We start from the raw sequence: 72,089 nt of genomic DNA, 5'->3' as shown, positions 1-72,089 counted from the left end.
CGATTGAGTGAAATGGTAGAACTCATTAGTTGATTCTTGTATTATAATACGAGAAGGGGTTAGGTTTTCTCCAAGATTAAGTCAATATTACATGTGCGAATTTCAATTTTCTAAACTCTAAATCTAATACCATAAAATGATGTTCTCGTGGTAAGGCAACTAACTAAGATTCCAAATCCCTAAATAAGTATTGAAAAGTACCTAAGAATATCTGATTCGGCGGGATATGATCCGATTCTAAGGGAAGACTTTTCTCCATAATTATGCTGTAGAAATGGACGTCTACATTCCTTCCCTAGGCATATGTGATATGTCTTTCCATATTCAGTGGTATCAATATTCTCATTTACAGATTACAAGTAGTTTCAGCGAAAGGAAAATTAAAATTAAATGAAACAAACAAACAAAAAAGGCAGGGTCCAGAAAAAGGCCGTGCCCCAAGAAAAAACATTAATGGCTAATTTCACGACTTAAACCGTTGAACTATACGTCATACAGTATGATTTTTACTAACGAATATCAAAATATAAAAAATTAAACATATTGAAAAGCCAAAAGAATCCAACTTATAGTAAATAAGTATAAAACATTAAAAAATTACATAGGAATACAGTGTAATTTTCTAGAAACGTAACCGCCATTGCTTGGATTAGGGCAGACAACACACAACGGCAAGGTAAAAATGTCAGACTATTCTTGAATTTGAATAAAAGGACTGTACATTTTGTACCTCCAATTATCTTTCGTTTGAAATAAGAGAACGAGTCCGAACTAGAACACTAATCACGCGCTGATGTCAAACTGATAAACCAGTTTCCCAATCCCTTATGAAAACACCCCATGACCCCAACTAGCTTAAAGAAGCAAAGTTTTGCTTTAACAAACTCTCCTTTACTAAACTGTTTACGTTTTCTTTATTATATTTCTCACTGTTATAAGGATCATCAATTCCCAGTTACATGATGTTATAGGTGTATTAAATGCTCTGTGCCCGATAGCATTTATTAAAGAATATTCTACAGTATTAAGAGCGGCGGTCCGTAACAGAGAATTTGGCATTTATATTCACCGTTACATCTTCATCAATGACCCTCATAATTGGCATTAAAGGAGGGCATGATCATAGGACATCTTTCCCTAGACATAGTTATAAATAGTGAGCTCAGTTACCTTTGTAAAGGACACGAATTTTCTGGCAAAAATATATACTATATTCTATACAAAGCTTTATACAATTTGAGTTTCTTGCTTTTTGATCTCAACATTGTTGTGCCCGGAAATCGTGTTTATGGGATTATCATTACTGTTGTTTCACCAACATTCTAAGGCTAAGTATAGTATATTTCTTCAATTATTATATTATTTCAGGATCAAATTAGTTCACTTGTCAAGAAACCATGTACAAATTCAACTGTACCGTTTTACGGGTAAATAGTTTGGCGCCCACCGTGGGGCCTAGACATCCGTGCAATTAAATTGATCCTTGCATTTTCTACTAACGTGTTTTGATTATTTTGTCTTAGAAAAAATCGCACAAAATGACAGATAACACTATTAACGATGCACATAACCCTGAAATTCAAGGGGATCAGCCTCATTTGGAGGATTCAATCAGTGACACCCGCAATGAAGAAAATGACGCCACACTTGTGCATGACAGGCGGTACCCCCGACGGGTTCGGGAAATAACTCCCGATGATGCTCACGAGGAACAAGTAGCGGATGCTGTGAGGGTCCTACAAGAGCAACAGGCAGTCATTCTAGGCCATCTCGCGTGGCAGGATCAAGTTATGACAGAATTGAAGCAGGCACTATCGGGCCCCTCAAATAATGCAAACATACGAGATCCAATTCCCCTCGTTGTTCCCGCAGACCAAATAACACAGAGAGTTGATAACAACACTCCCAGGGGTGAAGTTGGCTCCGATGGGGCTTGGGGGAGGAGATCAGATCTTAACAACGAGAACAATTCATTCAAAGATGAGCTTTTACGGTTCATGAGGGAAGTAAACGCCCGCATGGATCAAATCCTGGGCGCACCACCAGTATTGAATGGCCCGGACTGGAAGAAGTATGTTTAATTATCGTACAAGCCAAGTGCGACACCAGAACTAATCCCGAAGCATTTCAAAATGCATGAAGTTCCAAAGTATGATGGAACTTTAGACCCACATGAATATATTACCACCTATACAACGGCGGTGAAAAGAAATGATCTAGCTCCTCACGAAATTGAATGTGTGTTGCTAAGGAAATTCGGCGAAACTCTCACGAGGGGAGCCCTAACGTGGTATTCATTATTGCCCAAGCATTCAATAGATTCCTTTTTGATGCTCGCGGATATTTTCATTAAAGCTCATGCCGGGGACAGAAAGGTGCAAGCCCTGAAAGCCGACATATTCAGAATCGCACAAGGAGAATATGAATTACTACGAGAGTTTGTTACCCGATTCCAGAAAGAAAGAATATTGCTCACGGCCATCCCGGATGAATGGGCAGTTGAAGCATTCACCAAATGATTGAATATGAGAAGTTCAGATGCTTCCCAGAAGCTGAAGAAGAGCCTGCTAGAGTTTCAAACAACAACCTGGCCAGATGTTCACAACCGGTACGAGTCAAAAATAAGGATCAAAGATGACCAGGTCAGTTCTACGTCATCGGCCAAAGGATGGGAGAAGAACAAAGAAAAGTCAAAGGATGACTACGACGCGGATATACGGATTTCGAGGGGTCAATTTTTGCCCTACGAGAGTACTGAATGTCGTGGCAGAAATTTCTGAGCAGCAAACAAGTTCACCATTGACAGGGGGACTGATCGTGGGCAAAACAATAGATCACTTTAAGATAAAGAAACGTTGAGGTCTCGAGATCTTTCTTACCCCAGGTTATTAGAATATAACTTCAACGTTAGTGTAGTGGAACTGGTGTCAGCCATGAGGAACATTAAAGAAGCACGATTCCCGAGACCTATAAGGTCCGATTCTAGCTAGAGGGATCCTTATTTATGGTGCGAATACCACGGGATGAACGGTCACCGGACATGGGACTACTGACATCTTCGGGAGGAGGTGGCAACGCTATTGAAGAATGGTTATCTCTGAGAATTCTTGAGTGATCGAGCTAATAACAGTTACGGTCGCAACAGAGACAACACGGAATCTTCGAAAGCAGGAGAAGAAACCCCACGCCAGATGATCAACATGATCTTTGGGGGGGGGAACGAGATTAACGGGGTCACCTTTTCGGTGGCAAAGAAGACTAAAGTATCGATAACTCACAGTAAAAGTCTCCGGGAGGACGATATCACTTTCACAAAGGAAGACACAGACGGATTGTTGTTACTACTCAACGGCGCACTGGTAATCTCTTTAAATGTGTTAGATTTTAAAATTAAGCTAGTGGATCCAGGAAGTTCGGCTAATATCATATAATGGAGAGTTTTGGAACAAGTTAAACTTACCGGAAGCATTATTTCGACAATAATACTCCTCGCTGGATTCAACTTTGCGAGCGTGACGACCCGGGGAGATATCGTGCTGCTCACGAATGCTGAGGGAGTAATGAAAACAACTCTCTTCGAAGTAGTAGATGGTGATATGGGATACAACATCATCTTAGGAAGGCCATGGTTACACGAGATGAAAGTTGTACCTTCGACGTATCACCAATTGCTGAAGTCTCCAACGCTTAAGAAGATGAGGGGTGATCAATCGGCAGCAAGGGAGATGAATGTAATCTCAGTTTCCAGTAGCAAAGGAAATGAGCATAGGGCATAGAAATTACAGGAACCGGCACCTACTCCCGAGTTAGAAGAGGTTATCCCAGGGAAAGAATCATCAGAACAATATCAGGTGCCGAGATATTTCCAAGTTCCAGAGAGACGAACACAATAAAGTCCACGACAGTGGAACTGGAGCAAGTAGCATTGTTCGAAGAATTTCTACAAAGTAAAATTTTACTTGGGGACAAAACTTCACCCCGAGCTCAGGTCTGGTTTTATTTAATTCCTTAAAATTAACACTGCTTGTTTTACATGGTCGCACGAGGATATGACAAGTATCCCGACAAAAATAGCCGTGCATAAGCTGAGTTTGGATCTCAACGAACCACCGGTGCGACAGAAGAAATGCCCTATTGCCGAGGCCAGGAATAAATTCGTCAAAGAAGAGGTAACCCGCTTGCTTAAAATTGGTTCGGTCAGAGAGGTAAGATATCCAGACTGGCTAGCCAATGTAGTAGTAATTCTTAAGAAGAATAATAAATTCCGTAGGTGTGTAGATTATAAAGATCTTAATAAAACGTGCCCGAAAGACTTATTTCCACTGCCAAATATCAATCAAATAATTTATGCCACAGTCGGGCACGAGTTGATGAGTTTCCTTGATGCTTATTTCGGGTACAACCAAATTAAGATTAACCAGAAAGATCAGGAAAAGACTTCATTTATAACGAATTTCGATACATATTGTTACAATGTAATGCCCTTCGAGTTGAAGAACGCAAGAGCCACTTATCAACGGCTTATAAATTAGATGTTTGAAAAACAAATAGGAAAGACCATGGGATTTTATATAGACGATATGCTCGTTAAGTATTTGAATGCAGGTGATCATCTTAAGCATTTGCAAGAAACATTCGATATCCTGAGGAAGCACAACATGAAGCTCAACCCCAAAAAGTGCATATTCGAGGTCAGTTCTGGTAAGTTCCTGGTCTCACAAAGGGGAATTGAGGTAAACCCCAATAAAATCAAGGCTATAAACGATATCCCGGATCAATTGTCGAACGTAAAGGAAGTCCAAAGACTCACGTGAAGGTTAGCAGCTGTCACGACCCAAACGACGGGCCGCGATGGCCACCCGGTTCCTTACTCAACCGAGTACCAACGTAACGTATCTTTTGTATCATACTATCTTAGGTAATTGAGCCGGAGAGGTTGTCGTGAGATAAGTAGAATAAAACATGAGGAAATACTCAATATAGGATAACCCAACTTGATATACTAACTTATACATATGACGTACTAGCCTATAAGGCCATACCAGTATCCGTATACATGACATATGTCTACAAGCCTCTAAGAGTTCATAAATATCATAAAGGTCGGGACAGAGCCCCGCCATACCAAACAATACATATTCAAATCATACTTACCAAATAGGCAACTCCGGAGCAAGTGGAGTGCACAAACACTTTCTGTTGAGCTGATAGCCTACTAGGAGAACTCTTAACCTGTCTATCGGGACCTGTGGGCATGAAACGCAGCATCCCCAGGAAAAAGGGACGCCAGTACAAATAACGTACTGAGTATGTAAGGCATGACAGTAGTATATAAAATACATGAAAGAAACATGGAGTAAAGAAATCAACCTGAAATTCTGAATAGCTCTGTGAATCATGAAAATTTATAATGTCATGCATGTGCGTATAAATGTCATACCATGCATATATATATATGCGTTCATAACATCATCAAGCCTCTGAGGGCATCCCATCATACATCTCGGCCACTATGGGCAAAATCATCAATATATACCAGCTGATCAGGTGGTGGTGCGTATATAATGCCATAACCTTTTCCCATATCCTATATACATATAATATACGCGTATATAATGCCTTCTGGTCATGGATTAATGTACATGTATAAATGCATGAAATGCATAAGAAATACGTTAATAAGATTTCTCGAATATCATAAAATCAATATGCCTTTCGGACACACTTTATCAAATACGTATTTTTCTACGATCCATGAATAGAGGATATAATAACAATTCACATGGGGAATCAAGAATATAGACACCCCTAGTATTTCTATGAATAGAGTCATTTATGAAAGTTACATTTTTTGCTCGTCTCATTTGTATCATTTGGATCATGCCAAAAGGAAAGAAGGGATAGCCTTAACATACTAGTAAGATCTCTTCCTTATTACTCAACCAAGCTCAACACAACTTCTTTCATCTACAACAAGTGAAATGATATTATCGTTAACATATAATGTCATACCATCGTATTTGGCTAGTCGTATGGCTTAAGAAAAAATCGGACAGCAACTCCCCTATTTTTAATACATCCCAAAGACCACTAAGGGTCATCAACAGCCCAAAAACAACTATAACCAACAATAGCAACAACAACAATATAATTCAATATGAGTTTCTCCGATTATCTTAACAACCAAATTGAGCGGCAAGCTCGTTTTTACTCACAACAAGATATAAATTGAATCCAAATCTTATTCAATAAATTAGTTTATAACCTTCAGAACATCATATTTATATGTACTATATTATTTCTAGTTCAAAACATCCACAAAATGCCTTCCAAAACAGCCCAATACGTCTAGTACCTTAATATTTATCGTCAATCACTTATTCTTTTCATCTTTTATTCTTCAATAAACTTAATTAACACCTAGAAAAGCTTAACAACGGAAGCCACAACATTATCAAATTATTTCTTACAATTTTCATCCACCACAAACCATCTATTTAGCCACAAAACAGTCCAACCAAAGACAACTACATCCCATGTTCTTTCAAGTGCTATCTTATGGTTTCTCACTCAAACAACACAACCAACACAAGATTAACCTTAGGAACAATCAAGAAGATGTTATACATACCTTGGACAGCAGCTACAACTCGAAACCCTGTCTCATCTTAGCTCACAATAGCCCTCAATCACACCACGACATCATAGAAGCATTCTCTTGTAGTCCTTAACACCTTTGATGATGATTTGAGTTGATTTCCCTTGAGTTTGGTTCTTGAGAACTTGGGATACGTTATGGAGGATTTCGGAGAGCTGTTAGATGAAAATTGGGTAAACATTGACCCGTAATGAGTCTGAAACACCTTTCAAAAAAAGTAAGGTCGGAGGTCGTCTCAAGTGGGTCCCAACCAAACTGCTTGCGCAGTCGCACGAAAATATGGATATCTCTATACTCCGACGTCGTATCAGCAAACGGTTTAATGTGCTGGAAACTAGACTTGTAGAACTTCAATTTGGTATATAAGATGTTCCAAAAAACCTCATATAGCATATGAAATGTATTTTTCAAAAAGCTCTGTTACAAGACAAATCCTTAGTTAGTTTTTCCGCAACTTAAATTCGATTTTTTCCAAACTTTATATATTATATCCAAATGTCATATATAGTCATATGATGACTTTAAACTAATTTAAATCATGATTAAAAAGTCTCATATATATTACGTCACCTTGGGACGCACAGGGTGTAACAATCTTCCCCCCTTAGAAACATTCGTCCTCGAATGTTTAACTCCCAGAAATCTATAGAAATTTTGGCGGAGTCTCCTCCATAATGGTACTACTACCAAATTGTCACACAGAAAACCTAACAATACAAAGCCACACTGGGCCACAATCATCAATAACACAAATGGCTTCACACGACCAATAACAACAACTAACATAAGAATCGAGTACCATATACGTATCTAAAGGCTGTGATGTCTCAGTCTGATCCTCCTCCGGAAGTGGAAACAAGTGAGGATACCTAGTCTTTATTTCTTATTCAGCTACCCTAGTCATCTCCTCTACATTATTGTTAATCCAAAGTACTTTAACCAAAGCTACATCCTTAGTTCTTAATCTCTGAACTTGTCTATCTAGTATAGCAATGTGAGCTTACTCATATAATAGCTGCTCTGTAACCAGAACATCGTCAACTGGAATGACTTTAAAGGGATCTCCAATACACCTACGGAGCATTGACATATGAAATACTGGATGTACAGATTCCAATTTGGAAGGCAAGTCTAATTCATATGCTACTTGGCCTACTCTGCGTATAATCTTATAAGGTCCAATGTACCGAGGGCTAAGATTTCCTTTCTTACCAAATATCATAACACCTTTCATCGGTGATACCTTTAGGAATACCCAGTCATCTACCTGAAACTCTAAGTCTCGTCGTCGATTATCTGCATAGGACTTATGACGACTCTGTGCTGCTAATAGACTTTCCCTTATAATCTTAATCTTCTCAACTGCCTGATGTACCAACTCTGGTCCTACTAACTTAGTTTCCCCAATCTTGAACCATCTTATAAGAGACCTACACTTTCGTCCGTAAAGAGCTTCGTATGGAGCCATCTGAATGCTGGAATGATAATTATTATTATATGAAAATTCAATAGGTGGAAGATGATCATCCCAGCTACTCCTGAAGTCCATCACACAAGCCCATAGCATATCCTCCAATATCTGAATAGTACGTTCTGCCTGATCGTCTGTCTGGGGATGAGATGCTGTACTAAGACTTACCTGAGTCCCAAATCCTTTTTGGAAGGACCTCCAGAAATTAGCTATAAACTGAGCACCTTTATCTGAGATAATAGATATAGGGACACCATGAAGTCATACTATCTCCCTAGTGTAAAGCCTTGCATAATCCTCTGCTAAATAAGTAGTCCTGACAAACAGAAAATGGGCTGCTTTTGTAAATCTATCGACAATAACCCATAAAGCATCGAACTTATGTTGGATACGAGGTAAGCCTATGATGAAATCCATATTAATCACTTCTCATATCGAAGTCGGAATCTCTATAGCCTCTAATAATCCACAGGGTTTCTGATGCTCAATCTTAACCTGCTGACAATTAGGGCACTGAGCAACAAACTCTGTTATATCCTTCTTCATTCCATCCCACCAATATATTCCCCTGATATCATGACACATCTTCGTCGCTCCTGCACGAATAGAATAACGAGAATAGTGAGCTTCTCCCGTAACCTGCTGACGCAATCTTGCCACATTAGAACACATAATCGACCTCGATATCTGAGGACTCCATCTCCTGTAATCTCAAATAGTGTATTCTCATTTTGAGGGGATGTATCTCTGTAATGAGCTAGCACAAGATCCTCATACTGGCGTTCTTTCACTTCAGTTACTAAAGAGGATGTTGTCGTGTCCTGAATAGTAACTCCGGTATCACCTGACTCCAGTAATTGAACTCCAAGACTAGCTAGCTAATAAATCTCATGGGCTATCCCACACTTCTCTAGCTATAAATATGAGAGGCTAACCATATATCTACGGCTGAGGGCGTCGGCTACTACATTCGCCTTCCCCGGATGGTAAAAAAATATCAACGCCACAGTCTTTCAGTAGCTCCAACCATCTCCTTTGGCATAAATTCAATTCCTTTTGATTGAAGATATATTTAAGGCTCTTATGATCCGTATAGATATCAACATGAATGCCATACAAATAGTGCCTCCACATCTTTAGTGCATGAATCACCGCGGCTAACTCTAAATCGTGGGTCGGGTAATTCTTCTCGTGCTTTCTTAGTTATCTTTAAACATAAGCAATTACTTTTCGTGGTCGTTCTGCCATTTGTTGCATGAATACATGGCTTATCTCATTGCCCACAAATACTGGAATTTTCTGTAACTCATATGATCTCAAATATCATCTTTTGATTTTTTTTTTCCCGTTCATTAGTCACGATATGTGCCAATTTCCTATGGAGTGCATACAATGTTGTTGTGAGACTGTTGTTACAAGACCATTTCTTCCTTATGTCACTATGCTTAAGTTGAAGCCTTCTTCCTTATTCCCTCAGCTAGTCTTTCTTCGTAGTACTTAAGAGAGACCCTTTGACTCATGTAAAGCTGTGAGCTTATTACATCGTATACCCGAAAGAAATTTTTTTTTTGACGTTCTTATTCACATATAATTATCCTTAATTACTTACCTTCGCTCCCTTGTGCTCGTAAGGTTGATTCTGAACTGAAATTTTTGATTGTACAACCCCAACTCCTATCTGAATATTTTTCAAGGATTATGATGTCATCATATTTGCGAGACTGAATTTCCTATGTTGGGTTTCACTATGTTTATCTTGCACAACCTGTTGATTTGTCTATATCCTCTTGTTTATCCATGGCTAGGCTCTTCCTAAATCAACTACTAACTACACGTTATTCTATTCTCATATCTATATTTTGCGTAATCTCTCTTAGGTTATATCTTTTGTCTTAACTTATCCCGCACACTGGCTCTTTATGTATCCAGTGTTCACTTGCACTTATTTATCAATAACATCTAGTGATGGAACCCTTACTGCCTCTCCCTGTCGTGCTTACATAATGTTCCGGAGTCGTATCATATCCGTAGGATCTGAATAAATGCAATCTCATTCCTTTTGCCTTTCTACCACATTCTTCCTTTACTATTTCATAGTTACCTTAACCACATAACTCCGACTTAATACCATATCACACCATCTTCCCCTCTTTAGGGGAGTACTAACATTTATTGCTATGAAGATTTACCTATAAATGTTTCACCTCTTCATATTTGGCGGCTTTTCACATCTTCACGGACTCTTACTTGCCTTGTGTTAACCCTTCTGTACCAGGGATAATTTAATTTCTTACACACAAAGGTGATACCTAGTGTAACTCGCACGCTTAGTCCCTTAATCTTAACTCTGCTCACAATGCTTGTTTTAGGGAAAGGTCTTCCCGAATGACCTTTAAAAGTTATTCTTCTGTTGTCCATTCAATTATCGTCCGGAACGCGATCTCTGAAATTCTCACAATGTCAACTATTATCAAATCCTTCGGTCCCGAATTCATGTTCAGTTTATCTTATTCACTAGCCCATACTAATTTCTATTACTCCGGGGGTCTAACTTTTCCTTCTGGTAATCATGTATGAGTCAGCAACTCATTTCTCAAAATGGAGATATGACTTTATAGCTTATACTCTTTTATTGTCTCAAGGCTTGTAACTTCTTGTCTTTTCCTTCACTTGACTATAGAATCTGTAGTCTTGTCATGTTTTGATTTACCGTTATCATCCATTTATCACATCTTACTCATAATGCTTCATTTACTTTCTTTTTATTCTCCTGCTAATATTTCTGTCTATCACCTTATTATGAAAACGTCTTCAAAACATTCTTTCACTTTTAGCCCACCTTGATTCAACTCACTAGATCTTCAGGTCGCCTAACACTCTCTTTTTACTAAGGACGAGAGCCATACAAAGGTAAATATATATCCCTTCTAGGATTCCAATGCCAATCTTCTAAAATTTCTGAACATTCTAGTATTTATATCTGGTTGTACTATTCTAGAGTACACCATCTGGGTGCCTCACAAGGAGAACCATTACCATGTTTTCAATATCCCTCGGAAATGTGAGCTAATGATAACAATCCATCCACAATTTTGGGTTACTCTAACCCCAACTGGATGCTGATATCCCATCCTTCTCTTAAATTATATATGTTAGCTCCCACGGGGCATAACTGAAATGGGTGTTGTCAAGTGAATATATCTTTGTTATTGTTGAAAGTAACTCAGAATGCTTATATTTCTCTGCCTGAATTGTAAATATAGATAATGTTCACTAACTGCGTACCTCGTATCCTTCTTCACCTAGCTTCTTTTACTTGTTGAAACTTGTATCTACCTTCTGATTCTCTAGTTGCTTTTTACCAAAGGGGCAGATAGATATTCATGCCTTAGGGCTGCTTATCAAGAGGCTCACACGCCGTAGTACACACATATCTACTGAAGGCCTTACATTTACTCATCATAAGCATGATGCAAAATCGAGTTCCTCTGACTCAACTCTTCCACAGCCACACTCAGTCTCTTACCAACTGTCTTTCTGGAAGTAGATGTCATTGTATAACGAATAAAATAGAAGTTAGGAGTGTGAATTTCTTACAACTGAGCTCTACCACACGATCTAGAGTAAGAATAAAGAGTGACAGTCCTAAATGCCCCATAGCCTCCTGCTTATAAGTGTGGTGCACAACGCACCCATAAACAAGACTCTACTAGACACGTCTTGTAGACTCCCTATGACAGAACTGCTCTGATACCACTTTTGTCACGACCCAAACCAATGGGCCGCGACAGACACCCGGTAACTTACTCAACCGAGTACCAACGCAACATATCTTTCATATCATATTATCATAGGTAATTGAGCCGGAGAGGCTGTCGTGAGATAAGTAGAATAAAACATGAGAAAATACTTAATATAGGGTGACCCAACTTGATATATTGACTTACACATATGACGTACTGGCCTATAAGGTCATACCAGTATCCGTATACATGACATCTGTCTATAAGCCTCTAAGAGTACATAAATATCATAAAGGTCGGGACAGAGCCCCACCATATCAAACAATACATATTCAAATCATACTGACCAAATAGGCAACTCCGGAGCAAGTGGAGTGCACAAACACCTTCTGCTGAGCTGATAGCCTACTAGGAGAACTCTCAACCCGTCTATCGGGACCTGCGGGCATGAAACACAGTATTCCCAGGCAAAAGGGATGTCAGTACAAATAAAGTACCGAGTATGTAAGGCATGAAAGTAGTATATAAAAGACATGAAAGAAACATGGAGTAAAGAACTCAACCTGAAATTCTGAATAGCTTTGTGAATCATGAAAATTTATAATGTCATGCATGTGTATATAAATGTCATACCATGCATAGGTATATGCGTTCATAACATCATCAAGCCTCTGAAGGCATCCCATCATATCATCTCGGCCACTGTGGGCAAAATCATCAATGTATACTAGCTGATCAGGTGGTGGTGCGTATATAACGCCATAACCTTTTTCCATATCCCATATACATATAATATACGCGTATATAACACCTTCTGGTCATGGGTTAGTGTACATGTATAAATGCATGAAATGCATAAGAAATACGTTAATAAGATTTCTCGAATATCATAAAATCAATATGCCTTTCGGACAAACTTTATCAAATACGTATTTTTCTGAGACCCATGAATAGAGGATATAATAATAATTCACATGGGGAATCAAGAATATAGACACCCCTAGTATTTCTATGAATAGAGTCATTTATGAAAGTTACGTATTTTGCTCGTCTCGTTTGTATCATTTGGATCATGCCAAAAGGAAAGAAGGGATAGCCTTTATATACCAGTATGATCTCTTCCTTATTACTCAACCAAGCTCAACACAACTTCTTTCATCTACAACAAGTGAAATGATATTGCCGTTAACATATAATGCCATACCATCGTATTTGGCTAGTCGTATGGCTTAAGAAAAAATCGGACAGAAACTCCCCCATTTTTAATACATCCCAAAGACCACTAAGGGTCATCAACAGCCCAACAACAACTATAACCAACAATAGCAACAACAACAATATAATCCAATATGAGTTTCTCCGATTATCTTAACAACCAAATTGAGCGGCAAGCTCGTTTTTACTCACAACAAGATATAAATTGAATCCAAATCTTATTCCATAAATTAGCTTATAAACTTTAGAACATCATACTTATATGTACTATATTATTTCTTGTTCAAAACATCAACAAAATGCCTTCCAAAAACAGCCCCATACATTTAGTACCTTAATTGTTATCGTCAATCACTTGTTTTTTTCATCTTTTCTTCTTCAATAAACTTAATTAACACCTAGAAAAGCTTAACAACAACAGACACAACATTATCAAATTTTTTCTTACAATTTGTAGCCACCACAAACCATCTATTTAGCCACAAAATAGTCCAACCAAAGACAACTACATCCCATGTTCTTTCAAGTGCTATCTTATGGTTTCTCACTCAAACAACACAACCAACACAAGATTAACCTTAGGAACAATCAAGAAGATGTTATACATACCTTGGACAGCAGCTACAACTCGAAACCCTGTCTCATCTTAGCTCACAATAGCCCTCAATCACACCACGACATCATAGAAGTATTCTCTTGTAGTCCTTAACACCTTTGATGATGATTTGAGTTGATTTCCCTTGAGTTTGGTTCTTGAGAACTTGGGATATGTTAGGGAGGATTTCGGAGAGCTGTTAGATGAAAATTGGGTGAAAATTGACCCACAATGAGTCTGAAACACCTTTAAAAAACGTAAGGTCGGAGGTCGTCTCAAGTGGATCCCAACCGAACTGCTTGCGTAGTCTCACGAAAACGTAGATATCTCTCTACTCCGACGTCGTATCAGTGAACGGTTTAATGCGTTGGAAACTAGACTTGTAGACCTTCAATGTTGTATATAATATGTCCCAAAAAGAGCTCTTATAGAATACGAAATTTAGTTTTCAAAAAGCTCTGTTACCAGGCAAATCCTTAGTCGGTTTTTCCGCAACTTAAATCCGATTTTTTCCAAACTTTATATATTATATCCAAACGTCATATGTAGTCATATCATGATTTAAGCTAATTTAAATCATGATTAACTAGTCTCATATTCATTACGTCACCTTGGGACGCATAGAGTGTAACAGCAGCTTTGAGCAGGTTCATTTCCCGGTCGTCGGAAAAATGTCATCGCTTTTTTACAATGCTCAAAAAGAAGAATAATTTCGAATGGACACTAGAGTGCCAGCATGCTTTGAGGGACCTAAAGAAGTACTTATCAAGCCCTCAATTGATCTTGAAACCAAAAGAAGGTGAAACGTTTCTAGTCTACCTCGCGGTTTCAGAAGTTGCGGTAAGTGCAGTTTTAGTCCGAGAGGACAAATATACACAATTTCCTATTTATTATGTTAACAAAACTTTAACGGGAGCAGAAGCTCGCTACCCACATTTAGAAAAACTGGCCTTAGCTCTCTAAGTAGCCGCTCGAAAGTTGAGGCCCTATTTTCAATGCCACCCAATAGTTGTGGTGACTACTTTCCCTTTGCGGAACATCCTTCATAAACCAGAGCTCTCGGGCAGATTGGCCAGATGGGCCATCGAAATAAGTGAATTTGACATAGAATATAAACCAAGGACTACAATTAAGTCACAAGTCTTCGCTGACTTCGTGGCCAATTTTAGTCCGGGATTGCTACCTATGGCAATCAAGGAGGCAGTAATGGTGTCAAAATCGACATCAGGAGTTTGGACCTTATTTACTGGAGACTCGAACGTAAAAAGGTCCAGGCTCGAAATAGTTTTAATCACGCCTTCAGGGGAAACCTTAAGGCAAGCCATCAGAACGGTCCATTTAACTAATAATGAAGCAGAGTATGAAGCTTTGATTGCAGGGCTCGAATTGGCCCGGGTACTCGATTCCGAGGTTATTGAAATCAAATGTGACTCACAGCAGGTGGTAAATCAGGTCTACGGGATCTTTGATACCAAAGAAGAACGTATGCAACAATACGTGGTAAATATCCAGGCTCTTTTGGCACGATTCCAGGAGTGGTCAATTACTCATATCCCGAGGGAGGATAACGCGAAAGCACATGCATTAGCAAACTTAGGATCTTTGACGGAAATAAAGGGGTCGGAGTCCGGAACGGTGGTATAATTGATGAGCTAAGTCCTGGATACGGATGGTTACTATGAGGTAAATTCGGCTAGTCTGGTCTGGGACTGGAGAAATGAAATAATCAACTACCTCGAACATGGAAAGTTGCCCGACGACCCCAAAGCACCACGGGCGTTATGCGCCAAAGCTGCACATTATTGCTTCAAGAAAGGCCAATTGTATAGAAAGTCTTTCCAAGGCTCATTGGCCCCGTGCTTAGGAGCATTAGAAGCCAATTATGTCATGAGAAAAATCCACGAAGGGATATGCGGCAATCACTCAGGCGCAGAGTGCTGCTGAAATTGGTATGGGCAGGATATTATTGGACTCGCATGGAACAAGACGCCAAAGATTTCATACGAAAATGTGATAAGTGCCAATATTACGCATCACTAGTACATCAGCCGGCAGAACCCTTACATTCGGTTATGTCCCCATCGTTGTTCATGAAATGGGGGATGGACATCGTCGGACCGTTGCCACCGACTCCTAGAAAGGTAAGGTTTCTTTTAATTTTGACTAATAAATTTTCTAAATGGGTGAAAACAGGTTCTTATCAGAAGATCAGAGAACTCGAAGTAGTCGATTTCCTGTGAAAAAATATAATTTGCAGGTTTGGAATACCAAAAGAGATACATGCGACAATGGGCCACAGTTTATCTGTGCGAAAGTTACAAAGTTCCTCGAAGACCTGAAAATAAAGAGAATCACATCTTTGCCTTATCATCCGAGCACAAACCGTCAAGTGAAGTCAACAAACAAAGTGATCATTCAAAACCACAAGAAAAGGTTGAAAGCATTAAAAGGCAAATGGCCCAAAGAATTGCCCGGAGTTTTATGGGCCTGCCGAGCAATGGCCAAATCAAGTACAGGAGAAACTCCTTTTTCCCTCGTATGTGGTGTTGAAGCCCTAATCCCGGTTGAAGTGGGAGAACCCTTTTTGAGATATTCTCATACAAATGAAGAATCGAACGACGAAGCAATGCTAATCAACTTGGAATTGCTCGAGGAACGCAGGGACTTGGCGCATGTAAGAATGGCAGCTCAAAAGCAGAGGATGGAGCAATATTACAATCGAAGAGCCAACTTCCGTTTTTTCAAAATAGGAGATTTGGTTCTAAGGAAAGTAACACAAAATACCCGAGAGCTCAATGCGGGAAAGCTAGGTCCAACGTGGAAAGGTCCCTACCGGATTTCAGCTGTCACTAGGAAAGGTTCATATAAGCTGGAGAACCAGAATGGAGACAAGTTGCCCAGCAACTGGAACATGGCACACCTCAAGAGATATTATTACTGATGAACAACACTCAAATGGAAAGTATGTGTTGTACTCTTTTTCCCTTCGTTCAATTTTTGTCCCAATTGGGTTTTTCTGGCAAGGTTTTTAACGAGGCAATCACAAAAATCATACTACGAAGATAGCAGCAATAAGACCTTTGATAGCAAGGCAAACGAACAAGCTTCCACTCGGGGACGATTGGGTAATCTTTGGTTCGATAGCAAATTCCCACCTGGAAGTTAGGTTTGCTACCGAAGAGAGGTTATCCGACTGTTCACAAGAACAAACCGCCAGAGGACTATTAGGTATTCTTTCGCTCGATAGCATAGATTCCTACGGGGAAACAAGATATGTTGTCGAGTGAAGGATTACCTAGCAATTCATTGGTGGAACCTTCGAAGAAACAAGACTTCTAGTGTTCAAATTCGCATTCTTCGCATTCAAACACTGGGGTGGGAATGATATGAGGATACGACAACAATAATTGCCAAGTCAATCGGGAACGAAAATCCAGAACATCATCGGGATCGGGGACTGCGCAACTAGCCCCGTAGAAACAAGTTGTACAAGATAGCCACAAGTAATGGCAATTTCTTTTTCTTTTTTGCATAGCAAAATGCTTATGTAATTTCTAAAAATATAAGGAATGAAATGAAATCCTTTTGCTTTTATCTTGTTTCTTGTCTGAACGATGAGTTATCTTTGTCATTTGAAAGTTAAACAAGTACTTCAAATGTTAGTGCCGTAATGAACAGGAGACGTCCTCCTCAAGAGCACCGTAAACATAAGAGGGCCCTTTCTTATAAAAACCCTCACGTTAAAAGGTTGATTCCGGAAGAATCAATGCTTAGTATCCAAAATGCCATCGGGGAAAAATGCACCCAAAGCCGCATATGAAAAGGATGCAAAAAGCAAACTTGCGCAAATATTCATAGAAACCCTCACGTAAAAGGAAAACTTGCGCAAATATTCATAGAAACCCTCACGTAAAAGAAAAACTTGCGCAAATATTCATAAAAACCCTCACGTAAAAGGGACAATACTCGGAACCAAAATGCTTGGAAGAAAAGGCATCCGAGACTACACATAGTAAAGCACGAATAGAACAACATGCACATAATGCTTGAGCAAATGCAAAAGTTAAAGGCTTGCATGGATATTTAAACGAAAGTAAGACTCAAACGATACTTGAGAAAAAATAATATATCTTTATTTACAAGAACGGGCCAAAACTTTATGAGTACAAAATGGGAAAAGAAAGAAAAAGTTAAACTACGGCGCCTCCGGCACCAGTAGGAAGAGAAGTATCCGCATTGTCGAGAAAAGTAGGTGGTTTCGCCGATGGCTCAACGCTTTCCCCAGTTTGGTCTTCGTCCTCATCACCTTCCGATCCCTCTTCAGTTTCTGAAAACTCGGAACCGGAATCAGAAGAACGTGGAGCATCACTGCACCGGGAGTTCATTTTTTGCAGCCAACTCAAGCTCTCGGGCCTTAGCAATTTCGGCATCAACATCAGTGATACCAGCTTTGGCCTCTTCCAAGATTTTTCTTCTCATGCTATACATGGAATACATTTTTTCAACAATGAGGGAAGTCAATCGGCACTTAAGTTCTTCTTTGGGTTTAGTAACCTCGACGGAAAGATTTTCCTGGGCGGATCTAGCAGAGTTGAGGCTGGCGTCGAGCTCGCGGACAGTTGAACTAAAGAGCCTATTATGCTCGATAGTTTTCTGTACTTCTCTTCTACCTGTGCATGTTTCACCTCCACAGAAGCAAGCTCTTCGCTTTTGGAGTTCAAGGCTCCAAGTTAATCACTCTTTCAGTGGAGGCAGCCTCACGGTCGGTTTCAGCAAGAACAGCGTTCTGCACTTCTGCCCATTTGGCCTTGGCCTCATCAAATTTAACCCTCAGCGGCCCAATATCTTGGACAAGGGTTACCACTTCTTGCTCGCTTTGCTGAAAACGAGCCTCTAAAACAACGTCCTCAGTAGCTCTGGTTTCTAATTTCGAGAGGCGGAGAACACTCTGGTCCCGTTCCGCCAAAAGTTAATCTCGTTCAGAAGTAAGTTATTCCTTCTCACGAACCAACCTTTGAAGGCCCTTAGAAGCAAGAAAGTTGGCTTATAAAATAAGATGAGATAAAACTTAGAATACATTCGTTCAAAAGTAGAAGAAATAACAGAGGAAGGAAGGAACGTATCACCGCGGCATTATGCATAGCGTTGTTCAACAAACACTCTCCCGAGAGTGTCTGAATCTTTTCCTAGTCTTTTTCTGAAGCCAAAGGCTTCAGGTAATTCACAAGCTCCACCGGTCGTAATAGCAGGTTGCACCCGGTAGAGACCGAAAGAATAATATTCCTCCTCCTTTGTGGATCTTCAGAAGGAGTAGCATAATTTTGCCCCAAATTCCCATGAACTGGGGACTGTGGAAGAGGAACACCTTCTTCGTGGATAGGTGCGGCCGATGGAGATGGTGTAGCAACTGCTGGTGGAAGAGTAGACGAAGATGGAAATGACGTAGTAGTTGTTGGTGTTGGTGAAGGTGGAGATGAAGTTGATGGAGTTGAAGAGTGAGAAGCAGTTGCATGAAATGCAGTGCTGGTTGTTTGATGCTCGCCAAACAAAGACGACAAGGATCCGGTGCTCATCCCCGCAGCACCGATTGCAGCATTTGGGGCCTGAAAATGGGAGTTGGCATCTTCTACCAAATCAGATTCTCCCCAAAGTGCCGAGACATCGTCTTCTGTTGGTGTAACTATCTCAACAGGTCGAGCATCCTGTTGAGATGAAGAGGATCGTCGCCTTCTATGTAAAGAAGCTCCATCATCAACAGCTTCTTCATCAATCATCACGGTATCTACGACCGGCCCAGAAGGAGGACCAGTCATCATCGCCACCGGAGATGATTCGGGGGCATCAATCTTTGCCCTTTTATTCTTTTCCCCGACCGTGGAGAAGGGTATTCTCTTTGTTTCTTTATCCTCCGACCGCGGACTCCGTAAAAAAGTATTCGCACCTAAAACAGGCCTGGAGATGCATGTTCGAGTAAGTGCTTCCTGAAGCAACCTCGCTGCTTCAGCAGGATCAACCACAACGTCCTCCTCGGGGACAGCAACAGAGCCCGCAGGTAGACCTAATTCTGTGAACAAGTTAGAAAGGTTCAACCAAGTTCTTCAAATATAAAAATGGAAGCAAGGTAAATTAAAGTTACCATGATTTTTGGCCTTCCACCCGTATTTAAGGGCCAGTTTTTTCCATGAACGAGTTCCGGGCGTTATGACGTCCAAGATCTTCTGAACCCACCGGTCCAAACCTTTCACCACCGGTGGGATCCATCGAGTTGCTGAAACATGAGAAGGGTGAAGAGATGATACGGCCATAGAAGAATATCTAGTAAAAGGAATATTATACAAAGAACTTATGAGTGCGGTTCCAAGCAACCGGAAAGGATGAAGCCGTTGTCGGGACGATGTCATTAGTGGAAACTGCAACGAAACGTTCCATCCACCCACGGTCGTTATCATCATCCATGCTAGACAACAAAGCATGGTGGCCATACTTGCAAAGGTTTATCATTCCCCCGCGAAAGATGTTTGGGGGATAGAGATTCATCATATGAGCTAAGGTTAGCTCCTCTCCAGTTTCTTGGCACAAACGTCGGAGGCCGGCGATCGTCCTTCACATTGAAGGACTTACCTGTGCCAAACACACCTGGTAGCGAAGGAAAAACTCCGCAATCATGGAATCAAGCTCTCCGCTCAAAGAAAACGCACCCAAAGAAAAGGGATACATGAAAAAGTATGTAAAACCTTCCTTGGGAAGGGTCACTCGCTCCGATAGATCAGAAGCAATAATTTCCAACTCATTGCAGCGGCAGTCCTCCTTCATAACAGGAATACTAGAAGGACGAATGGAAGAAGGGTACCTACTAATAGTGCATGTATAAGGGTTAGCAGTAGGAAATTTCTCTTCAAAATCCTTCGAAATACTAAGCCTTCTTGGGATGATGGAACCCACTGTTAGAGGAATGGAATCCTCGGTTTTGTTCTTATTCTTTCGAGAACCAGCACATTTAGAGGAAGAAGTCATTGAAAAAGAAGAAGGTAAAGAGTTTGTATTTGAAGAAAATTAGAAAAGGGAGGGGAAAAACGGATGCAAATCAGAAGCTCAAGCAATTGTGAAACGCAAAGGAAAAGAAAGTTGCGTATAAGTAAAATTTTGGCGGCTAAATTCATGGCCATGATTACCTCGATAATAGGCAAAGGTTGTACTAAATCATGGGATGACGCTTGTTCGGAGCATTAAATGCGAAGAGACGTACGTCTAATCAACTATCAGAGATCTTGAGAGGGAATTATAGTAATTCCCGCCAAAAAGGTGTTTCTACCAACTTTCCGGTAACACAAAGTTATATCACCGGAAAGCAGGGGGACTATCTGTATAAAGTAAAATATGATATGACGTGTGGCTGACTAAAAGGAGGATACGTAGAATCCAAGACGGGATGGTTGAGGACCGAACGCAGCCACTCTGCTTGTCACCGGAAAGGATAACGTTCATAAAGGTGTATTAAATGCTCTGCGCCCGGTAGCATTTACTAAAGAATATTATACAGCATTAAGAGCGACGATCCGTTATAGAGAATTTGGCATTTATGTTCACCATTACATCTTCATCAATGACCCTCATAATTGGCATTAAAGGAGGGTATGATCCTATGACCTTTTTCCCTAGACATAGCTATAAATAGTGAGTTGAGTTACCATTGTAAAGGACACGAATTTTCTGACAAAAATATATACTATATTCTATACAAAGCTTTATACAATTTGACTTTATTGCTTTTTGATCTCATCATTGTTGTGTCCGAAAACTGTGTTTACGAGATTATTATTACTGTTGTTTCATCCACATTCTAAGGCTAAGTATCGTATATTTTTTTAATTATTATATTATTTCAGGATCAAATAGTTCACTTGTCTAAAAACCACGTACAAATTCAACTGTATCATTTTACGGATAAACAATAAGTATTACTATTAATTATGTTAGTCCCAGATCGTCTCTTCATAAGAGAGAGTGACATTCAATTCTTGTAACATGTAAACTAATACATGCGTCCATTAATATTTTGGGAGCCAAACTAATACATGCGTCCATTTGAGATTTGAGCTAGAAGGTTAACAAAAATTTGTACAAATAAACCCTTCACACCCAGAACATTTGCCATCATTGTAAACCCTTTTTTTTTTTTTTAAATACTAAAAAAAACTAACATAAACTAAACCTCCCCATATCAACGTGCCCTTATCTCTCGGCGAAAGAAAGGCCTAATTAAGATGGAGGGTTGTGCCATTGCACGTTACAATTTTTTACGCATGTGTTCACAACTCCTACATCACTGTCCACTGACTCAGCCACAGCTCATCAATAATTATGCTTCCACCTCCGCTATCCACGGCAGTTTCCACCACCGCCCGTGGCGGCGATTCTTGATTTAACGTTCTCAAATTCAGATATCCGACACGGGATTTGGATCCCACCCGAATGATTATACCCATAAGTCATTTCTGCTTCCCTCAACAAATCCGCAAACAAAGGGTGATTAAAGTATATCACAGGCACCACAACTCTACACGTATCATCTATCTTCTCGCCCACGTACACAGCCAAGTGCCCTTTCGGTACACTCACTTGCTTTGGATCAATCGGTTCTTGCCCGACCCTTATGTAACCCGAATTGGGTTTAGCAAAGCAGAGACCTTTTGCTCCATGCTTCAGCAAGCTTCCCAATTTGCGTAGCTTTGAAATGGCTCTGCTGGCACATCCCTGAGAACTCAGTCGCTTATGTCCGACTCTTGCCTTTGTTCTCCGGCGAATAAAACAGCTGAAAACTCTCACCAACCTCCGCCCAAGTCTGAAACCTCTCCCTTTCTTCATAACTTAATCGTCAAAGAATAATTGTTGGTTTCCCAAAGAGAAGACTGAGTTCCTTGTTTTATGAGAGCTGTGACAAGTGAAATTTGATGAAACAATATATCACAATGTTTATATATATATATATATAGAAACTGAGGGTGGAGTTTTGAAATGGTCGGCACACACGAATTGGAGAAGTGATCAGAATTGTTAGACTTTGAGATTTATTATTTATGGAGAGATAAATACTTAAGAGGGAAAAAACGGACAAGGAGGAAATGTGGTCAGCTGAATAGTCGCTATGATGTTTCGCGACTGTATGGAGTTTCGGGGGTCAGATAATTCCAAGAAAGTACTCCTTTGTCCCATTTATCCTAGTTTATTTATGTGAACCAGCAAGGATTAAAATACTTAATTTTTAGTGCAAAATTGGATCGTAAATCTTTTAATAAAATTCACATTTTCAAAAAATTAGATGAAAGTTAAAAAGAGACTAAATCAATTATATTAGTTAAAAACAAATAATTAATATCTATGATTGTTATAGACCATAAGTTTCAAAAGATTTTTTTTTCTTAAACTCTTTTGGCGAGTCAAACTCCATCACATAATTTGAGCCGGAGCAAGTAGTTCATTTAACACAAAAAAAGCATATAGTAAGATTGAATTCATGGAATAACAAATGAAGACAAGCATAATACGCCACATAACAGTAATTCTGGAAAACTATTCAACTCTAGGATTGGATATTAGATCTACAAAAGCATAAATATACATAAACTTGCTAACGCACAAATTGAAGCAATTGAAAATAGGTAGAGGAGTGTTTTCTTTTTTTAACTTTCATTAATACTTTCCGAATTTAAAATTTTCCTTAAGGTGCTTGACTTTGTTGTTCGCATAAAAATAATGGTGCTATTATTTTTGTATCTTTATTTATGTTATTTGTGTAATTACATAATTTTTTAATAGGCAGATCTCCGTGAATGTAGAAATTTTGGCAAAATTCAACTAAACAGAAAAATTTAGCGCACTTATTTTGAAATAGAGAATGTTAGTGGAATTTTCCTTTATACATTTCCCTAATCTTCCGCCACGTTAGGCCATTGACGACATCTCATTATTGGAACTATAAATTATTTTTCGATGGTGAGAGCATAGAACGTAACTTCCAAGTTCGAAGTAATTTACCAGATCATTAGAATAACCAAGCATTAACCATAAATGTCGAAAATAATGATAGTTACGCAAAAACTAATATTTGATCTATTATCATAATATTTATATAAGAATCTTATCCACCCTCGTTCAATAACAAATGTGCAAAAAAACGAAGGTTAACATATTCAATTTCAGCAGCAATTTGAGAAGAAAAAAAATCCTGAAAAGGCGAATTTACATACATAGAAATTTACGTAAAATAACTACAATTTGTCGTTTACAATTTTCAAAAATTATGGTCAAATACAAGTCGAATCATTTTTCAAATAATTGTGCTTCTCTTCTTAATAAAGGAGCATTATTCCATTTGACTATTATTCATCATATATTTGTAAGCTTGAGAATTGTGAAAGAATGCAAATTTCAGTGACAAAACCTTGTCCAATGATAAAACTGAGGTGCATGTATAGAGGAGAAGAATGTAAGCATTTGACGAAATTTTGGTATACCAAAAGATTTATATTTTTGAAAAAAGAATGAACATCTATATTATAACAAAAGGGTATAAAATGTACAAAAATTATTGGGTTGGTAATACACATGGAATGCTGGAGTCTGGACCATAAAAGATTTGAATCCCCCATTCAATATTGATTTTAGATGGGGGACTTATAATTGATCACCTCATGACCACTGATGTACAAGAGCATTATATTAATTAAAATTATAGGTTATATCATTTTTGGTATATTTGCAGTAAGATGCACAAAATTATATACAACATACATAACTCTTTTTTTTCAACTTCAACTTTTTTTAAAAAAAAATAAAGGAAGAGTAAACTTTCACTCCCATAAAATCTGAGACCAATCTTTTTAGGACACAAACATATAACCAAGAAATTGGAGAGAATTTGGAAGAGGCACTAACTTTAGAAGTAACCGTACTGATGATGAGAAAAAAGAACCGATGATGAAGTGATGACCAATGAAGAATATAACTACTCCCTCTTGACGTGAATCTATTTTATTTTTGGTCCATTTTAAAAAGAATGATCCCTTTTTAAATTTGAAAATAATTTAACTTAAATTTTCAATTTTACTCTTAATGAGAACCTTTTATAACTATATAAATACTCTGGACTCCTTTTTGACTTGTTTAGGACCACAAATTCTAAAAATTTCTATTTTTTTTAAAATTTCGTATTCAGTAAAACAAATTCACTGAGTAACTCGTAAAGAGCAGCTATAACGGAAAAGAAACGTGAGGCTTTTCGAATCCAACTACTTAACGCAGAAGAAGGCAAAAAAGGACAACCAAAAGACACATTAAAAGGTACTAACTACAATTATTGGAAGTGCTTATATGTACACTGAGAAAGTGAATGTTGTGTCACCATTCTTGCCAAACCTTTTGTTGGGAAAATAGTACAGTGGTTAACATGCTACTCCCTCCCTTTAGGTTTCAGTTAAATACTGTCCGTCGGAGCTCTTTATAACAGTATTCCTATATAACAATACTCCTCTGTAAAAACCAAACTTTTTCGGAATCAATTTTTATGTTATGTTATAATATATGATCTCTATAACAGTACTTTGCTATAACATCTAAAAATATTCGAAACAAACGAAACTGTTATAGAGAAGTTTGACTGTACAAGTTAGAAAAAAATTCTTTTTAAATCTGGTGCTCTGCATGGTCACTTGTAACTTCCTCGCGTTATGTACGATCATTTTGAACCAGTAGCTTTTGCTAAAACAGTATATTTATGTTAAAAAATTTATTAAATATGAACAAATATTAAATCTAGAACTCCGTTGTTAGTATTTGACGTCGTCGTTCAAAAATTCAGAACTCATAAAGCTAAAATTTTGGCTCCGCTTCTGACCACTTGGTACCTACTCTGTACTCAAAACGGCACTTGGAACCTACTCATACTTAGCACGGCTACGTGGAACCTACATACCCGTGCTTAACATGACATTTGGAACCTATTCATGCTTTGTACCACTAGCAACCTACTTGTGCTCGGCACGGCCACTTGAAACTTTCTTGTGCTCTGCACGGCTACTTGAGACCTGCACATGTTCAACACGGTCACTTAAAACCTACTCGTACTCAGCACGGCCTCTTGGAAACTTTCGGTGCTCAGTTCAACCACTTACAACTAGTCATGCACGGTCACTTAGAACCTACCCATGCTCAGCACAATCATTTTGAGAGGGGTTCGGCACACACGATCAGAAGTGATCAAAACTGTTGGACTTTGAGATTTATTACTTATTAATGTTATGGAGAGAAATAAATAGCTTTGAGGGACGAGGAAGAAGAGTGGTCAGCTGAATAGTCGTTGTGATGCTAGCTTCTCGGCTGATAGAGTTTGATTTTGTTGTTTACACAAATATGAAAGGTCACATTATTTGTGATATCTTTATTTTTGTAATTTTTTAAAGGGTAGATATCCGTGAATGTAGTAAATTTATCATGTTTTTAATTAACTAATTGTTTTTGCATAATGGCTCACTCATTTTGAAATAGAAATAGTTAGTGGATTCTTTAATACATCTTCCTGGTACCCGCCACGTAAGGGCATTGACGATATTTGAATATTGGAACTGACAACTACACCAATTCTTTAATACATATTGGCTTGAGGTCCTTTTTGGGTAGTCGTTTTTGGGTGTTTTGAAGCTGTTTTTCAGCTGTGTTTTGAGCTAGTGCTGCATATTATCTGTTGTGGTTTGTGCTGGCTAGTCACGTAAGTAATTTCTCAAGTCTGTTCATTATTGCATTTGGTAGTACTGTTAACTGCTTTTGTTTTTCCATTCTGGGACAAGAAGCATTACCAACTCATGTTGCTACAATTTATCGTGAATTCTTTTGCCTGATAAGGTTCAATATAAAATGACCAGTCATTACAGACAATAAAAATGTATACAATTAACAAGATAAAACATCAGGCTACCATATTCTTAAGGAATCATTTTAGTATTTAGTGAAGCTTAGTTTTTTTTTTAATCAAAATGCTTACTAAAAGACCTTTTATAGGTAGATGGTTTTCCACACTGTTTTTTTTCTGGTTCTTGGTCTAGAATATGGAAATTCTGTGATAGCTGTTCCTTTAGAAGAACTCGCTAGGAGTCAGTCGACCGATGAGCAAGGCCAGCCAATCATGCCATCGGAGGAAGAAACTCTCCCATATTGGTTGAACGTGGTTGGAGGCGTGTATAAGGGTAGAGCATACGGCCTTTCCTCCGAGCGCAACTATCATCGCCTCGAGTGTGGACTACAAGGTATATATTTTTTTGTTAATAAGCTCTTCTTTTTGTTAGCTGTGTTTCGGGGGTTGTTATTGGCAAAGATTACCTGCGTTTCACTAATGTTAGAGAACATATATAAAGCAAATGTTTTACTATATAAAGTGTGTAGTTGTGAAAATAAGTACATTTTGGTTATATTTAGATTCTGCACTTCTGTTTTAGGCAGTGATGCAAACTTAAATAAAATTCTGCACTTCTGATAATTGTAGTAGGATTTGTTTAGATTCTGCACTTCTGATAATTGTAGTAGGATTTGTTTTGGTTTTCCCAAAGAGTTTGAGAAGGCAATTTATACAAGCAGTTGAAGAAGCAGATGAAACTTCTAAGATGCTGAGCTCATAGGGTCCATTCCATGTGCTAGCAAGTTGCAACATATTGTAACATCAATGAATGCAATATCTAATTAATCTTTTCTAGTCGTTCCATTATAAAAAATTATGTCTATCTGTTACTCTCTTCGAATCGTATTAACGAAATTCATAGTATGATGGTTAGATTATTTAATTTTCTATGCGAATTTGGATATAGATTCTTTAATTTTTTAAAATAAACTTTACACATTCTAAAATAATATAGTATGAAAGTACTATACTGAAGCAAAAAAAAAGTACTATGTCTATGTATATTACAATAATTAATAGCTTAAGATATTGAAATAACACTTAAAATGATAGTTAAGGAAAAATTTCTTTAAATAGAACACAATTTTATATAAGTTTGCATCTCTCTTTAAATTATACTATTTCCTGTCAAACCGTAAATTGCAAATACTGGATCTGCCTTTGTTGCATCGTATTGTTCAAGTATTGTAGTTGTTTTCAGTAGATCTGATTTTTTATGTGTTAAATGTAAGTCAATGATGCGATTTTGATGACAAAAACAGTGCTATTTTAGCTCAATTTTTCCACACGTGCGTCTCAATTATAGCCATTCTTAGTGGGTTTTTTTTTTTAAAAACTAGATCTTCAAATTTTCCTCTATTTAATGATCCTATTGTGAAATCTGCTAAGAGGAGATTGGTAATTATTTAAAGATCTCAATCTTAATTTTTTCTAACATTACTTGAATTTATTAACTCTTTTTGTTTTATTTGCAGGAAGCTGCTCTTAAGATACCCTCGATACGTTATGAGGTTTGAAAGAAGACCCACACAAAAAGCAAAGTAGGGAAAAAAGCTTGGGTTGAGCCACAGACTGAGGAGGCTTATGTAAGATCAAGATTTACTTAAAATTCTTGTATAATGATTGTTTATATACTAAATTTCATTTTTAATGTAGAATCGGTATAAACAAGCAGTGGAAGAGCTTGCTAGGAGTCAGCCGACCGATGAGCAAGGCCAATCAATCGTGCCAACTCTCTCATTGTGATTGAACGTGGTTGGAGGCGTGTATAAGGGTAGAGCATACGGCCTTTCCTCCGAGCGCAATTTTCATGGCCTCGTGTGTGGACTACAAGGTATATACTTTTTGGTTAATAAGCTCTTCTTTTTGTTAAGAAACTTTAAGGTCTGCAAACACTACTTCATAGGCTATCCTTTCCAACTAAATATTTTAAGTCTTCTGTGAGAACCCTTAGAGATACACTTTATATAACAATGATAAGACCTCAGTTAAAGAATCCGAATCTATTGTACTATCGTGATGTCACTTGATATCTGCACATAACTGATTAAAAGTTGCATTTTCATAAGATTTGTAGCCTCCATCTGTTGTTAGTAAGGACAAATTAGATTTTTAGAGGTATAAGAAAGACGACAGGAGATACAGATTCTTCTTGTGGTCAGAAAGGCTGAAATGCTAAAGGTGTTTAAGAGGGAGTTACTGGTGCACTCTTTTGACCATGAGTTTGCTTGGTCACCAAATTAATTTATAACATTCGGCTCCAAGTCATAGTAGAAATTTAGCATCACTAGGAATCAAATGGTTGGACAACTTTCACTTACAATTTGTTGACAATGCTGATCATTCTTTACGGGAAAAGTTAGACAACTTTAGTTTTTTTAGTGTTAATAGTTACGTTTTGTTAGAGCAATTTCAAATTTATCAACGTGCCTGTTACAAAATCAATTCCCTCCATATCATAATAATTAATTGAACTAGTTAGTTTTAAGTAGTTGAAGATGTTCTCTACCATAGTAAGAGTATTCCTATATCTAGTAAAAGTAATATGCTGCTCAAAACGTAACCGAAGTTTCTACTTCATGGTATGTATGGTAGTCGATGTTTTCTAGTTGAAGTTTATGAAGTTAGGTGCTGAATCATTCAATTCTAACTCTTCGTGTATTTTTTCCACTTCTCTTTTGTGGGTTACAAGGTATTGGGACATCCGCTACCGTGCAAAATGAGGACCTTGAAGAGATGCGGCGAACGATTCAACAACTTTCTAGAAACTATGTGGATGAACGAGAAAAAAGAAAGCATGAAGAGAAGATTATAGACGCACTTAGGAATGACATCGACTCCCTCAAGGCTCAAGTGAACCACTTAATCGGTCTGCCCCGCTCTTCGCCAAAAAGCCACATTCATGAAGAGGATGAAAATGATGGAAATAATATAAATGATGAAGAAGATGAGGGGAAATCCGAAGACAAGGAGTGATTTTATGTTTGGTTGGATTGTTGTTTAGTTGGATGTTAACTTTGAATATTACATTTTGAAGTTTGGCTGGAGAGTTTTGATGTTTGATGGGATAATTTGGATGTTTGGATAGTTTATAAAGTTTTGTTATTGTTACATTGAGTTTTATTGTGGTTGCAGTTTTGTTTCTATTGTAATATTCTGGCTGGCAGGTGGTGCAGCAAAAAATAGGCACTCCCTGGCAAAAAATACCAGATTTATCGAGGGACTTACTGACAGAGTCCGTCAGAATAATTATTCATTTTCAATCCAGCATTCTTAATTAACGAGGGAGTCCGTCGGTAGTCTTGAACCAATTTTTCAAATTTTGTTAAAAATACCGACGGATATCCATCGGAATATGAATTTATTTATATTTTTAATTTTTAAATTACTAAATTAAAATTCTAAACTTACCGATGGTGTCCGTCGGTATTATTAAATTATTATTTTTAATTTACCGATGGACATCCGTCGGTATTGATATTATTAATATTATATTATTTTATAATATACCGACGGATATCCGTCGGTAAGTAAAATTATTTGACCAACTACTGTCAGAAATGTACCGATGGCTTTCCGATGGGGTCCATCGGTAATTACCGACGGATTCTATCAGTTTATTTTACCGAGGAAGGATTTACCTACCAACCACTTATCGACGGACTTTCGTCGGTAAAGCCTTATTACCGAGGGACGTCCGTCGGTAATTGGCGTCGGTAAACAGTGATTTTGAGTAGTGCTAGTTGTTCTTAATTTCTTCATAGGAGGTGTTAGAGTTTAGCTTTAGTATTGGGTCAATTCCAGTTATCTTAGTTTAGTTTGTATATTTATCTTGTATTAGTCCAGTTATTACTTTACCGAGTTAATGAGCCCATTAAGCTTAGTTTGTTTTATCAGTTTTGCCCGTTGTATATAAAGAACGTATACCATCATTTTGCAGTAGTTATGAAAATTTTTAGAATTCTCTCAAACACTCCTCCATCTCTCTAGCTTTGTTTTTCATTCTCTGTCCAAAAATCGCCGGATTCACCATTTATTCCGGCTAGTTGTTCTTAATTTCTTCAGGGGAGGGGGAGGGGTGCTAGAGTTTAACTTTAGTATTGGGCCTATTCTAGTTGTCTTAGTTTAGGTTGCATATTTATCTTGTATTAGTTCAATTATTATTTTACCCCGGTTAGTTAGCCCATTAAGCTTAGTTTGTTTTACCAGTTTTGCCCTTTGTATATAAAGAATATATATCATCATTTTGCAATAGTTATGAAAAATTTTAGAATTCTCTCAAACGCCCCTCCATCTCTCGAGCTATGTTTTCTATTCTCTGTCCAGAAATCACCGGATTCACTATGGATTTCGGCTAGTTGTTCTTAGTTTCTTCATGGGGGGTGTTAGAGTTTAGCTTTAGTATTGGGCCTATTCAGTTGTCTTAGTTTAGTTTGTATATTTATCTTGTATTAGTCCAGTTGTTATTTTACCCGGTTAGTTAGCCCATTAAGTAACTCCTAAAGGAATTCCTTACCAAGAAAAAGATGGAGAGGAGCAAGAGACTTTCCCTGAAACCAAGCAATCCTGAAGTCAATGGAAGAAGTCATTACCATTGAACTTTGACTTTATATATATATTACTAGTTTTGCCCTTTGTATATAAAGAACATATATCATTATTTTGCAGTAGTTATGAAAAATTTTAGAATTCTCTCAAACGCTGCTCTATCTCTCTAGCTTTGTTTTCCATTCTCTATCCAGAAATAGCAGGATTCACCATAGATTCCGGCTAATTGTTCTTAATTTCTTCAGTGTGAGGGTTCTTGATTCTGCCATTCATGTCCACAAGAATGAGAATCGACAAGCAAACAAGTCAATGTCATTAAGTTCTCCCAATTTGCCTGTTTGTCTTTCCAATTCCATGCAATTTTTAAGGCACTTATGTCATGACCCGCCACATCATCATGCCACGTAGGTGCCATTTGTCATATATTAATGCCATGTGGAAGTTTACATATGAAATAGACTAGCACATGTGGGAAGGTTCTAGAGAAATATGAAGATTTCTCATGAAAGACCTTAGAACCCTATGAAATTGCTAGGAAAGTCCTTAGAAGATTCTAGCTATGTAGAATATTCTAGAGAAAGGACTTACTTGTAAATAATAAAGGCCTTGTATAATAATTATTATTTACTCACTAGCTCTTATGAAACTAGTATATAAAGGGGGTTATTCATTTGTAACTCATCAAGCAAACAATTCAAGTTCTCTCTAATACAAAGCTTCCTTTAACAATTCTCTTACGTTCTTTCTACCATTCTCTTCGCGATCTTGAGTGTAGTAAGGCTGACTTGGCATAGCAAGAATATGAGCAAGTTGTGCAAGATCGTTAGTGAGTTGTCAAGTACCGCACGTGTACTTAGTTAACTACTAAGGACGTGACAACGTGGTATCAGAGCAAAGGTTGCAACTAAGGGAATGGCATACAACGGAGAAATTAACGCTGCCAACACGCAAGCCAACGTCATCCAAGATATTGTTGGCAAGAGTGGCCGTAACAAAAGGAGGATTTTTGCCAACAAGAGCCAGGAGGTGCCACCCGAGGTTGTGTCAAACGAAGGGCTTATATCCCAAGAGCCGTCTGCCCTGGAGGCGAGCGAGGATGAAGTGGAAGTCCTACCCGAGGACGTCTGACTTAGTAAAGAGTGGGTGATGAAGATGAACACGGGGATGGAAGCCGTGGAGATCTTTGGCCAATGCTTAGGGAAGGTGAAAGGCACCCTTAGCATTCTTGAGGGGCACACTCTTGAAGAGATTGAGAGTATCCGAAATGACTTGGAGGGATGTACACAAACCGAGATGGAACTAAGGAAAACCATCACTGCCTTAGAGTGCAGACTCATGGAGGCTTTGAGTAATATCGATGCTATGAAGGCAAATATAGAGTCACTCAACGAGCATGTTAGTGTTGGCGTGCCGAGGCAGCCAACAATGTTGTGATGATGAGGGAGGCCAAGATCGAGGCTCCCAAACCCCCAGTGTTCAAAGGTGTTCCTGATGCACAAGAAGTGGAGAACTTCCTTCGGCACTTGGAGAACTACTTCAGGTACGGTATAGTGAGGAACGATGAGGCTAAGATCAACACGAGTGTATTGTACCTCACAGAGATTGCTGTGTTATGGTGGCGTCGAAAGTGTGCTGACACTGAGAAGGGGCTATGCAAGATTGAGAGTGGGAGCAATTCAAAAAGGAGTTCAAGAAGCAATTCTACCCGGTAAATGTGGTGTATGAAGCTAGGCGGAAGCTAAGGGAGCTCCGACAGATGGCCACAATTCGGGAGTATGTGCACGAGTTCACTACCTTAATGCTGCAAATCCTTTAATATCCGAGGAAGAACTATTCTACTTCATGGATGAGTTGCAAAATTGGGCAAAGCAGGAGTTAAGAAGACACCAAGTAGCCAATGTGGACGAGGCCATAGCGGTACCCGAGTCGCTTGTTGACTTCAAGATGGAGCCTGCCAAGTCCAAACAAGGTAATGCTGAGAGGGGTGAGGGAGATCATGACGAGGACAATGGGAAAGGCATAGCCGAGATATACAGGGTAATGGCAAGGGGCCATCCCATAACGGACATGGGTCCAAGAGAAATGGCAAGGGGCCGAAAAATGGTAGCGAGTACGTGCCTAAGGGAGGGTGCTACTTCTGTAAAGGATCACATCGGGCAAGTGAATTCCCAGATTTTGAGAGGCTTGCAGCATTGTTCGAGAACTTTCCTCAGGCACACAAGAGTGACACAAGCAGGACTGCCTATATTGGGGGGATGCGCTTTGAATCTAAACCAAAATGAGGGGATTCCAAAAGCCTATCTTGGCACCATGCAAATGGAGCATGGTGGCAGCAAGAAAAGTTGGGCGGACATGGTTGAAGATGATGGCGAGTTACAAAGTGATGGCAAGCTATCATACTTAGACGATGTACCAAGAAGAGGGGTCAAGCTTTCTAGCAAGACTGTGACCACGGAGGGCTCCCAAATAGGGAGTGGAAGCATGGACTCGATGCTTCAGAAACTACAAGACTTGGTTGAGTCATGGGGAGATTTAGGCCAAGAGCAAGGAGAGGCATTCGATAGCGGAGGATCGTGGTCATCATTGCTAGCCGTCCAAAGTACAAATTGGGCAAGAAGAAAAGTGACTAGTACCTTGTGACATGAGAAGGCGAACTGCTCCATAGAGCATCATGGCTAATGGACAAAGATCTCCGGTGGCACCAAGGCAAGATGCGCGCGTACGTGTCGATGCTTTGTGCCGAGGGCGGCACAAAATTGGGTGTGGGAGAGTGTCATGACCCGTCACATCATCATGCCACGTAGGTGCCATTTGTCATATATTAATGCCATGTGAAAACTTACATATGAAATAGTATAGCACATGTGGGAAGGTTCTAGAGAAATATGAAGATTTCTCATGAAAGACCTTAGAACCCTATGAAATTGCTAGGAAAATCCTTAGTAGATTCTAGCTATATAGAATATTCTAGAGAAAGGGCTTACTTGTAAATAATAAAGGCCTTGTGTAATAATTATTATTTACTCACTAGCCTCTATGAAACTAGTATATAAAGGGGGTTATTCATTTGTAATTCATCAAGCAAACAATTCAAGTTCTCTCTAATACAAAGCTTCCTTTAACAATTCTCTTCCGTTCTTTCTACCATTCTCTTAGCGATCTTGAGTGTAGTAAGGCTGACTTGGCATAGCAAGAACGTGAGCAAGTTGTGCAAGATCATTAGCGAGTTGTCAAGTGCCGCACGTGTACTTAGTTAAGTACTAAGGACGTGACAACGTGGTATCAGATCAAAGGTTGCAACTAAGGGAATGGCGTACAACGGAGAAATTAACGCTGCCAACACCCAAGCTAACGTCATCCAAAATGTTGTTGGCAAGAGTGGCCGTAATAAAAGGAGGATTGCTACTAACAAGAGCCAGGAGGTGCCACCTGAGGTTGTGTCAAACGAAGGGCTTACATCCTAAGAGCCATCTGCCACTGAGGTGAGCGAAGATGAAGTGGAAGTCCTGCCCGAGGACGTCCCACTCAGTAAAGAGTGGGTGATGAAGATGAACGCAAGGATGGAAGCCGTGGAGATCTTTGGCCAATGCTTAGGGAAGGTGAAAGGCACCCTTAGCGTTCTTGAGGGGCACACTCTTGAAGAGATTTAGAGTATTTGAAATGACTTGGAGGGACGTACACAAACCGAGATGGAACTAAGGAAAACCATCACTGCCTTAGAGTGCAGGCTCATGGAGGCTTTGAGTATTATCGATGCTATGAAGGCAAATATAGAGTCACTCGAGGTGCGTGTTAGTGTTGGCGTGCCGAGGCGGCCAGCAATGTTGTGATGACGAGGGAGGCCAAGATCGAGGCTCCCAAACCCCCGGTGTTCAAAGGTGTTCGTGATGCACAAGAAGTGGAGAACTTCCTTCGACACTTGGAGAACTACTTCAGGCACGGTAGAGTGAGGGACGATGAGGATAAGATCAACACCACCGTATTGTACCTCACCGAGATTGCTGTGTTATGGTGGCATCGAAAGTGTGCTGACACAGAGAAGGGGCTATGCAAGATTGAGACGTGGGAGCAGTTCAAGAAGGAGTTCAAGAAGCAATTCTACCCGGTAAATATGATGTATGAAGCTAGGTGGAAGCTAAGGGAGCTCCGACAGATGGCCACAATTCGGGAGTATGTGCGCGAGTTCACTACCTTAATACTGCAAATCCTTTAATGTTCGAGGAAGATTCCCTATTCTACTTCATGGATGGGTTACAAAATTGGGCAAAGCAAGAGTTAAGAAGACACCAAGTAGCCAATGTGGACGAGGCCATAGCGGTACCCGAGTCGCTTGTTGACTTCAAGATGGAGCCTGCCAAGTCCAAACAAGGTAATGCCGAGAGGGGTGAGGGAGATCATGACGAGGACAATGGGAAAGGCATAGCCGAGATATACAAGGGTAATGGCAAGGGGCCATCCCATAACGGACATGGGCCCAAGAGAAACGGCAAGGGGCCGGAAAATGGTATCGAGTACGTGCCTAAGGGAGGGTGCTTCTTCTGTAAAGGATCACATCGGGCAAGTGAATTCCCAGATTTTGAGAGGCTTGCAGCATTGTTCGAGGACTTTCCTCAGGCACACAAGAGAGACACAAGCGAGACTGCCTGTATTGGGGGGATGCGCTTTGAATCCAAGCCAAAAGTAGGGGATTCCAAAAGCCTATCTTGGCACCATACAAATGGAGCAAGTTGGACGGACATAGTTGAAGATGATGGCGATTACAAAGTGATGGCAAGCTATCAGACTTGGACGATGCACCAAGAAGAGAGGTCAAGTTTTCTAGCAAGGTTGTGACCACGGAGGGCTCGCAAATAGAAAGTGGAAGCATGGACCCGATGCTTCAGAAGCTACTAGACTTGGTTGAGCCATGGGGCGATTCAAGCCAAGAGCAAGGAAAGGCATCCAATGGGCGGAGGGTCGAGGTCATCATTGCTAGCCGTCCAAAGTACAAATGAGGCAAGAAGAAAAGTGACTAGTACCTTGTGACATGGGAAGGCGAACCGCTCCATAGAGCATCATGGCTAATGGACAAAAATCTCCAGCGACCCCAAGTCGAGGTGCGCGCGTACGTGTCGATGCTTTGTGCCGATAGCGGCACAAAATTGGGTGGGGGAGAGTGTCATGACCCGCCATATCATCATGCCACGTTTGTGCCATTTGTCATATATTAATGCCATGTGGAAGCTTGCATATGAAATAGACTGGCACATGTGGGAAGGTTCTAGAGAAATATGAAGATTTCTCATGAAAGACCTTAGAACCCTATGGAATTTCTAGGAAAGTCCTTAGAAGATTCTAGCTATGTAGAATATTCTAGAGAATGGACTTACTTATAAATAATAAGGGCCTTGTTTAATAATTATTATTTACTCACTAGCCCCTATGAAACTAGTATATAAAGGGGGTTATTCATTTGTAACTCATCAAACAAACAATTCAAGTTCTCTCTAATACAAAGTTTCCTTTAACAATTCTTTTCCGTTCTTTCTATCATTCTCTTAGCGATCTTGAGTGTAGTAAGACTGACTTGGCATAACAAGAACATGAGCAAGTTATGCAAGATCGTTAGCGAGTTATCAAGTGCCACACATGTACTTAATTAACTACTAAGTACGTGACACTTAGGTTTAAATCACAAACGTTGAAATTACAGCTGGCACTAGCACATTGCCACTTTTATCCCCTTGAGCCCGTCCATTGTTTATGTGACCCCTTGCTCTCATATTCTAGTGTTTGCTACTTAATAAGACGATCAACTAGTCCTAAAAGGAATGTACATAGGAGTATTTGAATAACCATCTCTACGAAAAGTCGACGACATCTCTTATTAGACACAGTGACATTTTCATATAACAAATCTTAAAATTGTGAAATCACAAAGGGAAATTGAAGACACGGCAAAGGTACATTTGGATCAATATCCGTTATTAAAAATTCTCATAACTAGGCTACTTTCATCACTTAATCCCTGTGTTATATGTAGCTCCGCATTATTCTTAATTTTCTCTGAAAAAATATATGTATTTTTTTACATTTTTCCAATGTTTTACGTGGTATAGTGTACGTAGGCCAACTTTTTAGCTAAAATGTTCTTGGGGAATAATTTAGCCATCTACTAACAACTTGTTTGGATGGTTGTTACATATTGTATTGTATCGTATTGTTACTTTAAATATAATGTTTGTTTTGATTGTTACTAAAATTTTATTGTATTGTATCATTAAATCCGTCGTTACGTAACGATAAAAAGTGTCACTTTATATACGACCTATTTGGTGTAGTTGCATCGTTACCTTATTTTTTTCTCTCATCTCGCCCTTCATTATTAATAAATAATCTTATTTTATCCTTTTTCCTATCTTTTTATATAATAATTCTAGCTCGTATCATAATTTTTCTTTATAATATTGCAAGTTTATTTTTCATATTGCTAGTGCATGATATCATGAAACGATGAAGAACGATACAGTCTATCCAAATATTTTATTCATCAAATGATACAGTACAATATGATACAATATATTATAAAACGATATGTAATAACCATCCAAGCAAGATGTAATGGAACTCTTCATGCGCTTATTTCACTCACTCAATATACAATGCCCTTCAATAAAAGTAAAAATTTATTTTTAAAATACTGGACAAGTAAAATTAAACAGAAAGAGTACATAATTTTAAAAGGGTTTATTATAGTCCTAGCCTACTAAATACTAATCTAGAACTACATTAAGGATTGAGATTAAATGCTCAAGGGTGAAGATGAAAGTGTTTCACATGAAGGGTGGGTCGGTTTGGGGTTGTGGGGGTGGGGGTGGTGAAGATCAAGGTGAAGGTGAGTCACAATAAAGTAGTAAATTATGCTCATTTCCTAGTTAGCGAATTTAATATGAACATTGTATACGGTCAAAACCGAGTTTTGCCCCTCTGTTACTCTGCTTATATTTCCTTTGCTGTTTTATTTGGTTCGAGGGCCAAATCTACACATCTCATTTGATTTGCTTTTATTTTTCTTTACAGTCAATTTCAATATCAGTTTGCAGTTTTTCTCAGTTTGTGCCAAGTAAAATCACGTGTCCTTAAAATCTCAGTTTGTTATCCGTTTTTAGGGTAAATAGTTTGGCGCCCACCGTGGGGCTAAGGACAATAGTGATTACCTGGTGCTAATTTTCATAATACACACTGCTTTACACTTGTTCTTGTAAGAATTTTTGATTCCAGGATCAGTATGTCGAACTCTCAAGTGGTATCCACACACATCGACAACGACCTTGGTTTTCATGGCGAAAACGACAACGTAGCCGCCCTAGGAAATGAAGTGCTTCCAGTTGACCTTGAAGGAGTACCAGTTAAAGACCTCATCGATGTCAGTTCTCATGTTGCCCTGAATGCAAATCTGGGCGTCGACCCCGAAAACAGCGTCCGCAGAAGCGTTCGATCAGTCGGTCAGAACTCACAAGGCGACGAAGAAGGTGGGATTAGCCTTCAAATAATATTCGAAATGCTACAGGCTCAACAAGCTGCAATAGCACAACTTCAAAATCAGAACCACGCACCGAGTAGGGTCGAACCCGAGCCATTACAAAAAAATGTTCACATGGCCGAACCAGTGCTGGGGAGGTCAAATGTGAATGAGTCAGGAACCGACCCCACTATCTTGAAAATGTTCGAGGAGCTGACAAAATGAATTGAATCGGGGGAGAATAATATTGAAGCGAATGAAAAAAAAGTGAAAACATATAACTCCCGAGTTGATCAAATTCTGGGAACACCACCGATTTTGAAGGGTATGGATTCAAAGAAGTTCGTACAAAAGCCCTTCCCCCCGAACGCAGCTTCTAAGCCCATTCCGAAAAACTTTCGCATGCCAGAAATTCCCAAGTATAATGGAACTACCGACCCCAACGAGCATGTCACTTCTTACACATGCACAATAAAGGGGAACGATCTAGAGGACGATGAGATTGAGTCCGTACTGCTGAAGAAATTCGGAGAAACTTTATCAAAGGGGGCGATGATATGGTACCATAATTTACCATTTAACTCCATTGATTCTTTTGCCATGCTCGTAGATTCCTTCTTCAAAGCGCACGCCGGAGCGATAAAGGTCGAGACTAGAAAATCGGACCTCTTCAAAGCAAAACAGAAAGACAACAAGATGCTCAGAGAGTTCGTATATCGGTTCCAAATGGAGCGCATGGATCAGCCCCTAGTCGCCGACGATTGGGCCATTCAAGCTTTCACTCAAGGCCTAAACATACGAAGTTCGGTAGCCTCACAGTTAAAGCAGAACTTGATCGAATATCCAGCTGTAACCTGGGATGACATGCAATTGGTACCAGTTAAAGATTAGGGTCGAGGATGACCAGTTGGGGACTCTTTCCGGGTCCATTTATCCAAACAGGACCATCGACAGAGTTAAAAGGGATATTGACCGGGAACCACGGTTAATCAGAGATCGATATCAGCCATACGGTGGAGATCGGAGAAACAACGGGCCTGGACGCAATCCCGGTCGAACTGATAGAAGAAATGATCGAGGACAGAGCTCTCGAAGGCTTATGAGTAAGAGTGATTTCGACAGAAATGTCGAACCCAAAGAAGCACCACGACTATCGGAATACAACTTCAATATTGATGCATCAGCTATTGTATCGGCCATTGGGCGCATCAAAGACACCAGGTGACCCAGACCTCTACAGACTGATCCGGCCCAGATAAATCCTACTCAAATATGTAAATATCATGGCACCCATGGTCATAGAACAGAAGATTGCAAACAGCTGAGGGAGGAGGTAGCCCATTTGTTCAACTAAGGGCATCTTCGATAATTCATAAGCGATCGGGCTAAAAACCATTTCAAGAACAGAGATTCAAACAGACAGAGTGAGTAAGAAGAGCCGCAACACGTGATCCACATGATTGTTGGAGGGGTCGATATTCCTCAGGGTCCCGTATTCAAACGCACCAAGGTGTCGATCACGAGGGAAAAGCGGACTCGAGACTACGTACTGGAGGGGACCTTATCTTTCAATGACGAGGATGCATAGGGGATCTTACAACCCCACAACGACTCACTGGTAATATATATCCTTATGAATAAAATTCAAGTTAAACGTATTTTGATTGATCCAGATTGCTCAGCCAACATTATTCGATCGAGGGTCATAGAACAGCTCGGACTACAAGATCAAATTATGCCCGCAACCCGAGTACTTAACGGCTTCAACATGGCAAGAGAAACTACCAAAGGTGAAATTATTTGCCAATGAACGTGACAGGAAACTTTCAATATATTACGAAAGTACAATATGAAGCTCAACCCCGAAAAGTATGCATTCAAAGTTGGCTCTGGCAAGTTTCTTGGTTTCATGGTGTCCAACTGTTGAATCGAGATCAACCCCGATAAAATCAAAGTTATCGATGATATCACAGTAGTGGATAATGTAAAGGCCGTTAAGAGGCTGACGGGGTAGATAAATGCCCTAGGACGATTCATTTCGAGATCCTCAGATATGAGCCACCGATTTTTCTCACTGCTTAAGAAGAAGAACAATTTTGCATGGACTCCGGAATTCCAGCAGGCCTTAGAGGAACTAAAGCAGTATTTATCGAGCCCGTCGCTGCTTCACACCCCGAAAGTGGACGAACAACTTTACTTGTACTTGGCAGTCTCGGAGATATCGGTAAGTGGAGTCCTGGTCCGAGAAGAACAAGGTACGCAATTCCCTGTCTATTATGTTAGTCGAACCTTAGGTGAGGCCGAAACTAGATATCCACACTTAGAAAAATTAGCTCTTTCTTTAATAAGCGCCTCTAGGAAACTAAAATCGTATTTCCAATGTCATCCAATATGTGTTATAACAACTTATCCTCTTTGAAATATTTTGCATAAACCCGAGCTTTCGGGTTGATTGGCCAAATAGGCCGTAGAAATCAGTGGGTATGATATTAAGTATCGACCCCGAACCACCATCAAGTCTCAAATCTTGGTAGACTTCGTGGCTAACTTTACGCCGGCCCTCGTACCCGAAGTTGAAAAAGAATTTCTGATAAAATTGGGTACAACTTCAGGAGTCTGGATCCTCTTTACGGATGGTGCTTCAAACACAAAGGGGTCCGGACTAGGCATCGTACTAAAATCACCCACAGTCTATCAGAACTACAAAATTGACTAACAATGAGGCCTAGTATAAGGCCATGATTACAGTTCTAGAACTAGCTAAACTCTTGGGAACGGAGTTCATAGAGGCTAAGTGTGATTCCCTCCTCGTGGTAAACCAAGTTAATGGGACTTTTGAAGTCTGAGAAGACCGAATGTAGAGTTACTTGAATAAACTACAGGTGACTCTATATCGATTTAAGGAATGGACCTTGCAACATGTACCTCGAGAACAGAACAGCGAGGCCAACGCTCTTTCAAACTTAGGTTCGTCGGTCGAGGACGATGAAATCAACTCGGGGACTATCATACAACTCATGAGATCGGTAATCGCAGAAGGTCACGCCGAGATAAACTCCACAAGTTTAACCTGGGATTGGAAAAACAAGTACATAGAGTACTTAAAGAACGAGAAGCTTCCATCGGATCCAAAAGGGTCGAGAACTCTGTGCACAAAGGCAACATGGTTCACTTTGTCCGAAGACAGAACGCTGTTTAAAAAGACGTTCGGTGGATCGTTGGCTATATATTTGGGACAAGGAGATAAGGACTACATCCTACGAGAAGTTCACGAGGGCACTTGTGAAAATCATTCCGGTGCCGAATCGTTGATCAACAAAGTAATCAGATCAGATACTATTGGACCGATATGGGGAAGGATGCAAGGGAGTTCGTTCGAAAATGTGACAAATGCCAAAGGCATGCGCCCATGATTCATCAACCCTGGGAACTACTCCACTCGGTCCTCTCCCCATGGCCCTTCATGAAATGGGGAATGGACATCGTTGGCCCTCTCCCGTCGGCCCAAGGTAAAGTTCAGCTTATTTTGTTTATGACTGATTATTTCTCTAAATGGGTTGAAGCACAGGCTTTTGAGAAAGTCAGAGAAAAAGAAGTCATAGACTTCATTTGGGACCACAACATATCTCGATCTGGGATGCCCTCCGAGATTTTATGTGATAATGGAAAACAATTCTTCGGCTGAAAAGTAACTAAATTTCTCGAGGATCACAAGATCAAAAGGATCCTATCAACACCTTATCATCCTAGTGGGAACGTACAAACTGAATCGACCAACAAAACCATCATCCAAAATCTTAAGAAGAGATTGACCGACGCTAAAGGAAAATGAAGAGAAATACTACCCGAGGTTCTATGGGCATACCGCACAACATCGAAATCCAGTACCGGAGCAACACCGTTCTCGTTAGTTTACGGCGCCGAAGCTCTGATCCCGGTCGATCTCGGAGAACCTAGCATCAGGTTTCGATATGCAACAGATGAGTCAAATAACGAGGCCATACATATGAGCCTAGAATTGTTGGACGAAAGATGCGAAGCCGCTCTCGTCCGATTGGCCGCCCAAAAACAGCGGATTGAAAGATACTACAATCGAAGAGTCAAAATTCAATATTTTAACATCGGGGACTTGGTGCTAAGAAACATCACCCTCAATACTCGAAATCCGAATGAAGGGAAACTGAGTCCGAACTGGGAAGGACCGTACCAGGTTCTCGAAATCATCGGAAAAGGATCCTACAAGCTCGACACGATAAATGGCGAACAACTGTCGAGCAATTGGAACGTATCGCACCTAAAACGATACTACTGCTAAGGTACGGCCCTTTCTGTTTTCATTTATATTTTAAACTAACCCTTGCAGGTGTTCGACCAGAAACAGTGAGGGATTCTTCGACACGAAACCTTTAGGTCTGAAAGCACGTGTTGCACTCTTTTTTCCTTAGACCGGTTTTGTCCCAAATAGGTTTTCCGGCGAGGTTTTTAATGAGACAACTATTGATCGTGCTAACTTAGAACAATTCAACAGTATCCGAGGTTTCTTTATAATCAACCTCGAACACTGGGGGGCATTGCCCTAGAATGTCAACATTAATGCGAGGAAGTTACTTCATGGAAGAAGGGTCTCTATAGGAAAAATTTGTAAGCTCCAAACGGTAAACGAACCGTGCCCGAATAGTTTGCTCGAGCCTTGGCACAGAACATGTACGCATGTATAATTATTTATAAAGAGGAGTATTTTTCATTACAATTCCATACTCTCGACCTATTATGTAAACATGCTTAAAGGTCGATTGTAACCATAGTTCGGATAATTACCCCCACGCTCGGGGACTGCCGTCCAAAAACTAAACGAGATCGAATTATTAAAACTCTGAGATAATAAGACCTTTTAGGCAACCCTCGATATTTATAGGCCACGACCAATCCACTCGGGGACTGACTTTTCGGGCAAGCTCAAAGTAAAATGAGAAAATAAGTCCAAGAGGCAAATCTCGAACTAAAGAGGCTACAGCCGAACTAACACAGATCAGAGACGTCCGAATTTCGTGACAAAACAAGCCTTCAAATTCTTTCATAAACCGGTTAAAAAAGGCTGCCCCCGGCAAAATCATAAAAGGCTTCGATAATATCAAGCCTCGTAAACTCTAATGAGTACAAAATTGTTCGAACTCTTGAAAGATTCCATATTTCGAGCCAAGGCATTACGAGTTTTTTGCATATACAAATGATAAAAAACTTTTCCAAGCCGAAAAGGAGAGAAAGCCATAAACAACATTTCTTATAAAATCCCAAGGGCTACATTACTTCGAATTCCAGCAAGCACTCACTCGTTCGAAAAAACTAAGGGCTATACTAGTTCGATTCCAATCAAATTGTCTAAACCTCGGACACAATTTTATGCTAAGGCATTTTCGACCTTCGTAAAATACAGAAAAGCAAAGGAAAAACAAAAGAATAAAAAAAGTAAGAAAAGCCTTATATATATATATATATATTCAAAAGTTTTTAACAAAAGGCCAAATCGGCCCCAGAAAAGAGACAAAAGAAAAACAAGAAACTTAATATCCTAAGTGGCTTGGTCTTCATCGGAGGCTGCGTCCTCGGTATTTTTCCTGTCCTCAGATTTACTCGAGCTCTCGGAGTCTTCCTTAGGGAAGGCTAGCCTTCGGGCTCTGGTTTCCTCCGCCTTGGCATTTTCAATTTCGGCAGCAACATCGAAGCCCTGAGCACTGACCTCCTCGAGAGCTTCCCTCCGAGCCTTCCATTTAGTGTGTTCGACCATGCTCTTGGCCTTGGCCTGGTTGACCTCAACATCGATCCTGAACTGGGCCACATTAGCATCAGCTCTTTTATTGGCCTAGGCCACCTCAGATCTGGCCACTTCGAGTTCATCGTCCAAGCCTGTCTTATCAGAAGTGGCCAAATCCAATCGATGCTGAAGCTCCTTAATCTTCTCGATCTGCACCTAGGCATTTTCTTCTGCAACCCGAAGCTGGGTCTCAGCCAACTCCAATTGCGCTTGGACGACCTCCTTTTTCGAGGCAAGGACGTCCATATTTTCTTTGAATTTTTCCGCCTCGGCCAGTAGCTCATCTACCTACGAATTGAGCCGTCCAATCTGTTCAAGCCTCTGTCGAACCTGTAGAATTGGATCGTTAGTGGTTATCTCGAATTCATCTTCACTATCTTGAAGAATTCGGAATGCCTGCTCAGCTATTTCCTCGTGCTCATCTCGAGCCGTTGCCAAATCTGCCCGAAGCTTCTTATTAAGAAGTTTGTAGGAGTCACACTTCTCAGTGAGGTTCTGAACTTCGGCCCCATGCTCCTTCCGGATTCAGAGGAAAGCCTCGTGATGCAACACCGAAGCCTACAAATATGGAAAAAGATGTTAGAATTATCTACAAATCTAAGTGTAAAATAAACGACAGAGATACCATCAAAGTTACCCGATTCAGAGCATGATGAGCCTCGTTGAAAAGGCAAGCGGGTCCTACCGCATTCATCACAGTTTGATCCTCTTCGGTCACTAAGGACCGAAGGTAACTAGCAATCCCTATAGGGGGAGAGCAAATTCGGGCATCCTCTGGGATGGAGAGCACTATCTTTCGCTTACGATTAGGATTAACACTCGGGGCCGAGAATCGGTCCACCAATTTTGGAACCGATAAAGACCCAGTAGAGCCCGACCATGATGCTTTTTTCGGCACCGGTAATCTGCCGAACCCAATAATCTCCTCCGAGGCAGCTGACTCGAGCCCATCCAGAAAGCCGTGGATGTCAGTCGACTCCTGAATACCCTCGTAAAATCGACCTTCCAACATGTTGGCCTCACGAATCATAGCATCCGAAATCTGAGGGGATCTGCTAATGTCGATTACCCCGAGCTTGTCCCTCGAGATATCTTCTACTTCTCGAGAAGTCTTGCCCCCGGTCTCCCCTGCAACGATCTTAGCTCGAGATGAGATAATCTTGGCTTTTCCTTGTTCAGGAATTTTGGCCATAGTTCCCTTATCTACCTCCGCCGATTCAGAGGATTATTGTATCACAACATTAGCCCGTACATATGCTAATTACTCTTCTCCTTATTCGTTCTCATCCCTTAATCGGCGGATCAAATCCGGAGGCATGATACCGGAGCCCCCTTGGGGTTGCGAGATTTCTTCGCCGGTTTTATCTTTTCCGAGACCGGGAAATTCGGTGCATCTTTTCTCTTCTTCTTTTTAACCTGCTTCGGGGCAGGGACCTCTTCATCACTAGATGGGGGTATCATGGCAACATTCTTCCTTAGTTCGACAAGAAAGAAAAAGTACTCAAGAAAAAGTGGATCAAGAAAATGAAAGGCAATCACAAATTAAAGAGCTCGAAGGGAAATAAGTACTCACGGTTCATATTCCATTTCTCAGGATATGAAATGTCATCGGCAGGGATCAGGTCTAAGGTTCTGAGTCAAACAAATCGGCCCATCCAACCCCGATCACGAGTCTCGTCTATACTCGAGAATGACGCTTTGGTAGCTCGGCGAGCAAGCTTGATTAACCCTCCTCGATAGAGTCAGAGACTATAAATGCACATAAGGTGATCGAGGGTGAAAAGACACCCCTCGATTTTGCTTGAGAAGAATCGAAGAAAAATCACTATTCTCCAAAAAGAAGGGTGAATTTGGCCAAGGGTCGCATCGTATCTCTTGCAAAAGGCGACGATGACAGGGTCTAATGAACCCAACGAGAAAGGATAAGTATAAATACTTAAGAACCCTTCCACGTGGGTAGTAATTGATTCTTCAGGCGATGGGACTACCACGTGCTTGTCGCCCCAGTTGCATTCCTGTTTTACTTTATCGAGAATGTTCTCGGTGATTGAACATTGGTACCTCGAGATCGGCTCACATCGGCTAGGTATCGAAGGATGTTTTTCAACCTTAAAATCGATGACAGTTGAACACCCTACCGGAACGAATTCCTCAAGGCGAGGCTCTGCCGCATCCTCGCTGCCGGCGGGTCGTGATGAAGAATCGGCCTTTTTTTGCGGCACCGTTTTGGAGGTTTTTGCCATTAATAAACAATGGGAATGAGAATTAGGGTTGTATGCGATGTAAAATGTATGAAGCAAAGGGATTTGTTTTGAAGATGCAAGAGTAGAGAAAAATCTTTTCAGTGAAAAGTTTGGATGAGGATGAAAGTGTGAATATTTATAGCCTGGTGATGACAGTTCAGAACCGGTAGTGGTCGACCAACGACTGACGTGCATTTAATACATTGGTAACTGGACCGACGAGACGTTTGTTGCATACGTCATAATCGGGCTCAGTGCTGACATCATCATCTACCAAGTCGGAGTCCAAAAATTCATATCGTTTCTCATCATCTTCTTTCCGAGAAACAAGGGGACTATTTGTATACGGTCAAAATCGAGTTTTGCCCTTCGTATGATTAATCGATATTGGAACATGATGGTCTAAGGTTCATCATTGTAATATCGAGCCATGATGCGAAGTATATGTTGTCGAGCTCGAGACCCACAGACCGATCAAGATCGAGGTCGGCCAAGATTGAGCTCGAAGATCCAGAGACCGATCAAGATCGAGCCAAGAAACAAAAAAGTCGTTATAGCCGCAATTAGGGGGAGAATCTCGGCAGAAATCACGGCACATATTAAGAAGAGGCCGATTAATTAGCCTATCATGGGAGTCCTTACTGCATTTAGAATTATATCAAGAGTAGGACTCCCCTACTATATAAAGAGGGTCTGATCATTTGTAAAGGGAGGGAAGACAGTAAAAAAAAAAAAAGCAATATACTACTCTTTTCTCTAGGTTCTCAATATTGTGTTACTCTGCTTATATTTCTTTTGCTCAGAGGCGGAGCTAGGATTTTATGTGTGTGGGTTCTAAATTTTAAAATAAAACACTGCTTTCAGAGGAAATCGAACCCCCATCTTTCCCAGTGAACCCACAACCCTTACCATTGAACCAAGACCCCTTTTGTTACTGGGTTCGGCAGTATATATTTATATAGATTTAGTAAATATTTCAATACAAATATAGGGTTCCGGAAAAAGTTACTGGATTCGCCCGAACCCGCACCCACTATTGTAGCTCCGCCCCTGCTTTGCTGTTTCATTTGGTTCGAGACCCAAAGCTACCCATCTCATTTGGTTTGCTTTTATTTTTCTTTACAGTCAATTTCAATATCAATATGTATATTTTTTCAGTTTGTACCAAGTAAAATCACGTGTCCTTAAAACCACATATAAATTCAATTGTTATCCGTTTTTAGGATAAACAAACATATTTGTCAGTTTCAAGTATTCAATAGGTTGAAAGTCGAATTCCAAGTTAAATGAATAATTCCCAGCCGTGTATGACCATTTCATTGTTTCATATCGTTTTCGAGAGCATATAAGACTTTCTGGTTGTCCAAATTTCACATGCTGTTAACATAAAAGATTTCAACGTAAGCAAAGTGGAGTAAGAAGATACCCTCTGGAGAACGGCTCTCAAAGTGGGGGCCGGTCAATATATGAGTTTGCTTATTTTATTGGTACGAAAAGCTTCTACCAATTTATGAATGTGTATCTATAAACGGAGTAATATGCATTTGAAAATTGAGCTCGAAGGTTTACATGAATTAATACAAATAAATCCTTCACACCCGAAATATTTGACATCACTACAAACTTTTCTATAAAAAAAATCTTTTCGTTTTCCCTCAAGTTGAAGTATAGAAGTAACATAAACTAAACCTCCCCAACACATCTATCGTGCCCTTTTTTCGTCGGCGAAAAATAGTCAAAGGTAGGGGGTTGTTCCGTAGCCTAAATCAGTATGTGCAACTCCAGCTCCGCTCTACACGGCAGTTTTCACCACCGCCTGTGGCGGCGATTCTTGATTGAACGTTCTCAAATTCGGATATTGGACAAGGGATTTGGATCCCACCCGAATGATTATACCCATATATCATTTCTGCTTCCCTCAACAAATTAGCAAACAAAGGGTGATTAAAGTATATCACAGGCACTACAATTCTACAAGTATCATCTTTCTTCTCACCCACGTACACAGCTAAATGTCCCTTTGGCACGGTCACCTGCTTCGGTTCTACCGGATCATGCCCGACCCGGATATAACCCGAATTGGGTCTTGCAAAGCAGAGACCTTTTGCTCCCTGCTTCAGAATACGTCCTAATTTGCATAGCTTTGAAATGGCTCTGCTAGCACATCCCGGTGATCTCAGCCGCTTGTGTCCAACTCTTCCCTTTGTTCTGCTGTGAATAAACCAGCTGAAAACTCTCACCAGCTTCCGTCCAAGCCTGAAACCTCTCACTTTTTTCATAGCTCAAAATTTTTATCTCACAAAATATGGCTTTTAATTTTTCTTTTAAAAACTAAAATTATGGGTTAATAGAAAAGAATTTCAAGAACTAGTAAATGCCATTGTTGAAGGAGATTTTGGTTCTTGCTACGAAATTTTTTAAATGGGTCGACTTATAAAAATTGGAGGTATTATTCCGTCTATCTTCTTATAGGGAGAAGTAACGAAGAGGATTAAGGAAGCAATAAAGAGAGATTCTTGGATTGGCAAAAAGTAATGAACGAAGAATGAGGTTTCTTTGATGAATGTGGAAAGCTGCAATTTATGAGAGTTGTGGCAAGTCAAACATGTTTGAACAATACTATGGCTGTGTACATATATATATGGAAAATTATTTTGGGGGGTTGAAAGAGCGTGGGGGTGGGGGGCTAGGCGCGTGGGGTGGAGGAGAGATGGGAGAGGCCAAAGTGGAAATGGTCGGCACACACGATGAGAAGTGATCAAACTTGTTTGACTTTGAGATTTATTGAGAGATTAATTTTCAAGGAGATAAAAACCTTTTAATGCGAAAAATTTAGTAATAAGAAGAGTTTAAATTATAAACAATATCAGTGTACTTATTTTTACAATCCCAAAATAATTACTTAAAATATAAAAGAGCAAAATCATCCCTTCTCAAAATTCGAAATTCAATTGTATTTTTAAAATACCTATTTTATCCTCAATTGAGGTGGTGATTGTTGTTGCTTAATAAAAATTCCCCCCCCCCCCCCATTGAATAAAAAGCTTGTCAAGTTTTTAATTATTTTAGTTCTGTGTTTCACATTTGAGTTTTCTAATTGACAAATTCCAAAAATAACCAACACTAACTGTTATGTTCGGTAATATTAAGCTAAAACAAAATTAATCAAAATCTTCAGTTCAACATCTTGACTCATTCAATAATCCATAAAAGAGTAAGTCTTACCTTCAAACTCAAATCGGTTGATGGGAGCAAGATTTGACTTGAATTTAGTTTACCAGCATAAGAACAACCAAATTAGATTATTGCAAAAATGTATAACTAAACTTAAATTACATGAATTATCTACTTCTGGGTGCTATCAGCCTTTAATATTCAAACATTACTAAAAGAGTATCCTTCTGATTGATAATTGTTGGAAAAACAAGACATGTGGCCAATTAATCATCAACATCGCTTATTGGAAGACAATAATGTTTCTTAAGATTTTGACGACGACGATGTAATTAGAAGTTGCATTTGTGTCGTGTAATTATTCACTAATTAAGTACTAATCAGAAACCAGATTAATTAAGCTGGTCTTCCTTGTCTTCATTTACCGAAACCCAGATAGATATATTATGAATCTTAATCTTGTAAAGAAAAACTGGTTGATGGCCTACAAAGCAACTTCATATTACGACAAGTTGCCAGTGCAACACGAGCTAAAGCAGACAGTTTGGTTATTTTTGCGTAGAATCCGCCAACTTGTCTTTGCCACCTCCATGCAAAAGATCTGCAATTTTCACTGTCATTCAACACAATTTTGTCTTCGTTCCAGATTGAGGGATATTTGAGTATTTTGATATTACAACACACGAGGGATTCTTACTTATTTGATAATAAAGTATTAAAGAAAACGTTGTAACAGTCAGTCCAGATTTTGGATTCATTGTTCACTAATTCTATTTTTTAATCGTTGCCTTATTGATTATTAAATGCCCTGTACTACTAACGTTAACTTTGTGATAACTCATAATTAGGTAGATTCGTCGAAGGTAATTTGTGTATGATAATTAGGATTTAGTAAGTACTGTAGTAACGTTTAGCGACAACCATAATCCGAGCATTAAGCGACAAATAAACAACTTGTGGTATAGACAAATGTTATAGTGTACGATTTTATCGTACAATTGTGTACTTTCAACGAAATATAAGAGATTTTTTTGTTATTATGTACTATTTGAAATCTTATTACGAAAAATATTTATATTTTTTTAATTAATCCGACCTAAATACGGTTTAACTACAAAATATATATATTTGTTTAAACTAGAATCCTTTTTGCGATAGTCATCCTTATTTAGACGTTGGATTTTGGGATCGCTTAGAGATTTTACTAACGCAATCATCGCACCATAATCAAGACAACATATTTGTAGAATCATTATATTACACAGATTTTCACCGGTTATCATCGCGCCATAATCAAGGCAACATATCTGTAGTATCCTTCTATTCTCTGATTTTCTCTGGTTTCCTCTGATTTTCCATAAACAATGGTTTTGAACAAAATAATTGTTAACAATTAGCTATAATTGAATTGAATTTTGCGATATAATGTCAAAATTAGCAATTATGCTTCAGCTCAATAGTCGGTGCGATAGCGTTGGGAGATACAAAGATTTTAATGTTGACAGAATTGTAGTCAATGACCATTCAAATTATAGTCAATTGAATTCCGCAATTGCAGAGCATCTAATGATCGATACCTCCGCAAAAATCATCGAAATCAAATACATTGTCAATGAATGTTTGTCCTCCAATGGAAATTCGGAGCGATATGGGAGTTCGAGTGTATATGGAGACAAAAAAGGAAAACAAAAACTTAGGAATGTATTTGTTGTGTATAACAGTGCGTGATTTTGATTTGGAATGCAGTATGTCGAATGCGAGCACAATTGCAGGTTTGCTTTGTTTTTCCAGTGCTGATGTTTTTTCAATTTCAATTGTCTTACAATTTTACTATAAATTATCTATAATTTTACTACATAACAAATATAGTTCAACTGTTATGTCTCTACAAGCATTCTGTCAAATACTGAACACATGAATATACATAGGTCTGAATTGCTATACTTTTAATTGAGTGCAGGTTCTTCTGATTATCGCAATACTAACGTGGTACAATTGTCAAGCAATTGTAATACAATTGAAGAAGTATCAGGAACAGTGAAGTTAATTGATATGCAAATATCTCCGGCAATTGTGGAATATGAAAGTATCATCATAACATAACATACGCCAAATATAATTGAAGTAGGCTAAGTTTAGCAAGACAAAAAAATTATTGTCAGTGCAATGAAGCACTATTCTGTCATGAATAAGTTTCAATTTAGGGTGAAAAGGTCTAGTGCAAGAAAGTAGGAATATTTTATTTGTCAAATTCATATTGTGTATAAGTTGTAATTTTTTTGTATATAAATTGTATATAAATTATTTAAGATAAGTTTTTGTGCATAAACAACCTCGTATTTTATAGCTACAATTTGCATAACATTTTTTGAATTGTTTTTATTTTGTAGCTACTGCCTCGTATGTGTTGGGAACAATTGTATGTGGCACTTCAAGTCCACCAGCATAAATGAATTAACATTGTTCAAGGTTCGAAAATTCAACAGCTTGCACACATGCTCTTTGATGGACAACACATACATACAACGCAAACCTACTGCCATGGTAGTTGGCAGCATGGTGATGCCAAAATATGTGGATCCTAAGACAATATACACACCAAAAGGCATACAAACTGACATGTTGACGGATCATGGTGTGAACTTAACATACATGTAAGCTTGGAGAGCAAAGGAAAAGGCTTTGGAATTTTGGAGGGGTCATCCTGCTGATTCCTACAGTCGCTTGCCGAGTTATTTGTATATTCTGGAGAAGACTTATCCGGAGTCGGTAGTGAAATTGCAGAAGATTGAAGATGACTGTTTCTTGTATGCATTTATTGCACTTAGTACGTCCATCAAGGGTTGGGAGCATTTTAGGCCAGTTGTGGTAGTTGATGGCACCTTCTTGAAGTCGGCATATATGGGAATCATGCTAACAACTAGCGCAATGGATACAACATGTAATGTAGATTAATTTTAAAAATATTGTTATAAAGTTATTTTTGAGACTGTATTTTTTATATTCTCAAGTTTTGTTACAGAAATTGAATTTCTTTTTGCCATATGTGTGATAGGTAGCATATTACTACTAGCATACGTCGTTGTTGATTCAGAAAATGACGCATCATGGAGGTAGTTTTTTGAGCAATTCAAACATGCATATGGTGAAAAACTAAATATGTGTGTTGTTTCGGACCAGAATGAGAGTATCTTGAAGGAAACATCTACTGTTTATTCCGGCATGCCACATTATGCTTGCATGTGGCATATTTGGACAAATGTAAGGTCAAAGTTCAAGAAGGGTTATCTAAAGTTAAGCGAATTGTACTTTGCCACGACACGATCATACACGCTTGATGAATTTAATGAAAGAATGTCAAAGATTGAACAGATCGACACACGTGTTAAAGCATACCTATATGATATTGGCTATCACAGATGGTCTCAGGGTACATGCTACAGTGAACAGAACGTGGACAATGACATCAAACATTGCAGAGTCATTGAATGCGGTAACCAAAGATGCAAGAGACCTGCCCGTACTAGAACTATTAGAGTACATGAGGACTCTTCTTGAATGTTGGACTAATGAAAAGTTATTGAATGCAAAGGGTACGTTCACATACCTTGGGAAAAAATTACAACAAAGAGTTGGAGGACAACAAGACATTATTGCAGAAGACGAGAGTAAGCTATAGCCAATAACATCAGATCAGTAATTCCACCAAACTAAATATATACTGTTAATTGTAGAAATGTTGTTGTATAATTGTAGTTATTTTATTTTGTATCTGTTGCTGACAACTTGTTGTGTGTTTGTAATGAAATTATAGGTGAGGGTTTCAACAGATTACATCCATACTGTGATAGATGGTGTGAAGCGCTTCATTGTTTACCTTCAAAACAAGAGATGTAGTTGTGGCAATTCCAGTTTGATGAACTTCCTTGTGCACATACTTTGGCGGCTTTGAGGCACAGGAATGAGTCTTGTGAAAACTATTGTTCTCCTTATTATACGAGGGAGAGCCTTCTGCAGACTTATGAAATACTAGTAAACCCGTTGCCTTACGAAAGCAAATAGAATGTGCCACAACATATAGTTGAAGAATTTATAAAGCCACCCACCGGGAAAAGGCAGCCAGGGAAACCTAAAAACAAAGATACAAACCATATGATGAAGTAAATGCAAAAAAGTACAAGGTTTCATGTGGCAACTATGAACTAGAAGGGCATAACAAAGGATCTTGTAGGAATGCTCCCAAAAGAAAATAACAATTGATACAATTTAAAGTTTATTTTACCGAGTACTGTTGATTATAATATTTCCTTTAAGACATATGAAGTTGTATTTGTTATGTTATAGAGAATTATAGTTGTGGTGTAATTGTGTTACTAATTTGAATAAAGATTGTCTCATATAATGAATGTTTGCTAAACAGATTTTAACTCTTAATGCAATTGGTTTGTTGTTGTTTTGTTCAAATACTGGGTTTATTTATTACTTTCAGCCTTTCCTAACAACACTGCTAAATTGAATGGTTATGTATTTTTTTATAGTAGTTGTAGAAATAATTATAGTTATGCTATAAAGAAATTATATAGTACCAATATCGAGATCAAGTATTAACATCTTTCAACCAAAAAAAAGCCACAGATATTTTTTATTCTATGTAGTAGAATTCTGGACAAAATAACAAAATAAAAAGTAAAATAACTGTAGCACAAATCTGCTACAAATAAATTGCAGAATTTGTCTACAACTTTACTACAACTCAGCTACATCTAAACACTTTAACTACAAGTTTTCTTCTGAAAAGGGCAACTAATTCTTCTTTTTTCGGACTTGTGTTCTCTCGTTCACAGCTGGTGCACCTTTTCTTCTTGCTAATCTGCCAGTCACCTCACTTTCACTAATTGCACCAAGCTCTTGCTTTTTCTTAGCATAATCCAAAAGGAGCGCTCCATAGCGTTGACGGTGTTGATCAATATCAGAAAGGTCTTCCTTTGAAATTGATAGCTCTCCAATGTTGACATATTCTGCGAATGCCGCCACGTATACACCACAATCACTATAAAAAATAATAGGGAAAAAGTTTTAGCATTCAATATAAAATACAATTAGTTAAATAGATAGAAGGAAAGCAGCACATACATTGATCCTTCTTTTTGCTGGGGCATCTCACTGATCAACCACTGAATGTCAAGAGGGTCAGTAATACCTTTTTCAATGTATGCCTTTGTGTTCTTGTAGTTGATGTGTGGACGCTTTTCATAGAAGTTGGTGCATGACAAGTAGAGGGGGATCATAATAGCAAATTTGTCGACAACAGATTCAACAAGTTTGTGATTTCGTGAAGAGGCCATGGAATCATAAATATATAAAACCCTATTGCTGATGTCAAACACAACCAATAACCAATGAAATTTCTCCACAATATTTATGGGCATAATCACAAAATCAACTTTGTCCCATACAATATTTGCAAGTAATCGGTACCCCAATATGTATTCTGCTATGACGTACTGGGGTTTGACAACAACAAGCTTCTTATCAGCAGGAGCATTAATGTACCTCTCATAAATTTGTTCAATTATAATCTTGAACATACAATCAGTGGTTGTAAACCGTGTTTTGTTTTCAGGATCATAAATTCCTCTCTTCCTCAAATAGTATAAAATAACATCAATGTGCTGTAAAAAAATAGATTTCATTATTTCTCAATACTTCATACAATTTAACTACAATTTTCAAACAAAAAATCTGCATATTTCTAAATTAACAGAATACTACAGCTAATCATTAAATTTTGTCAGGGTATGTGTGTACCGTGTTGTTGAGTACTTGCCCGGGATGTGCCAAAGTTTAAAACCAGTCATTTTTATTAACTTTTTCCATTCCAAGATCAAACCACAGGTTGAGCTAGTTATCTTTTAAAGTATAATGCGCCTTCCTCCTATTTAAAGACATAGCAAGTACAATTATTTTGTAGTTTCAGTTTGAAATCCATAAATTATATGCACTCGATAATATGAAAAAATTGTATAATCTAACATCTTTGAAACCATGTTGGTACCTAAATATAACCACTTATTGAATTTTTTCAACAAGTCGGGATCAACAATGTCGCTAATAACCCCAGTAAATAGATGCTTGATGTTGAAAATTGGAGGAGGTCCAACAGAAGTGCTTCCCCCAAAATTGAAATAAGGGAGAAAGGGGGATCTGGCATGCTTTCCAGGAATCCTTGTTCTTCCCTGATGTGCAGGGGTTGTTTCATCTTCATTTACCTCTCCAAGCTTAACAATCTGTGAGAAGTTCTCTGGAAGCTCAAAATCACCAAGTATTACCACCCTTTTTTTAGACCTGGAGTCATTGTCCAAATCACCTATATTGATGTAGTCGGTTAGTTCACCTACAAAATTTAAAACAAAAGAACAACATTGTATGTTGATTGTATTAGTTTTTTTGGAAAAACTGAAACTTATATAAAAGCTGTTATTTTTTTCTACAATTATATTGTAACATATAATACCAGTGAAATCTTTATTGTAATTGTCTCCTTGTTGTATAACATTTGCTTGTTGAATGGGAGATTTCAAAGGCATAGTCTCCTTCTCCTCATTTAAATGCTCTCCTTGTATGCCAAGTTTTGCATCTTCTTTTGGAGAGTCCACATGCATTGTTTCCTTTTCTGTTACAATAAATGTGTACAACTTAATAAAATTGTAGATCATTTGTAATAAACAAAAATAACACTGTAGATAAATTGTAGTTAATTTATTTAAATGTTGTCCTGTAGCTCAGATGTAATATGTATTGTGAAATGTAATGACCTAACCGATCATTTTGACTTTTAGAACCATGTTCCCCTAAATAAAACTCTATGTATGTGCTTTTATTAATTTATGACTTGTGGGGATGGTTGGTTCGGGATTTGAAAGTGTTCGGGTTGAAATCGGAACACTTGGTTCCTTAAGTTGGCCTTAAAATGCTAAGTTTGACTTCTGTCAATATTTTTAGAAAAATTCCCCCGGAATAGAATTTTGATGATTCCAACAGCTCCGTATGATGATTTTGGACTTAGGAGCGTGTTCGAAATTTATTTGGAATTTCATAGTTAAATTAGACTTGAAATGGCTAAAATAGGAATTTAAGTTTGGAAGTTTGACAGGGGAGTTGACTTTTTGATATCGGAGTCGAAACCCAATTCCGAAAATTTTCATAGCTCTATTATGTCATTTATGACTTGTGTGCAAAATTTGAGGTAAATTAGACTTGATTTGATAGGTTTCAGTATCGAATGTAGAAGTTGAAAATTTTAAGTTTCAATAAACTTGAATTGGAGTATGATTTGTGGTTTTAGCGTTGTTTGATGTGATTTGAGGTTTCCACTAAGTTTGTATGATATTTTAGGACTTGTTGGTATTTTTGGTTGAGGTCCCAATGAAGCTAACAGATCATTTTTGGACTTTGGGAGATAGCTGATAGCTGCTGGTATTTTTCTTCTGGTTTCCTTATACGCGATCGCATAGGTTCATCCGCGATCGCGTAAGATAATTTGGGGCAGAGGCAACTTTGTTCTACGTGATCGCGTGAAATGTTTTGCGATCGCGTAGGCTTGTTTGGGGCAGTGATGATTTTTGTTCTTCGCGATCGCGTGAGGAGGGCCGCGATCGCGTAGCTGTGGAAGTTTGTTATTCGCGAACGTATGAAGAAGGTCGCGTTCGCGTAGAGTAAGTGGAGCAGAAGTGGAGGTCACGCATTTGTACTTCGCGATCACGTGGATAAGTTCACGATCGCGTAGGACTGTAAGTTTGAGCTTCACAATCGCTTGGACAAGTCCGCGATCGCGTAGGGTTAATTTGGGCAGTGGAAAAATTATGCTTCGCAATCGCGTAAGAAGGTTCGCGATCGCGTAGAGCAAATGACTGGGCAAAGAGTTTAAGTTCTGACCCATTTTCCATTTTTATCGATTTGGAGTTCAGATTGAGGCGATGTTTGGGAGATTTTCAGATAAAACAACGAGGTAAGATTTCTTAACTCAATATTGGTTAAATTACTGAAATCCATCAGTGTTTTTATCATTTCATTGGTGAATTAAGTCGGAAATATTTGAAAACCCTCTTGGATAAATCTGAGGATTTGAGGGCCGAATTGTTATCGGAATTTAGTAATTTTGATATAGGTAGACTCGTGGTTGAATGGGCGTTCATATTTCGTAATTTTTACCGGATTCCGAGATGTGGGCCCCACGGACGATTTTTGAGTTAATTTTGAATTTTTATTGACAAATGTAGTATTTTCTTATGAAATTGATTCCTATAATTTTTGGTGACTGTATCAAATTATTTTGGCTAGATTTAAGCCATTCAGAGTTGGATAATCGAGTAAAAAGGCCTACTAGTGGATTAAATTGGAGCAAGTCAAGGTAAGTCTCTTGCCTAACCTTGTAAGGGGGAAATTACCTCATAGGTAATTTAAATTAATAATTATTGCTAATTGTGGGGGCTACGTACGCACGAAGTGACAAGAGTTTGTGTGTAGCTACTATTTATGCTAAAGTCCGGGTAGTTTAGGACTCAAATCATGAATTTCGTGTGTTAACTGCTGCTTGTGAAGTTAACTAATAAATTGGAAATTGTCGCAATTGAAGGAATTTTATTAATTCTGCTGGTTAAAGAATTTTTTTTGTAAATTCTATAAATCATGTTAATTTAAATATTTCTATTGTAATATTATTGATCCATAGTGAGTGTCAAAGTCGACCTCTCGTCATTACTTCTTCGAGAATAGGCTTGATACATACTGGGTACACGTTGTTTACGTACTCATGCTATGCTTGCTGCACTTTTTGTGCAGGATCTAAGACAGGTACTATCGGAGGATCCATCGGCGCGCACCCACGTTATCCAGAGGCTTAGTGGTGAGCTGCCCCTTTTTGAGCCGTTCTGCAGCAACTAGTGCCTCTTCTTGTATTTGTATTCTGTCTATTTTATTTCAGACAGTATTTAGAATTTTTTATAATCTACTAGATGCTCATACACTTGTGACACCAGGTCTTGGCACACACTAGTAGAATTTTTGGATTTAATTATTTTACTTGGGTTTTAACTTATCTTATTTCTCACATTGTCTTAATTTTTGAAAGTACTATGAGTTTTATTACTCGGATAATTTTTAAAGAAATGAATATATGTTTAAATTATTAGTTGGCTTGCCTAGCTGGATGTTGGGCGCCATCACGATCTATAGGTGAATTTGGGTCGTGACAACATGGTATCAGAGCACTAGGTTCACATAGGTCTCACAAGTTATGAGCAGACCTAATAGAGTCTTGCGGATCGGTACAGAGACGTCTGTACTTATCTTCGAGAGGCTATAGAGTTTTAGGAAACTACCTTTCTTCATCTTTCATCATGCAATTTATGTAGAACTAAATATCTTTCTCTTATTCTCTCACAGATGGTGAGAACGCGCTCTAATGAAGTTCACACCAAGGAAGAGCTACTCCCCCTGTTGTTACAGGCCGAGGGAGGGCTCCAGCCCATGGTAGGGGACGAGGACGTCCCAGGATTATTCCAGTTATGCCACTAGTGGGTCTATCAGAGGATCCCATTATTGAGGAACAGGGCGAGGTGCCCGTGGCAGAGCCAGCTCCGGTGGATTTCACGTCTGCACCGGGATTCCAGGAGGTCATGGCCATATTCTGCGGTTCATGGACACTATGACTAAGGCCGATTTATTTTCGGCAGATCCGGCCACATCTCAGGCGGGTGGGGGAGCACAGACCCCTACCACACAGGCTCATGGGCAGGCAACTGTTGTATATCATACCCAGGGTGCACTACCGTGGGTGGAGCCCAGCTAGTGGCAGTAGCTACACCAGAGCCCAGACCAGCTGCAACCGCCGAGCCGTAGAAACTATTGGACAAATGGACTAGACTACATCCTCCTATCTTTGGGGGTGAGTGACATGAGGATCCCTAGGACTTCATTGATCGGTGCAGGGACAGACTGCACAACATGAGGATATTGGAGTCTCATGGGGTAGACTTTGCTACTTTTCAGCTAGAGGGCAGAGCCCATAGATGGTGGAAGTTTTATCTTCTTGGCAAACCAGAAGATTCTTCTCCCATGACTTGGGACAAGTTCACTAGTATTTTCCTAGACAGGTATATTCCACCCTCCCAGAGGGAAGAATTGCGGTTTTAGTTTGAGCAGCTCCAGCAGGGTCAGATGTCAGTGACAGATTATGAGGCGAGGTTCTCTGAGTTATCTCGCCATGCACTTATAATACTCCCTACTGAGGCGTAGAGAGTGCAGAGGTTTATTGCGGGTTTACATACTGACATTCAGGCCACCATGGCCCGAGAGGTTGAGATGGGGACTTCTTATGAGTTGGTGGTGGAGATAGCCCGGAGGATTGAGGGTGTGCGTTAGTGTAGCCGAGAGTAGGTTATGAGAGATAAGCAGTTTAGATATTCTGGATAATTCAAAGGTGCTCCGTCTGGGGGCAGAGGTCAGTTCGTGAGAGGGCAGTCCAGCAGGCCCCCATATTCAGCACCACTGCCTCCTCGGGGTGCTCCAGTGCGACCTTATTTCAATGCTATGCCAGAGAGTTCTTATCGCCCACTAGCTATTTAGGGTTCTTCCAGTGGGTATTCAGGTCACCAGGGCCAGGCTCTTAGTCAGCAGCCATCGCACCGAAAAGTTGTTACGAGTGCGGGGATCCCAGTCACATGCGGAGATTCTGCCCCTAGCTTTAGGGTAGACCAGTGCAGTAGGGTCAGCAGCCTATGATTACCGCACCAGTTGCTCTACCAACCGTCCGACCACCAAAGGGTGGAGGACAGGTGGGTAAGGGCCGTCCTAGAGGTGGAGGTCAGCCAAGCGGAGGCCAGCCAGTTGGCGCTCTAGCTCTGTTCTATGCTTTTCCGGCCAGACCAGATGCAGAGGCCTCAGATGCCATGATTACAGGTATTATTTATGTTTGCGGCAAAGTTGCCTCCGTATTATTTGATCCATAATCTACATATTCATATGTTTCATTTTTATTTGCTCATTTACTGGGTGTTTCTCGTGAGTCCTTGAGTACTCCTGTTTATGTGTCCACTCCTGCGGGCGATTATGTTGTTGTGGATCGGATCTACCGGTCCTGCATTATTACATTCTGTGGTTATGAAACTAGAGCAGATCTTCAATTGCTTGAGATGACCGACTTTGAAATCATCCTGGGCATGGACTGGTTATATCCATATCATGCCATCCTAGATTGCCATGCCAAGACTGTTACCTTGGCTATTCAAACATTGCCTAGGCTGGAGTAAAAGGGTTCGTCTGTTAGTGCATTGAATCGAGTTATTTCTTTTATGAAGGCTCAACACATGGTTGAGAAGGGTTGTTTGGCTTATCTAGCCTATGTTCGAGATACTACTGTAGAGACTTCGACTATTGATTCAGTGCATGTAGTTCGAGAGTTCTCCGATGTATTTCCTTCAAATATTCCAAGCATGGCACCAGATCGTGATATTGATTTCTGTATTGATTTGGCTCCAGATACCCAGCCTATATCTATCCCACCGTATCGCATGGCTTCGAAAGAATTGAAAGAATTGAAAGAACAGCTTGATGAGTTACTAGCCAAAGGGTTTGTCAGACCGAGTGTATCGCCTTGGGGTACACCGGTGTTATTTGTGAAGAAGAAGGATGGAACGATGCGAATGTGTATTAATTATCACCAATTGAACAAAGTCACTATTAAGAATAAGTACCTGTTGCCGCGTATTGATGATCTATTTGACCAGTTGCAGGGTGCTGGGGTATTCTTTAAGATAGACTTGAGGTCGGGGTACCACTAGTTGAAGATTTAGGATTCGGATATTCCGAAAACTGCTTTCCGGACTAGATAAGGTCATTATGAAGTTCTGGTGATGTCTTTTGGTTTGACTAACGCCCCGGCGACATTTATGGATTTGATGAACTGGGTATTAAGGCCATATATTGATTCGTTTGTTATTGTCTTCATTGATGATATTTTGATTTACTCGCGCAGTAAGGAAGAGCACGAGCAGCATATGAGAGTGGTGCTTCAGACACTGCGGGAGCAGAAGCTATATGCTAAGTTTTCCAAATGTGAGTTTTGGCTAAATTCTGTGTCATTCTTAGGGCATATTGTATCGGGCGAGGGCATTAAAGTTGATCCTAAAAAGATCGAGGAAGATCATAATTGGCATCGTCCCACTTCGGCGACTGAGATCAGGAGTTTCCTGGGTTTAGCACGTTATTATCGTCGGTTCGTGGAGGGCTTTTTATCTATTGTAGCGCCTTTGACCAAATTGACCCAGAAGGGTGCTCCGTTCCGATGGTCTGATAATTGTGAGGCGAGCTTTCAGAAGCTCAAGACATCATTGACTACATCACCAGTGTTTCCTTCTGGTTCGGGGATGTATATTGTGTATTGTGACACTTCACGGGTTGGTTTGGGTTGTGTATTAATGTAGGAGGGGTGAGTTATTGCATATGCTTCACATCAGCTGAAACCCCACGAGATGAATTACCCGATATATGATTTAGAGTTAGCTGCAATTGTTCACGCTCTTAAGATTTGGAGGCATTATCTTTATGGAGTGTCTTGTGAAGTTTACACTGATCATCGCAGTTTACAACATTTGTTCAAGAGGAGAGATCTAAATTTGAGGCAGTGCAGATGGCTTGAGTTACTAAAAGATTATGATATTACTATCTTGTACCATCCGGGCAAAGCAAATATAGTTGCAGACACCTTGAGTAGAAAGGCGGAGAGTATGGATAGTTTGACTTTCATTTCAGTGGAGGAAAGGCCATTAGCTTTGGATATTCAATCCTTGGTTAACAGACTTGTGATTTATGAGTCTGGATATTTCAGAACCCAGCCGAGTTCTTGCATGTGTAGTGGCCTATTCTTCATTAATTGAGAAGATCAAGGCTCGCCAATATAATGATCCACACTTAATGGTTCTTTGAGAAACGATACTACGGGGTGGTGCCAAGGAAATTATTATTGGAAAGGATGGTGTTCTGTGACCCCAGGATCGTCTATGTGTTCCTAATGTGGATGGACTGAGGAAAAAGATCCTAGAAGAGGCACACAATTCTCGGTATTCTATTCATCGAGGTGCTACGAAGATGTATCGTGACCTGAGGCAGCTTTATTGGTGGCGGCGAATGAAAAAGGACATAGTTGAGTATGTAGCTAGGTGTCTAAATTACCAGCAAGTTAAATATGAGCACCAGAGGCCAGGTGACCTACTTCAGCTGATGACTATACCAAAGTGGAAATGGGAACGCATTACTATGGACTTTGTAGTTGGGTTACCGCAGACCTTGCGGAAGTTTGATGCAGTTTGGGTCATTGTTGACAGGCTGACCAAGTCGGCACACTTCATTCCGGTTGTGACTACATATACTTCAGAGAGGTTGGCCCAGATTTATATTCAGGAGATAGTTCGGTTACACGATGTGCCAATTTCTATCATATCAGATAGAGGCCCTCAGTTTACTTCACATTTCTGGAGAGCAGTACAGAGTGAATTGGGGACTCGCATAGAGCTCCTCACAGCTTTTCATCCGCGGACCGACGGGCAGTCGGAGCAGACAGTTCAGATTCTGAAGGACATGCTCAGGGCATATGTGATTGACTTTGGAGGTCAGCGGAATCGTTTCTTGACTTTGGCCGAGTTTGCTTATAATAACAGTTACCAATCCAGCATCGAGATGGCTCCATTTGAAGCTTTATATGGCTGGCGATGTTGCTCGCCCATCGGATGGTTTGAGCCCGGTGAGGCTAAGTTATATGGTACTGATTTCGTGAAAGATGTCTTAGAAAAGGTAAAGTTGATTCAGGAGTGACTTCGTACAGTACATTCCAGACATAAGAGTTACGCAGATCAGAAAGCGCGTGATTTATCGTTTATGGTGGGTGAAAAAGTTCTCTTAAAAGTTTCACCGGTGAAAGGAATTATGAGATTTAGGAAAAAGGGCAAGTTGAGCCCAAGGTTTATAGGTCCATTTGAGGTATTGAGACGAGTTGGGGAGGTTGCTTACGAGCTTGCTTTGCCTCCAGTCTATCAGGAGTCCATTCGGTTTTCCATGTATCTATGCTCCAGAAGTATCATGCCGACCTGTCACATGTATTAGACTTCAGTACAGTCCAGCTAGATAAAAGCTTGGGTTATTAAGAGGATCCAGTTGCCATTGTTGATAGACAGGTTTGCCAATTGAGGTCCAAGAAGATTTTTGCAGTAAAAGTCTAGTGGAGGGGCCAACCAGTCGAGAAAGCAACTTGGGAGGCCGAGGAAGACATGCGGAGCAAATATCCACACTTATTCAGCACTCCAGGTACAATTTTAAACCCGTTCGAGGATGAATGTTTGTTTAAGATGTGGAGAATGTAATGACCCAATCGGTCATTTTGACTTTTAGAACCATGTTTCCCTAAATAAAACTCCTTGTATGGGCTTTTATTAATTTATGACTTGTGGGGATGGTTGGCTCGGGATTTGAAAGTGTTCGGGTTGAAATCGGAACACTTAGTTCCTTAAGTTAGTCTTAAAATTTTAAGTTTGACTTCGGTCAACATTTTTAGAAAAAATGACCCTAGAATAGAATTTTGATGAGTCCAACAGCTCCATATGGTGATTTTGGACTTAGGAGCGTGAATTAGGAGCGTGTTCGAAATTTTATTTGGAAGTCCATAGTTAAATTAGACTTGAAATGGCTAAAATAGGAATTTACGTTTGGAGGTTTGACTGGGGAGTTGACTTTTTGATATCAGAGTCGGAACCCATTTCCGAAAATTTTCATAGCTTTGTTATGTCATTTATGACTTGCGTGCAAAATTTGATGTCAATCGGACTTGATTTGATAGGTTTCGGCATTGAATGTAAAAGTTAGAAATTTTAAGTTTCTATAAGCTTCAATTGGAGTATGAATCATGATTTTAGCATTGTTTGATGTGATTTGAGGTTTCGACTCAATTCGTATGATATTTTAGGACATGTTGGTATTTTTTGTTGAGGTCCCGAGGGATTCGGGTGAGTTTTGGACGGCTAACGGATCATTTTTGGACTTTGGGAGATAGCTGATAGCTGCTGGTATATTTCTTCTGGTTTCCTAATACGCGATCGCATAGGTTCATCTGCGATCGCGTAAGCTAATTTGGGGCAGAGGCGACTTTGTTCTATGCGATCGCGTGAAATGGTTTGTGATCGCATAGGCTTATTTAGGGCAATGATGATTTTTGTTCTTCACGATCGCGTGAGGAGGGCCGCGATCGCGTAGCTGTGGGAGTTTGTTATTCGCGAACACGTAAAGAAGGTCGCGCTCGCGTAGAGTAAGTGGAGCAGAACTGGAGGTCACGCATTTGTGCTTCGCGATCGAGTGAATAAGTTCGCGATCGCGTAGGCCTGTAAGTTTGAGCTTCGCGATCACGTGGACAAGTCCGCGATTGCGTAGGGTTAATTTGGGCAGTGAAAAAATTGTGCTTCGCGATCGCGTAGAGCAAATGACTGGGCAGAGAGTTTAAGTTCTGAAAATTCCATTTTTTATTTTTACCGATTTGGAGCTCGGATTGAGGCAATTTTTGGGAGATTTTTAGAGAAAACAACGGGGTAAGAGTTCTTAACTCAATATTGATTAAATTACCCGAATTCATTAACTGTTTTTATTATTTAATTGGTGAATTAAGTTGAAAAAGTTTGAAAACCCTCTTGGATAAATTTGAGGATTTGAGGGCCGAATTGTTATCGGAATTTAATAATTTTGGTATGGATAGATTCGTGGTTGAATGGGCATTCATATTTCGTAATATTTGCCGGATTCCGAGATGTGGGCCCCACGGACGAATTTTAAGTTAATTTCGAATTTTTATTGAAAAATATAGTATTTTCTTATGAAATTGATTCCTATAATTTTTGGTGACTGTATCGAATTATTTTGGCTAGATTCAAGCCATTCAGAGTTGGATAATCGAGTAAAAAGGCCTACTAGTGGATTAAATTGGAGCAAGTCGAGGTAAGTCTCTTGCCTAACCTTGTAAGGGAGAAATTACCCCATAGGTGATTTAAATTAATAATTATTGCTAATTGTAGGGGCTACGTACGCACGAAGTGACGAGAGTCCGTGCGTAGCTACTATTTATGCTAAAGTCCGGGCAGTTTAGAACTCAAATCATGAATTTCGTGTATTAATTGTATCCTTTATTTAATTAAAGTATTTGAACTATACTGTGAATTGTTAGGAAAAATAGTAAAAGATTGAAATCTCATATACTTGAATTTTTGTATAAATTAATTAATTATTAAAAGAAATTGTACACCCTCTTGTATTAATCTCATAATATATATATATATCCTCATTCCGGAGGTACATAAGAAAATGTCATCCTTTCTTGTGGAGCGGGCTGAACGCCTCAGCAGTATAGATGCATCTATGGATCGCACCGCACGTCCCTCGGCAGTGTACACGACACTCTGGATCAGGCCGTACGACCTCGGCAGAAATTATACCAAATAATAATAATTACACGATACCTTAATATTTTAATTGTTGCTTGTGAAGTTAATTAATAAATTAGAAATTATCGCATTTGAAGGAATTTAATTAATTCTGTTGGTTAAAGAAATATTTTTGTAAATTCTATAAATCACGTTGATTTAAATATTTCTATTTTAATATTATTAACCCATAGTGAGTGTCAAAGTCGACCTCTCGTCACTACTTCTTTGAGATTGCTTGATACTTACTGGGTACACGTTGTTTACGTACTCATGCTACGCTTGCTGCACTTTTTGTGCCTGACTTGAGACATGTACTATCGGAGGACCCATCGGCGCGCACCCACGTTATCCAGAGGCTTAGTGGTGAGCTGCCCCTTTCTGAGCTGTTCTGCAGCAACTAGTGCCTCTTCTTATATTTGTATTCTGTCTATTTTAGTTCAGACAGTATTTAGAATTTTTTATAATCTACTAGATGCTCATACACTTGTGACACCAGGTCTTGGCACACACTAGTAGAAATTTTGGATTTAATTATTTTACTTGGGTTTTAACTTATCTTATTTCTCACATTGTCTTAATTTTTGCAAGTACTCTGAGTTTTATTACTCGGATAATTTTTTTAAAAATGAATATATATTTAAATAATTAATTGGCTTGCCTAGTTGGATGTTTGGATCGTGACAAAATATGTGGATAGAATGTACTAAATCATACCTACAGTCTCTTCCTCCAATGCCCCTTAAAATTGGGAAGATAAGTCAACACCTACAGGAACATTCTCCTCATTTTGAAGGTAAGACATGTGCCTTGTATCTAAGAGATTAATTGGAAATATAATATAGATTATTTGTTGATAATTTAGGCTATATGTAGATATAATGTAAATATAATGTAGATTACTTGTCATTAAATTGTGTTAAAATTGTTAAAATACTTGTTTTACTGCTGCTGGCCAACACTGGTTTAGCACTACTGCCCGGATTCTGTTGTTTGTTCTTTTCTTTGTAATGCTCGTCATTTTTCCTAGAACTACCAGTAAACTGCATTGGGAATTTGTTAGGCTATGTACTTTATGAATACTATTATAAACATAAACATGCTAAAAATTATTGTCCAAAATGAATATATTTCGAATGAAACCTTAGCATCAATGTTCATATCCTGTTGACTTTTTATTGCCTATAACACAGACTTGATGGAATCATTGAGTAGCAGTCGAATGCTACCTAGTTTTTGAAAAACCTTAAGTACAAAAAATATTATAATGTATCTGACAATTAGATGTTTTTATATATATATATATATATATATATATATATATATATAAAACATAAATTAAAGAAACTAGCTAGGATTATCTTAAGAGGTTACCTTATTAACATCTTTTCTTAATCTTTTTAATTATTTCACAATATCTTTCTTGTCATCTATTCCCATTGCCTGCTTATGTCCAAATGGAGATGGAACATCTGCCGGATGCTCGCCCTTTGTTTCAGCTTCTTCAATAATGTATTCAACTTTGTCTGGCAAAGTTATTCTTGAAAGCTCTTATGGGGCGTCAAGCATGTTGGTGAATTGAGTGGAAAAAAAAGTGAGGGACCTAGTCAAAATATGTATAAAATGTGTAGATAATTTGAATTAAATTGTCTGTCCGGAAGTGAAAAATATTTACTTTGATCCATGATAGTTTGTTCATTCTATCTGCCAATGCAGATATTCATATCTTGTCCTTACTAGTTGTCCAGTTAAGTATGCGGGTGATCAAATTACCAACCCTTGTAGCTATATCGGTAATGACTCTAGAGCAACACTCATACAACTATATTTGCATAGCGAGTGCAAAACCTCGAATGAGATAAAAATGCACTGAAGAGTTGAGTTTGTGCCTAAGGGACTGAAGCAATTGTGTATAAGTTTTGATACCCCATGCGGAATTCGCATACTGCCCCGAGTCTACCAAGTAGAACCTAAAATGGTCTATCAAACTATTATCTTTCTCTGAAGGACAGAGGAAGAATTCTATCAGATAGAGAATACATAGCTTGACTGCATCCTCATCATTCACCCAACTATGGCTGGTTACAATTTGTTTCAAGTATGACTTCTCAACTTTTTTCTTGTTCGAAAATAGCTCCTTATTGTTTTACTGTCATACTTAATTGTATAACCAAAGTCAGTCATTTCTGTAAGACATCTAAGGCCGGTGATAAGGGCAAACTCCCTCAACCCAAAGTTCAGTCTCTCATCCTTTATCTCTGCAGTAAAAAAATCAGAATCAGATGCGTTCAATTCATACTTCATGAGAAGGTGAATTGCCTGATTTTGGATAAATATTTTGGGTAGGGAAAGAAAATGCCCAAAACATGTCTTCTTAAATAACTTTAACCCATTTTCAGACAATAACACCTTGATTTGCCTAGGAACAACAGGGTCAAATAATTTCTGAAACCTAGTGATGCCATAATCAACATAATGTGGTGCAAAAAATATTCGATTCCACACCAAAAGAAATAGTAAGGTAAAAAAACTTGTTTGAAGACAAAAAAAAAATATATTTCTACTATAATTTAGCTACAATCAGAAAGAAATTAATACATTGCATACAAGTAAGTTACAAAATTAGTAAACATATATAACAACTGACTACATTGAAGCTACAAATTATGTTTAGAGCAAAAAATTAGAAAGTAACAACAAGATATAATATATACAATTTGTTTACAGAAAATAAAACTAACATCTACAAATAGAGCAACTAATAACCAATAAAACCAACTAAATCAAGTAGTACATCCCCTAACAATATGATTTCGAATAATAGGCTATAAATATTCGATTCTGCACCAAAAGAAACAGTAAGTTAATAAAACTTTTTTGAAGACCAAAAAATAAAATAAATACAATTCTACTACAATTTAGCTACAGCCACAAAGACATTAATACATTGTATACAAGTAAGTTACAAAATTAGTAAACATATATAACAACTGACTATATTGAAGCTACTAATGCACTGATAAAATTATGTTTAGATCAAGAAATTAGAAAGTAACAACTAGACATAATATATACAATTTCTTTACAGAAAATAAAACTAACATCTACAAAATAGATCAAATAATAACCAATAAAACTAACTAAATCATGTAGTACATTCCCTAACAAAATAATTTCGAATAATATACAAGAAATCTATAATTTCGAGGGAAATGTAAAAAAGTTGATAACCAACAACAAATATACATAATGTAGATAAAATTTCTACAAATACAAAAAAAAAAAAAAAATGTATCGTCATGAGAATGAGATCAGGTTTTGTAACTTTAAAAAAAATCAAAATTGTAACTACTAAAATTTTACCTTCTCCAATTACTGTTGGAGTATAGTTTTAGGTGATTTTTGAACCTTCTACTTTTCTGAAGGTTTGACAGTAGGAGAAACTTTGATTTTTTTTGCAGGTTTCGGGATAACTTCTTCTTCGATGAAATCACCAGCATCCCTGTCATGCTTGAGTTTTGTTCGAGCTTCTACCCTAACTTCACGAGGAGAAAGCTTGGACGTTGTCTCTGGTTTTGCATGTGCCGATTTCACTACTTTTTTGGGTGAATCCTGTGAGAAAATACCCAAATCAAAAGTAGAAATATCACCAACATTAGCTTTTTTAGGGCTATTCTTCGAAACTCCTTTCTTTTTCATTGTAAGGGAAGGAAAAATTTAAGCTGCTACTATTTTCGTAGGATTTAGAGCGAAAATTCAGAAAGATTGAGAGAGATTATTAAAGATTTTTGAAAAAAAATAGAAGAGAGCGTTAATGAAGGGAGAGAGTATAGAATCATGGGGGGTATGGAGAAAGAAACGTGGGGGGAGTGGGATATGTACGTTAGAGAGATTATAGGAGTTAATTGATTCTCATTAAATTTCTAAAATGTATATAATTGGTAAATTGTATATGCCTATGTAATTAAATTGAAATTTGAGTAAGGAGGATAATAAAGTTTCAAATAGTGTATAGAAAGGTAAAATATATATATATATATATATATATATATATAAACAGAGTACGAACGTATTAGAACAACGTAACCTATGCTATATACATTGCGCCACAAAAGTTTCATCTATCAAAATAGCTGAAATCTCAAAGAGTTAGATTTATAGTTGAATGTTTAACAATAAAACAAAGGTTTTTCTTTTAAATCAAACTTGGAATCCCATCTTCATTCTCCTTTGCGAGTACCTAGGCTGATTAATTAAAATGATAATGATAAACTAAGCGGTTATTTTGCAATATGAAAGAGAATACTCTTAACAATTAACTCAGAATTAGTTCTTTGATTAATGTGTTTGTCACGATCCGAAATTTCCACCTTCGGACCGTAATAGCGCCTAACATTTCACTTGCTAGGCAAGCCAATGTTAGAATAATATTATCAATTTTAAAATAATTTTTAAATTTATTAATAACAAAGAACAATTACGGAAGTAAATTTTAAAATATAGTGAATAATCCATAAAAATAACAATGTCTAAATACCAACTCAGAATTGGTGTCACAAGTGCACGAGCTTCTAGAATAAATATAAATAAAGGTCTGAATAAATTAAAGTTGTCTGGAAACAAACACACAGCTAAAGTAAAATAGACGGGGACTTCAGAACTGCGGACGCTGTGCAGTTATACCTCAAGTCTCCTCCGAGTAGCTGAAATCCGAGCAAGTCTATGGTACACCATTGGGACTAACTCCGAAATCTGCACAAGAAGTACAGAGTGTAGTATCAGTACAACCGACCCCATGTACTGGTAAGTGCTGAGCCTAACCTCAACGAAGTAGTGACGAGGTTAAGGCGGGTCACTTACATTAACCTGTACGCAATATTAGTAACAACAATAAATAATAAAAATAAATCAGGTAACTCATTTATAGTAATTGAAGCTAACTCAGCAGTCATAACCAATTATCATTTTCCATCAATTTCCGTTGCAGTGTGCAATCCGCTCTCACAATATATTCACATTCAATTCTGTTGCAGCGTGCAACGCGCTCTCACAATATATTCACATTCAATTCTGTTGCAGCGTGCCGTCCGCTCTCACAATATATTCATTTTCAATCCTCTCATATAATTATTTAATCAATTATATATATTGACTTTTAAATAAGTTTATTGCGGCGTGCAATCCGATCCCCCAAATATTGACTTTTAATAAGTCTGTTGCGGCGTGCAATCCGATCCTCCAATATGGACTTTTTAATAAGTCTGTTGCGGCGTGCAACCCGATCCTCCAATATATCCATGTCAATCAATTCTGTTAGGGCGTGCAACCCGATCCTCCAATATATCCATTTATCAATTCTTATAGAAGAAATTTCCCCAATAAGTGCAATAATTAATATAAAATTATAAGACAACAAGCATACAATAATTATAATTTAATTATGAAACAAACAATGACAAATAGCAAATTATTATGGAAATCAGGGAGAAAATAGGCAGTTTAATATTTAATATGCTAAATGTCAAATAACAATTGAGACACATAATTCAAATAACTTGTAATAATTAATGCAGGAATTCAAGAATTAATATTTGACAAAGAATAGGAGAGAAACAATTATTATAATAATTAATTCATGATTTAAAACGATTTATGATTTTTCAAGTAAT

At 38.8% G+C, this 72,089-nt stretch overlaps 3 protein-coding genes across 7 annotated transcripts; 1 reads left to right on the top strand and 2 right to left on the bottom strand.

The window, feature by feature from the left end:
- Positions 1-22,058: 22,058 nt before the first annotated feature.
- On the bottom strand, positions 22,059-22,547 carry LOC104089254 (auxin-responsive protein SAUR36-like). Its single transcript, XM_009594103.4, has one exon. It carries the CDS (start codon positions 22,545-22,547, stop codon positions 22,059-22,061), a length of 489 nt encoding a protein of 162 aa, XP_009592398.1.
- Positions 22,548-26,692: 4,145 nt separating this feature from the next.
- Positions 26,693-67,099, top strand: LOC104089253 (uncharacterized). Of its 5 annotated transcripts, none has more exons than XR_011410607.1 (4): positions 26,747-26,980; positions 28,104-28,214; positions 28,285-28,462; positions 29,321-29,762. XR_011410607.1 is itself a non-coding variant. In XM_018768502.3 (2 exons), the coding sequence occupies exons 1-2, from the start codon at positions 26,740-26,742 to the stop codon at positions 29,602-29,604; spliced, it is 525 nt and encodes a 174-aa protein (XP_018624018.1). In that variant the 5' UTR covers positions 26,693-26,739; the 3' UTR covers positions 29,605-29,762. The 5 variants fall into 5 exon arrangements, 1 of the variants encoding a protein (XP_018624018.1); XR_011410608.1 differs by lacking the exon at positions 26,747-26,980 and adding an exon at positions 28,008-28,026; XR_011410606.1 differs by lacking the exons at positions 28,104-28,214; positions 28,285-28,462 and adding an exon at positions 67,086-67,099 and having other exon boundaries at positions 26,693-26,980; positions 29,321-29,729.
- On the bottom strand, positions 48,499-49,011 carry LOC104089252 (auxin-responsive protein SAUR36-like). Its single transcript, XM_009594101.4, has one exon. The coding sequence runs from the start codon at positions 49,009-49,011 to the stop codon at positions 48,499-48,501; it is 513 nt and encodes a 170-aa protein (XP_009592396.1).
- Positions 67,100-72,089: the final 4,990 nt, after the last annotated feature.

This window comes from Nicotiana tomentosiformis, chromosome 8 (genome assembly GCF_000390325.3).
Source record: "Nicotiana tomentosiformis chromosome 8, ASM39032v3, whole genome shotgun sequence".
NCBI classification, from domain to species: Eukaryota; Viridiplantae; Streptophyta; class Magnoliopsida; order Solanales; family Solanaceae; genus Nicotiana; species Nicotiana tomentosiformis.
This window is presented reverse-complemented; position numbering and strand designations above follow the sequence as displayed.

Bases quoted from the DNA above. Each gene is read 5' to 3' on its own strand.
- LOC104089254 (XM_009594103.4), bottom strand. From the start codon at position 22,547: ATGAAGAAAGGGAGAGGTTTCAGACTTGGGCGGAGGTTGGTGAGAGTT.
- LOC104089253 (XM_018768502.3), top strand. From the start codon at position 26,740: ATGGTTTTCCACACTGTTTTTTTTCTGGTTCTTGGTCTAGAATATGGA. The intron at 26,981-29,320 runs GTATATATTTTT...GTGGGTTACAAG, and splicing joins CCTCGAGTGTGGACTACAAG to GTATTGGGACATCCGCTACC.
- LOC104089252 (XM_009594101.4), bottom strand. From the start codon at position 49,011: ATGAAAAAAGTGAGAGGTTTCAGGCTTGGACGGAAGCTGGTGAGAGTT.